General features: G+C 43.4%; 4 protein-coding genes across 4 annotated transcripts; all 4 read right to left on the bottom strand.

The window, feature by feature from the left end:
• Window positions 1-8,875: 8,875 nt before the first annotated feature.
• On the bottom strand, window positions 8,876-32,389 carry CDK7 (cyclin dependent kinase 7; the record flags this gene model as incomplete). Its single annotated transcript, XM_082013463.1, has 12 exons — window positions 8,876-8,919; window positions 14,502-14,646; window positions 16,356-16,505; window positions 22,217-22,303; window positions 23,077-23,176; window positions 24,216-24,334; window positions 25,525-25,635; window positions 26,908-26,976; window positions 28,587-28,654; window positions 30,516-30,549; window positions 31,825-31,884; window positions 32,330-32,389. 12 exons carry the CDS (start codon window positions 32,387-32,389, stop codon window positions 8,876-8,878), a joined length of 1,047 nt encoding a protein of 348 aa, XP_081869589.1.
• An 865-nt stretch (window positions 32,390-33,254) lies between these two features.
• KGD4 (alpha-ketoglutarate dehydrogenase subunit 4) lies at window positions 33,255-40,049 on the bottom strand (the record flags this gene model as incomplete). The annotated part of the gene is made up of 4 exons (XM_082013464.1): window positions 33,255-33,352; window positions 34,130-34,332; window positions 39,164-39,227; window positions 40,011-40,049. 4 exons carry the CDS (start codon window positions 40,047-40,049, stop codon window positions 33,335-33,337), a joined length of 324 nt encoding a protein of 107 aa, XP_081869590.1. The 3' UTR covers window positions 33,255-33,334.
• A 1,098-nt stretch (window positions 40,050-41,147) lies between these two features.
• CENPH (centromere protein H) lies at window positions 41,148-53,106 on the bottom strand (the record flags this gene model as incomplete). The annotated part of the gene is made up of 9 exons (XM_082013768.1): window positions 41,148-41,234; window positions 42,784-42,947; window positions 47,121-47,172; window positions 47,457-47,520; window positions 49,527-49,583; window positions 50,712-50,786; window positions 51,211-51,259; window positions 52,543-52,598; window positions 52,727-53,106. The coding sequence occupies 9 exons, from the start codon at window positions 53,104-53,106 to the stop codon at window positions 41,148-41,150; spliced, it is 984 nt and encodes a 327-aa protein (XP_081869894.1).
• A 553-nt stretch (window positions 53,107-53,659) lies between these two features.
• CCNB1 (cyclin B1) lies at window positions 53,660-57,825 on the bottom strand (the record flags this gene model as incomplete). Its single annotated transcript, XM_082013767.1, has 8 exons — window positions 53,660-53,770; window positions 54,023-54,133; window positions 54,905-55,045; window positions 55,481-55,717; window positions 56,113-56,271; window positions 56,653-56,835; window positions 56,945-57,292; window positions 57,805-57,825. The coding sequence occupies 8 exons, from the start codon at window positions 57,823-57,825 to the stop codon at window positions 53,660-53,662; spliced, it is 1,311 nt and encodes a 436-aa protein (XP_081869893.1).
• Between the last annotated feature and the right edge of the window lie 1,591 nt (window positions 57,826-59,416).

Genomic DNA, 59,416 nt, shown 5'->3' with positions numbered 1-59,416 from the left:
TACAGTTTATAAAAAGCAGACATGTGCTTCATTTTTCATGGTGCTCTAATGTCTGCATATACAGGGTATTTACCACTGTTGTAAGATAAATTCTGTCAACCAGATGGTTATTTAGCTGCAAAGGACACCAGCTTGTGGGCATCCCAGAGGACCCCTCCTCAGTTCAGGCTCTGATGTGTCTGACGCTTCTGCTCTGTAGGATAAGCAAAAGCCCCAACCTCAGGTGGGGACTCCTCAAGTCAGGACTAGGGGACTGAGTCTTAGCACACCTTCTCTGATTTTCAGATACTCTCCCCAGAGGCAGGGCTGATGAGAAAGAATCAAGAATTGAACAATGGACAGGAAAGCAGTGTGGCCAGCCAACAGGCAATGGAAAACCACTGGCGTTTTTGATTTCAAAACGTAGCCATGTTCTTGAAGCATGTGGTTAACACACGGGAACATGAGCATCACAGCATAGTAAGAACTCAGCAAAACTGTGTTCATCTCCTATTTCTGTTCCAGAGTTCTTACACAATCATGACAAGCTGACTGGTCAGGCTTTGCTTAATTTCCGCATCTTCAAAATCAACTTAAAACATGAAGGACAATCTGAGGTTTAATTTAAAAATGAAACTGTCTTGCAAAGAGAGACTGGTGGAGGTGACATACAGGTATGGTGGAAGAGTACAAGTGGGTGTACCCCACGTCAGCATGTCTGTGATAGCAACAAGCATTCACTGGGTGGGGAAAACTGTTAATTAACTGCTCCATGCAGGTCTGTTAATGCCAACAGTGTTATCTCTGGCACAAATAAATCCAGCCCCTGCACTGAAGAAAGCAGCAGAGCTGTATAATGGACTTTCCAATCAGTTAGTCAGAGCCCTGGGACGCTCTGTCTTGGCTTTTCAAGTGAAAAATTTGTCACCAGAAAGGCTTGAACTTTCCTGCTGTGTTGCTGGCAACCAAGCAGGCTAATAGTAAAGCGACGAGCAGATGTTACTGCATGAAAAGAACTGTCACTCTGAAATTATCCATGCATTTAGAATAAGGTTTACCCACCAAATACTTATTCTGAAACCAGAAAAGGCTGTTGTGTTCCCCTAATCTGATTTACTCACCAGAAATCTTCAGCCAGTAATTCCTGCCTCAAACTGTTCTTTTTGGCAGGGTAAAGGCTGCCTCTTTGAAGAGACGGTAATTCTAATTTAGTGCTTTCAAGTGATGGGTAGTCCACAGCATCAGTAGAGAAAGGCAAGATGCTTTGGCCTTGCTTTGTATAAGGAATGTTACAAACGTAAGTTTACAGAGATTTAATGAGTCAGGCAGAATGGAGGCAAGAAGGGACCCCATGGTAAGTAAGACAGTGAAGGAGTACCCAGGAGTAGGGTTAAAACTCTGGTCTCAGTTCAGGTGCTGGGGAGCGAAGAACAAAGGAAAGATAGAAGTAACTGTGTGGCACTTCCCAGAAAAAATCGTGGTAAGAAGGCAGCTGTGCCCTAGGAGCAAGCCACTTTCCTCACACTGTATATATGCAAGCAGAGCAGAGTAGGAGAACCTGAAGCCCCAGAAGCATGTCACTTTGATCCATTTACCGTCAAGCAGCCTACAAAGCTCTGCCTGCAAGATATGCAGCCCTGTTTCATACACACCAGTGACCTTCTGTGGCACATCAGCTTTGCTCAGTTCACCAGGAAATTACCCTTTGATCCCGACTGCAGTTTCACTTGCAGATGTTGCATCTTTACATGCACCCACTTTACTCATTCCCAACTCATTTCTACATGGACTATTGTAAGAGAAGCAGAGGTTCTCACTGTCCCCCTTCACTGTGAAAAGAATGCAGTACTACTACCTCTGTGGAGAACTCAACAGATGTTACAAGTGAAGCAGAAAGGTTTTTGTCAGAGCACAGAGATATCATAACTTACCAGGAATGCTCAAGACTCTCTGCTTCCTCAGTACTTGCATAGTATCATCCAGCTAAGTGTATTTTAGAGTAAGAATATTAGGAATTGTGCTGTTCAGAATCATAGAATCATTTAGGTTGGAAGAGACCATTAAGATCATCAAGTCCAATGGTTAACCTAGCACTGCAAAGTCCAACACTAAACCATGTTCCTAAGCACCACGTCTTTTAAATACCTCTGAGGATGGTGACTCCACCACTTCCCTGGGCAGCCTGTTCCAATACCTGACAACCCTTTTTGTGAAGAACATTTTCCTAATATCCAATCTAAACCTCCCCTGGCGCAACTTGAGGCCATTTCCCTCATCCTGTCACTTGCTACTTGGGAAAAGAGCCTGACACCCACCTCGCTACAACCTCCTTTCAGGTAGCTGTAGAGAGCGATAAGGTCTCCCCTCAGCCTCCTCCAGACTGAACAACCCCAGTTCCCTCAGCTGCTCCTCATAAGACTGGTTCTCCAGACCCCTCACCAGCTTCGTTGCCCTTCTCTGGACACGCTCGAGCACCTCAACGTCCTTCTTGTAGTGAGGGGCCCAAAACTGAACACAGGATTTGAGGTGCAGCCTCATCAATGGCAAGTACAGGGGCACAATCACTTCCCTACTCCTGCTGGCCACACTATTTCTGATACAGGCTAGGATGCTGTTGGCCTTCTTGGCCACCTGAGCACACTGCTGGCTTATGTTCAGCCAGCTGTCAACCAGCACTCCCAGGTCCTTTTCTGCTGGGCAGCTCTCCAGCAACTCTTCCCCAAGCCTGTAGTGTTGCATGGGGTTGTTGTGACTGACGTGCAGGACCCGGCACTTGGCCTTGTTGAACCTCATACAACTGACCTCAGCCCACGAATCCAGCCTGTCCAGATCCCTCTGCAGAGTCCTCCTACCCTCCAGCAGATCAACACTCCCACCCAGCTTGGTGTTATCTGCAAACTTACTGAGGGAGCACTTGATCCCCTCATCCAGATCATCGATAAAGATATTAAACAGAACTTGCCCCAACACTGAGCCTGGGAGAACACCACTTGTGACCGGCTGCCAACTGGATTTAACTCTGTTCACCACAGCTCTTTGGGCCCAGCCATCCAGCCAGTTTTCTACTCAGCAAAGATTATGCCCATACAATCCATGAGCAGCCAGTTTCTCCAGGAGAATGCTGTGGGAAACAGCGTCAGAGGCTTTACTAAAGTCCAGGTAGACGACATCATCATCTATTAGGCAGGTCACCTTGTCATAGGAGATCAGGCTGGTCAAGCACGACCTGCCTTTCATAAATACATATTGACTGTGCCTGATCACCTGGTTGTCCTGTACATGCCACATGATGACACTCAAGATGATCTGCTCTGTAATGTTCCCTGGCACCGAGGTCAGACTGACAGGCCTGTAATTCCCTGGATCTTCCTTCCATCCCTTCTTGTAGATGGGCGTTACATTTGCTAACCTCCAGTCAACTGGGAGCTCCCTGTTTAGCCAGGACTGCTGCTAAGTGATGGAAAGTGGCTTGGTGAGCACTTCTGCCAGCTCCCTCAGTACCCTTGGGTGGATCCCATCTGACCCCATAGACTTGTGTGTGTCTAAGTGGTGTAGCAGGTTGCTAACCATTTCCCCTTGGATTATGGGGGCTTTGTTCTGCTCCCCATCCCTATCTTCCAGCTCAGGGGCTGCGTACCCAGGGAACAACTGGTCTTACTATTAAAGACAGAGGCAAAGGCGGCGTTAAGTAGCTCAGAATTTTCCTCACTATTTGTCACTATGTTTTTCCTCCATCCAATAAAGGATGGAGATTCTCCTTAGCCCTCCTTTTGTTGCCAATGTATTTTTAGAAACATTTTTTATTGTCTTGCATGGCAGTAGCCAGATTAAGTTCTAGGTGGGCTTTGGCCCTTCTAATTTCCTCCCTGCATAACCTCATGACATCATTGTAGTCCTCCTGAGTTGCCTGCTCCTTCTTCCAAAAGTTATAAAATCTCTTTTTTTTTTTCCTGAGTTCCAAAAAAGTTCTGTTGAGCCAGGCCAGTTTTCTTTCCTGGCAGCTTGTCTTTTGGCACATGGGAACACCCTGCTCCTGTGCCTTTAAGATTTCCTTCTTGAATGTCCAGCCTTCCTGGAGTCCTTTGTTCTTCATGACTGTGTCCCAAGGGACTCAGACTCCCAAGGTATCTGCCTTGGTCTTTCCCAGATTCTTACCCATGAACAGTCAACCCATCATTAAGCTCTAGGACAATCAAAACACTCCCTAACATACAGGGCTACCCCACCACCTCTCCTTCCTTGCCTATCCCTCTGAAGAGTTTATACCCATCCGTTTTAGCACTTCAGTTGTGCAACTCATCCCACCATGTTTCTGTGATGGCAACCATATAGTTTTCCTGCTGCACCATGGCTTCCAGCTCCTCCTGTTTGTTGCTATTGCTGTGTGCATTGGTGTAGATGCACTTCAGTTGGGTTATTGATCCTGCCACCTTTTTCAGGTGAATGCCTATGTGACCTAATTCCTACATGTTCACACCTTCTGAAATGAAGCTGCAACTTGGAATGATGCTTTCAATGTTCTGTAATTTAAAGATTTTTCAGTAATCAAAGGATTTTGGTTTGTGACAACTGGCAAAAAGAAGAGCACAAGTAGGATGTATCCAATAAGAAATCTACCACTTGGCTGTTTTTCAGGTGAAAATGAAATACAGAAAATCTTTCCAAATGTAAACGCAATCAGAAAGAAAACAAAACCAGACTGTTACACATCATGGTGGCCACTTACATGAAATTAGTTCATTTATAGAGTGTAAATTTAGACTTATATGCCTGTAAAAATACAAAAGATGTGAAATTGCTTTTTAGGTAAATGTGTACTTTGCTCGAGCCTTGCAATTAGACACCAGCCAAAAATGTGGTTATGGGCAGGAGGGGAAATGTCTGTGCACCCACACGCACATATTCTGGAAACCACCACTCAGATCTGAACTGGACCCGTTACACAGCTAATGACCTAACTGCTGTGATGTTTGCTGGAATAGTTTCCTGTGGAAAAAGTATTCCAGTAAAGGGGAACACCACGCAAAGGTGTGATCAGACAGTAAAAATAATGTATTTATTACCTATGAGTTTTACTTGTGTGTGACTGCAAGACCACTCCCGTCCCACAGTCTAGGTGGCTGCAGGCCATAATATACTTGTGACTTCCTCATTTTTTTTTCTAGATATGCAGCAGCACCTGGATTATGGACCACTCTTCCCCAAATCCTCCTAGGTAGCCGAGGCTTCCAGAACTTTTGGACATCTTCTAAAAGTCAGTGTACCTAGGAATCACACCAGGATCAGCTGCTGCAGCACAGTATAGCCCAGGTGTAGACCTGACAAAAATCAAGAGGGAATAGCTCACTTAGACATGAAGGTGCACTGTTAGTAGTCACAGCATCCCAGAAGTGTTTTAATGCTTGGCTTGGTGCAAGAGGCCAAAGGGCAGGGTCCATTCCAGTATTTGCCAAGAGCACCAAGAATGGAGTTCTTGGCTGCTACACCTTACTGATTTGCCTCTCCGGTTGTTACTCTGCTTAAAAATAAATAAATAAATAAGCAATTACAATAATGGCTACAAAGAGTCCAGTAACAGAAAAAAATGTTACCTTCTATGCCATCTTTTGATGTTTGAGCTTTTAGGATCTAAGCTTTCAAGCTGTTGTCAGCCTGTCTGGGGGCTGGAGACTACATCTCCGAGCAGCAGCTTTTGGAAAAGCATCAGTTGGCTTGGGATCTAGTAACAGACTTACATACTATAGTATTTGTTACTGCTATAAAGGGATGACCATCTTCAAGACTGTGTGTGGAGGTGCAAGGGAGCACACAGGGCAACCATAATAGCAAACAGCGCACTGATCTGCCAGTGCAAGGTGAGAGCAACCTGCAACTATATATCTCTGAGATGGGGCGGAACAGAGATTGCCAGTGCATCTGGGGCCAGACACACACATATAACTGGCCCTTCCAGAATATCAGGTTGGTCATAATGCTAAATGATGGTATCTTCCACTGTATCTTTATTGGTGTTCCGTAATTCGCACTAATTTTTTCTAGCTGGTAGTAGTTATTAAAAAAAAAAAAAATCAAAAGGAAAAAAAATCCATGCACTTAAGTAGTCAAATCTGGTTAGATTCTGATCAATTGAAATCTTTTAAATCACTTGTTGGACTTGAAATAAAGCATTTCATAGCATTTGAAGATTTTAGTATTAAAAAACCCACAAGGATGGTATTTCCAGGCAAATTTGCTTAAAAAAAGCTTTTATTTTAAGAATGATAGTTTAATAAACTAGTTGCTTAGTTGTTTTTTTCAGTCCAATGTTAATTCAAAGTGGATTAACATTTTCATTGTCTATTAAGGAAATGCACCAACTAAACCCTTCTGAGTAGGTTAATTTTTCTAACCACAGTACAGAAGAGTAATATTACACAGCTTTGCACTGAACTCTCCAGGTGCTGCATTTGCACGCTCTTTGTTGACCCTTTTTAGCACAATACCATGTAATGCCAATTATAAATGTAATTCTTTCTGACCTCTCAGCAACTGTAGGCAGTACAGCTTTTCACTCCTAAATCAGGCTTTTATTGTATGATGTCTCAGGATACTTCTTAATCACAGCTCAGACCTTTACCTTGCGAGTAAGTGTTATAGACATTTAACTCAGGTGACACTAAGGAAACATTATGCTAGGAGAAAAGGAGACAGCAGCAGTGTTCCCCAGCACATTTACACATTTCTGACACTCAGGTAACCAGCCAGCAGCAGGGAGTCTGGTGCTGCTGTGAAGCACTAAGTCTTAGTGCTTAACTCTTACTGGAGTTAATGAGTGGCAGATGGAAGAAAGGAAGCCTGCATTGCCTCTGAGTTACTGGATAAAGTTAATATAAATGGTCTTATTGAAGAAATTTTACAAGAATATGAAAATAAGCATGCTCAAGCTGCATGCTGAGAGACAGCCCAGTTCTCCATCTTTACAAGGAGCTTCAAGTTGGCAGAGATGATTCTCGGAGAGACAAGTGTTAGGTTAAGATCAGACAGTTGTTACCACATCCAACCATCTGCCTTATTTCTGTCAAACACTGCCTCTAAGTGGCAGGAAAAACTGATCTACTTGTAAGTCAGCATTTCAACTCCTGCAGTTAAGTCTGGTAGATTAAAATCAGGTTCAACCATCATATATAAAGATAAAAAACACGGTGGCACTGTTGACTTCCTGAGGATGCTGATGTGAGAAAACCAAAGGAAGCTCCTGAACATACATGTAAGTTTCAAGTAGCAAGAAAAAGACAGGTTTACAGTTGTCAGCCCAGTAGTAAACTTCTTCAGAGTTGCCAGATTGCAATACTTTGTTAATTATCTGTTAATTTTGTCAGTGAACTTTTTCCTTAAAAAAACCTAAGAGGGATATCCATTCACAGATGCCAAATCTATGCAGGATGGCATCAGAATTGTTTGAGGGTACCTGCCCACCAGCCTGGCTCAAACTGTAGGTTTCCCAAAGCACATAGCTCACACTGTTGTGAAAGTCAGCTTAGTGTAACTGTCAGTGTCCCTGCTGAAGTGGCACAGATGTCTTGTAGTAGGTAGTAAACCACATTCCATTAATGCTTTCTTATTAAGAGTGAAATACACCCTCTCCTCCTCCCCGCTCTGCATACGATTCTGTTCTTGTCAGAGTAATGAATGCTGTTAAGTGTGAAGGTTTTTGGGCACAATTGAGCCAGCAGCACTGGAGGAAACTGTCACAACATGGATGGCCTCTGCGCTAACCACACAGCAAGTCTCTTGGAAAATACTTGTGCAGGACCTGCCTGCCTGTGGATTTGATTCTTTGAAAGGAAGAGACAGACCCCACCCCCCTGACCTTTTATTTAAAAGAATGAGAGTTTCTAGAAGGAAATAAGTAGAAATTTTCTAAGTTGCTCACAAATTAAAAAAAGAATAGAACACAGAGATGATATGAGGCTAGTTCAATAGCATCAAAACTGAGATTTTATTCCAGCTCTACTTGGGGAAGCTTGAAAATGTGGCCAAGTGCAGTTCTCAAGCTAGTGAGAACAGAGCTCATCTCTTGAGCGCTCTTGGTAGTGGCAGTGGGCTACAGGAGGAACAAATCTAATCCAATTCCTAGTGGGTCTTTGGGAAGATTAGAATCAACAGGTTTTCCTATGCAATGCTGTATTTTTGGAGCCAAAATGAGACTGCAGCCAGGCATGTCTTTTCCCCAGCCTCTCACACTACTGGATACCAGCAAGGTGTGTGTCAAAACACAGCCTGCCATAAGTGTTCAAAGCACTCCGTTTAGCTCTCTGAGAAGCTTCTCTATCTCAACCTGACAAGCTAAATCCAGACCCATTTCCATTTTATCCTGCAATTTTATTACAACTATGTGGAGAGAATACCTTACCTCAGAGATGAAGTTGACATAGTTGAGTGTGAAATGCAAGGGGGAACAGAGGATTCAAAGAAAAACAGGCCTAACTATAGTCTTTTTTGTAATGATCCCTCCCCTCTCTCCAAGCAGCAAGTGAGTATTGAGGGGTCACAGGTGAAACCTGCTCTGTAAAGGAATCATTACATTAGAGCACATGGAGCATAAACATTTGTGCACTAGAAGACACGGCTGAGTAGGAGTTAAGCGAAGGGTGTACATGCAGCAAGGCAAGAGAACAAGAACAGTCACAAAAGCCGGGAATGAGCACAGGTAAAAGCAAAGAACTGTCAGTGCTGCCCAGAGTGCTGACAGCATCAGGGCCACACCATCAATAAGAAAATACCACAATGCAAAGCAACAACTGTATGTTACACTCAGTCTGGCTCTGAGCCTTCTTTGTCAAAACAAAAGGGCTGCAAGGATCACACAGCGTTGGCACCAATCAAGAACCAGGGATACAAGATGAGGACGTGATAGCTAGCAGTCCTTGTTCTCCATGCCACCACAAGTAATCCTGGTATCTGTGAGAAAATGAAATCAGTTTTGTTTAAAACAGAGAGCACTTAACCCTTCTGTATTGTGTGCTCTTACAATGAGTTTTGCTACATTTATTGTGGCAACAAAGTGGAAGGAAGAAAACAAAGTTTTAATTACATTTTATAAACAATGGCAGTAAAATACATAGAAGTTACTCGAATTCCATTAAGCCTCGAGGTAAGAGCCATCAAGTTTGCAAAGACAAGTACTAACCTTTCAAGAAGAAACAGCAGTAACTCATGATAAAGAGGTGGTAAGGGCAGAAGAACTGTCTCAACTCAAGACAGAAGACATTTAGATTATGTTCCAGTTTGCACAAGTGTACAACTTAGACCTTTGCACAAGCATGCACATTGCAGGCTCAAGACAAACCATCCTTGGTTGTTGTGGTTCTGAACAGAAGCCACGTAGATTGCAGCAGCTGTATATTCAATGAGTTGGTGTGATAAAAGACAGATTGTCAAACCTGAAGCATGATTAGTGTGATATAAAGCTTACAAGATAACCAAGTCACAAATGAAATAGTATTTAGATGACCAATTGCATATTAAATTATAGTCACCAGGAATCCCTAATATCACTTCCAGAGTTCTGATCTAAGTCATAAAAGTTAAACTATTCAAAAACCTAAGATTAAGAAAAAATATTATGCTGATCCTTTTTCTAATCTTACCTTAATCTGTGATGTATATACACTTCATCTATGCACAACACCATCATTAAGAGCAAGGCAGTTTTAGTCCCTGACACAGGTGGCTTTGTTCATGAACTCAGCTAAAACAAGACTTACTGTATAGCCTCACAGTACAGAACAGGCCCCGACCGTACATGCAGTACACAGTATGCCAAATGAATTGCAGTGTGGAAGCTGGAAGGGCACAGCTCCCGAACTTATATTATATAGAAACATTGCTACTTTTGAGCATCAGCTGTGGTAAATACATGACTCAAAGCATACAAGACAGTAGCCTTAGTCACAAAATACCCTTTCTCTTCAACCCCAGTCTTACAGAGCACAGTAACTGTGTTCTAGACATTCAAACATTGACTGCCCATCTAACTCACTACGTACTCCACAACTTTTGCCTAGAAGATCTTAGAGGCTTGCTACTTGTTCTGTTGGAGAAGGTTTCCTTCAGGGAAAGGTATCATCTAGGCACACGCAGCATTTGACAAAAAGGGAATGATGTTACTCTCAAAGCAGTGCTGACAGAATATTTAACATTGTCACTGCCATGCAAACTCTACTTGTTATACCCAATAGTTAGGATAGTGCATTTTAGAGTATCTGTTTTAGGGGCTGAAGGTTTCCAGGCTTTGAAGTCTAGTCAGAATGCTGACCTAAAGTCCAATGCAAAGAAATCTGCAGTACTCCTAACTGTCTCTTCCCTATTCAGATTAACACATTTTTGTACCCATGCCTTTGAGAAGTAGGATTGCAGTTCTCTTAAAACCCGAGCCTGAGTTCAGGATGATGATGTTTGATTACATCGAGTAAAAACTGCTGTAACTCATGTTTATTTGATAAACATTTTCTCTGTATCTTAGTAGGAAATTTCAAGTTCAGTTTTGAACTGCCAACAACCAATACAGAACACAGTAGGGTATTTTGGGAGACTAGTAACTGTTGTGCTTTACAAGGCCAGCATAGTTCACATTGGCTCAGGGTAGGAGTAAAATGAAGTAACACTGGAGCAAGACAGTAGCTCTTCCCCTACATGCTTCAGTGTCTTCTACTAATACACTTGCCACATACATTAGAAAACAGAAAGCTGAAAGCAGTTCACAGGTGGGAAAATGACAATGGTTCACCAGGTATCTCCAAAAGCCACTGCACAACAGGGGTGGGCATGCAGTTAAGCTGCATCAACAGCACCTACAGGCTTGTTTCTCTCCACTGCAGAAGTTTGGTTACCCTGCAGCCACTTTGCAACACAGCCATGCTGGAAATCAGGTAGCAGAGCTGAGCCCAGTATCTGCACTGTGATTTGTTCAACAGCCACAGGATGACAGGAGGGCTGATATAGTTTTCCCAGATGCCTCTCTCTCCATCTCTTATTGCAATTGTGAAGGAATTGAGGCTGTGAAGGAAACAGTATTTTTATGCACTCAGATAATTTCTCCTGGAAGGCTGAAGTCTGAACCACCCCTCCCTCCCCCCCAACACTTCACATTCAATCTATGCATCATATTATTTTCAATATAGTGAATGTGTCCTTGGAAAGTCTTAATGCATGACAGCCGAGAGAGTACATGCAAACTCATTTGTTATTACATTGGCATATTAAGTGGAACAAAAAAAAGCATCCTGCTCTTCCCTTACAATGATACAGTTTTTCCAACATTTATTATAGGGGTGGCAGACAATCATCTATACATCTAAGTTCCGGGTGATAGGGCTGCATTTGCTGTTTTCCTACTTAGGGTTTGCATCTATACAGGATAGCATATAATTCAGCATAAAGGTTCTGCAAAATTAGTCTGTATAAATATAGCCAGCAAGCAGTTTTGACAGTAACTACTTCGAAGCATGAGTCAAAGTAATGAGACAGCAAACCAGAGAAAGGAATCTTCTTGTTTTGCTTGAAAAAGTATTTTTATTCAGAAAAGGAAGTAGGGTTAATGAAACCTCAGTTTCAGTAAGGACGTATTAAATTCACATTTTACATACAAAAATATTACAATAACCATCCAGTGACTGTTAACAGCATTTTTTCAATGGTTGGGACTTGAGCCATTTTCACTCATTTTCATCCATCATCCACAGCAATCAAAAAATCAATTTTTTTGGTAATCCTGAAAAGTGTAAATCACATCGTTACCAAAGTAAAGGGGTTCAAGCCCCCTCCTCAAGGTTTTAGTCTTCATTTGACACTATTCTTGAGATACTTCTACTTTGAGCTGGTTAATGCTGTTTGCTGCAGCAGCAAGCATGATGACTTTTTCCAATAAACCTATGAAAGAGTACTATAATCAAAGCCCACTTGAATCAGTATGTATACTCCAAATGAGTCCCAAATTCTATAACTGTTAATTACATTTGGGATACATGTTAAGTATTTCTCTTTGTTAGTACAAAAAGCCAGTTAATTCTACTTTTAAACCTAAGAAAGGCAAGCTATTCCAAAGCGTAACTCTGCCCCACCACACATACACTCTTAATGATTGCTTTTTACATGCTGTCACTACCCAGCAATAAACTGTCTGCAGGAACTAGTTTAAGCCCTTTTAGTCTCTGCCTCATTCTTTAACCATGTCTTTGTTAGAATCAGAAAAGTACTGCTAGCTCATCATGTGTACAGCTGATACTATTCCAGATCTTGTCCTCTCAGTTCTTCATATGCTACTTATTTATAATGTAGGTAGAATAAACTATAGTTCCCTTCTGGGATGGATATGAAGCTTACTATGAAAGGATCCAACCATTTTGCCTGCCCTACAGGCAGAGGTCTCCTCTAAGATACACTGACATTGAATCACACCCATGAACTTCAAACAAATGTCCAAACAATACAAATTCTTAACCTTAGATATGAATAGAATGGTCTTTTTTTCCAAACCAATGTAGAATAGCTCTGAAATGAGACAGATTCCCTATATTGCATTAACTCAGGAAAAAGTTCAATGCTTTATCTTTTATACTCTGTTTTGCAAACTTGTGGCTCCATGGAAATGCAGTTTAATGCGACTAGAAATTGGTGTCGTCGGAAAGGAGTGCTCTTTTGATTAAGTGTTTGCCAGAATAGAGAAGATGGACAATGATGTCATCATAGCATCAGTGTCTCCACATATCTCATTGATCAGAAGTAAGTGGTAGCAATATCTAGAAATGATGCATGCTTAATACTTTTCACAGGCAGTCACCCATCTAGTGACAGTTTTCCCCTGACAATAAAAAGGCTGTTTTTTGAGAAGTACAGCTGCTGCACATTTAAGTTTGGTGAACACACCCCACAGGCGTTTGTTCTTGTGGAAAAGCAGCACTTATGGGGATGGCATAAATTCTTTCTTCTGGCAGCCAGCCCCTAGTGCCAACATTTTATGACAGTATCCATCAGTAATCAGTCAGTCCATTCTGCTAAGCTCCAGAATGCTACCTCAAGAGGGCCTGAGGGAAAGAGAACGTACTGTGCAAGATGCAAGCACAGGCCAGCCCAAAAATTTCAGGTGATGCAACTTATTTCTTTGAAATACTTTTGCACACCTCCACCCTCAATAGCAATAAAACTTGAAGCACATGTTTCTATTTAAACAAAGACAGTAGGATTGTTCTTCCAAACTAGTAGTTGGATTTTAACTTTAGATAATGCCATGTAAAGATGTCAAATGAAATCCAGGGAAGCAGATTTGCTAGCTCTAACATTGGCTCCCCTTTAATGTTGGTTGGCACTAAAGGATCTACCTTTGAGACTCTCAGGTTCTGTCAGCCCAGCTAAGACAGTAACAGAGCATAATGGATTTTCTGATATGCTTCAAGAAGCACTTAGTGGAAATGATTCTGCTTTTTATATTGATATTCAAATGTCTCAAAAAGTAATGTTGACATCCTAAATGCCTTAGTTATAGCCAATCTCAAAACTCCTGGCATTTAACACACAAGTCTTATATCCTCTTGAAGATGAGACTTTTGGAAAGACAGTAAAGCAATTAGTGTTCTAGCTTGATACAGCTCTGGAAACTCTGCTCATTGTCAAATGCAAGATTTCAAATGGTTAAGTCACAGAACTCAAGGAAGCATTTCTTCCTCTTTCCCATCCTTTAGTTAACAGGCTTATTTTAGGGCATGTACTCCAAAACACTAACCACAGATACTCACATGGTGTTGCAAAAGGAGCTAAAAAGCTTAATTTAATTATTTAAGCTATGGCAACCTGACAAGAGTCCACATGTCAGTTGACCCATGGTATTGTGGTCAGAGAGTATGCAAAGAGTCAACTGATTAATTTTTTCTTTGAGATTAGAATCTTAAGCTAGTGAATTAAAACATTTTACTTTTAAAAGCCTCACAGAGATGTGCTTAATGTTCCTTAACATTAGACCAGAGCAATCTTAACAGTTAACTTGCTTAGTTTAAGAGAGAACAGAAGTCTCCCTTCTGAATCCAATTTACATTCTCTAGTCTGTCATCTGAAAGATGAAATGCTATGTTTATTTCTCCCTCCTCACTTTTTTTTTTGTTTTGTTTTAAGTGATGTAAAGTTATGTTACTTCTGCCTCAGTAAGATGTCTCAGAACAAAATAAAGGGCCTCATAATAACCTGTAATTTACTATGTATTACCACACTCCATTATAGAATTTAATGGAATTAGATATTTCTTCTAAGAAATAGATTCATAATAGTCATAAAAGCGCTCTTTTTTGTACCAGTTCTCTTGGAACACAGAACTAAGTAATTCTCACCCTGAAGCATTTATCCTAAAACGTAAATCATTAAAGGTCTTCAGCTGGAGCTGGTGCCTAGGGATGTAGTACATTCAGAAAGTTTTTGTCCTGAAACAATGGAAGTATCACATTCTCTGAGCAAGTAGCTCCTGTTTTAAAACGTATGAAACACTAAGAAGTTACCTTGATCTGCTCCTTCAGTTCTTCTTTTTAAATGTAGAAGTGCATTTTGTTGCTCCCTTACAGCTTCTGCTGGACAGTTGGGTCTTGGTAGCTGATTTCCTGGAGTGGGTCCTGGTCGGTTACTGAAATACTTCTGTTTCAATGCCTTAATGATAATGGAAGAAAAATAACCAAGTAATTAGTATAAAGTGTCAGAACACAATCTATGAAGAGGTTATAATGAAATAAAGCACTTGCAATTGTGACTTCAAAACTACTTGGGCACTTTTTATACTAGAAGGTGGCCTTTGGGCAAATCAAGATTTGTGTTCTCAATAAGTACCACAGCATTTTGATTTGCAAGCCAAGAGATAATTGCATACTGCTATTTTCAACTAGTGCTCAGATATCCTAAAAAAACTCTAGACTATACTGCAGGAATTCTTGCACAAATAGCAAGTTTCTAGCTCTGAAGAGCTTATATTCTGAATAGACAGATGAGATGAGAGGATACAGAAGAAAGTATGAATGAAGAAAGATTAAAAGAATATATCGAAAGTCTTGGTCAGATCCAGGACCTGGACACCATCTATTTTGTTAGCTTTTATGACAGATAGATCTTCCCCCAGACTTTCAACTGTGCTGTTTCTACAATGTAAACTGTGAGAAAAATGTAGTCAGAATTAGAGCAGAAGACAAACACAAGTGAGCAGCGTTAATTTCATGTATTTTAATGAATGAATTATTTTAAGTTTTATGAATTCCACAGCTTCCATAAACTGTGCTTAAGGACAAGAGGCTAAGCTGTCTCTTAGATAATCATTACATTCTTGCTTATGTCAGTTACATGGTATTCAATACCAGCTATAAATCAAGCCAATACAGCAAGTGCAAGTTGTTTCTCGCCTTAAACTGTGACATTGTCAATAAAAATGCTACCCTAGAAAAATCATATATATTTAATATTCAAGACACCATCCTACAATATGACCTGTAAAATTACTTCATACCCATGAACTAGTACAGAGAGTGTCTCAAGCATAGCAGAATTAATTATCTGGAAACTTGTATTGAAAGTTCTTAAAGATGGTGACCAAAAAATCCCTGAATGTGCTCTGAAAAAGTCTTCTAGAAGAAAGATAATGTAACATATGTACTAGTCTCCTGGATTGGGATCTGCCTTGTCTAACAAGCAATGAGGGAGTCTTGGCCTTAAGGGGACAAGTCTGTCTCTTTGCATGCTTCCCTAACAGTGTAAGGTGACAGAAATACAGTTTTGAAACTTTCAACTGCCGTATCTTCTTCATAGCAGAAATCAATATTCTGAACTAGAACATTCTGCAAGATTTTCATTCAAAGTCCATTATTTCTCTCCATCAAGGAGTAGTGAAATTGAGATCAGTTTTACCAAAGTAGAATGGAAAAGGATATTCAGATCAGAATGCTGGTTTAAATCACCACAGAATTTCATGTTAAAAAAAGAATCAAAAAAGTTTAATCAAATTGAGGACAAGACTACATGAATTAAGGATGAAAACCTTTCAAAACCAGGGAGTGAGACTGGCTATGTTAAAACTTAAGTTTCAAGCTTTAGGTGACTGAACGTTGAAGGTCAAATACTGACTGTCTGAAAGCCATGACTCATACCCCTTTTAGCTGTCAACCTTTGCTCTACATTGGGAATGGAGATGATCAATCAGCATTATTCATGTCTTTCAGAGCTCTCTACAAAACACCAGAAATACGTTTCTAGTATTTCATAGACAGAGCTATATGACATTTCATTTCAAACATGGCTTACTGGCTTCAAAGCACGTTTATCTGATATTAACAGTAAGTTAATGAACATTAGGACATAACGCAAGTGTACTATACCTGAGTAGCTGTAATCCTAGTACAAGGATTAAATGTGAATAAACCTTGCAGAAGATTGAGCAAATCATCACCAGCTGCACTGAAGATATGTTGAAGTGGCATTCCAGGGAAAGACTTAAATGTGACATAATCTGGAAGACTCATCATCCCCTACAAAGACAAACATGGCATGTATGTTTTTCAAGTTAGACAATGTTCAGCCTTTCACAGAAAGGGAACTTCATATGGCCGTCTTTCAGTAGAATCAAATTATCTTTCAGAAGACCCTGATAATACTTGGTCACTGAAATAATTTATGTAGGACTAGTAGGTCATAAAGACTTACTTTTTCTTTAAATATAGTTACAGTTGTTTCACACTTTTCCTTTCCAAGTAATTTGTTCTTCCTTTGTGCTTTAGTGGTGACCAGTACAAAAGGAAAAACTGCTTACAAAGAAAGTAAGTATGAAAGAACTTTAGAGTGGGTACAGACAAATGAACTAAAACCTTTTTCTTTTAGGAACTGACATGGTGGAAGAGACAAGATTCACCAGAGAGCCAGTCTGCATTTTCTCCAAGTTACACTGGCCTCCTCCTCAAAGTTAGCTGATCATCATGAGTGTTTTGAGCTACTTTTACTTTTGCAATGCACAACAGATAAACGTTATATTTAGGAAGTAGGGGGAGGGAGGGAAAATAGGCTAAACATTTAAATAACAGATGAATTGTGTACTTTTTTCTCCTGTAGGTATAACTTGAATGAGATTGATTTCATATCATAGAAATGATCTTTTTACAGACAATTATCCAAGCATAGTATTTTAAGTATTTTAAACATCTAGTCATCACACTTTGGTAAGTTTATCCAAGCAAAATAAAATACTAAAACTGAAGTGAAAAACGTGCTCAATCAGTTATAATCTTGACAGTAAAGTTTTCAATTCTTGAAAGGCATGGGCTTGCAAATTAATCTGGAAATACATCATCTTGTCATGCTAACAAGACTCCTATTCTCTTTTTCCCCCCACCTATATCTTAACTCTTCCTCTTCAAAGAAAGCAGAAATGTAATTAAAAAAAAATCTCCATGCGTTTCATTTAGAATCTCAGAACAACAACAAAATTGTGCAGGGCTAGTACTGCCTTTTATTTCTGCATATGGCTACAGTCCATACCACTTCAGGTAGCATTCGAGCACCATTCACACAAAGGAAATGCAGCACAGAGGGGGAGCAGAAGTGGGATGTGGTAACTGGATAGCAAGTCCAGAGAGCAATTCCACAACTCAACTACAGAAGAGGATCATCTGATCAGGCAATTTAGGACCCCCCTACCCATCAGCTGGTCCAAGTGGGTCATCAGAAGCCATGCTCCACCTCCTATCAGCCTGCCTGATAACCATGGTTATGTAGGTCACTGTGCACCCTGACATTAGCCCAGTATTAGCGAATTACTGAATTTACTGTTATCTCAACCCAGATAATGACACTACTGATTTGTATTTGTTACTGCACCGTTATTCTCGGATAAACCGTTTATCCCTAAAGCTGTTGGTCTGGTGTCTGTTACCATACCCTGTACCTGTAACTTGGCTGGGTCACCTCTGCTGTCAGAAGTGGCATATGGTACACAGCATTGTTACCTGCCCCAACCCTGTAGTGGGTGCCCTATTTGGTTGTTTTGCCCCACCCAAAACCACCAGATTCTCTGATGAAGGGAAGTGCCTGCTCCCTTTCCCTAGCTCCTTTAGAGAAATTCAGAAAGACAAAAAACATGAAGGGCAAGTTACTCTGCCTATTCCTCTTTGCTCATTGTCTCAGAAATACTGAGCACCATTTGAACGCAGCCAAAGCCAGAGCTCTCACCTTACAAAAAGGATGAGCTCAAGCCCAGCTGGACACTTGGCCTGCATTTGGAGACATAACTCTTGCCACGGCCTGTATTAAAAGTGTACAGGATTTCATGGAGACAGAGCGGCTTGTGGTCCCCCTGCTGGCACCACCTGCCCGGGAAAAACACAACCAGCAGCTGGAAGCTACAGAAAAGGGAGCTTCTGTAACAAAAATACATAAAGCTTTATATATTGACCAAGGCAACTGGCAAGAAAATATTTGGTCTGATTTGGATTCACATGATGATATATCAAATTCTTGAAGCCCAACCTGACTTAGGAATCCCATCAGTTACTGAACCCGAGTACGATGCTAATTGGAGGCATTGCAAGTATCTCTACAGTCCCCTTCACAAACATACACCTAGCCAAATTAAGCAAGCACTATTGCAGATCTGTTACTGTGGCTTACTTAGCCTGGCTTGCAAATATAACAGGGGGATACCATCCAAATTTCAGAATTGGAAGCCCAGACCCTAACTTTAGGGTCTGGAACCTGCCTACAAATTCCACCAGGAAATATAGATTCTGTCTTTTGGGCATTAACAGCTTATGTTCAAAGAGAAGTGCACCAAGATGACTGAGGAGCCTGGCTATTCCCTGGCCAATCCCACAGATTTAGAATTGAGCATAGCTAGGTTGTTTATGAATCATGCTTTAGATGTAGGCCCTGTGGCAGAATGAAAACCTATCATCATCCCACTGAGATGCGGTGGTGCCTACTAGTCAAATAGGGTCCACTCATAGGACATTTCATGCCAATACGCACTAGCCTTACAGGTGCACCACTCAGCCCCACACAGTCCCTGCTATTACAAAAGATAGTTTCTGCTGCGCTCGTTCTGTGATCTTCCCATCTCCCTAAAGATGCAGCTGCTGTTACCACCAAACCCTGTTGTGCCTCTATAAGTTAAAAAACCCTACGCTTCTGTGAAAGGGACCTGACCCAAAGCACCTTGAAACGGGGAAAGCCTGTTCAGCCCTGGGCATTCCCAAACACGCAATACACAGAGTGCCACCATCAGTGCCACTGGCTCTTGCCCACACCTCCCATTTTCCCACTGGAGATAAAGGCCCAAGTGCTCCTCCTGCCATTCCATCAGCTGAAGCCTGGAAGCTCCAGCCTTGCATTACCCAAACTTATGAGTAAGTCCAATTAGCACTACAGGACACTGGTTAGAAGCCCCCAGTCCCTCTGATGTGCTATGGAGGGTGCAGCTTATATGAACTTCTCTTGCCTCCAGAATACCAGTGACATTCTCCTGGGCAGACCTACACATGAATCTGTTGCACAAGGTATGTCCCTCTTAATTTCAGCCCAGGAAGAACACTGGAATCTTTCTATTCCTCTCTGTAAATGCCAGGGTCCTGCACAGAACGTATGAGTCTATTTGTGTGCTGGTACCAAAAGTATTCCTGAAATCACCTTGCAATTTGTTTTATCTTTATCTACTCCCTGCTCCAAACACAACCTCCAGAGATTTTAGGCACTTTTTATAAATTACAGCATGCTCATGTCCCTGGTTGTAGCCAGCTAGTCCATCCTCTGTATTCCTTGCTGCCAAACATTTCACCTGGGACTGGAATACAAGTCATCAACAGGCCTTAACCCTTCTCCTAAAAATTATTCAGCAGTAACAATATTTAGGACCCCTCACTCCTACCGGCAGATTTGAACTTGGGGTCCAGTACAGCAGAAATAGTGGCTGGTGAGGACTGTTCCAGGAAAGACATTCCAAGGAACCTACCCCTAAACCAATCCATTTTGGTAGCAAGGGGTGTCAAGATGCACAAGCCTCATATTGTGAATGGCAGCATGCTTTACTTACCACTTTCCTTGCCTTTTCTGGCATTGACAAACTGCTTGGGGATTGTCCCCTTACACTTAGGGTTTTACATCCTATTCTTCATTATGTCCTTCACAACATTCCTTTCCCTGAAGGACAAACTCAATCCATTGCCACTCAACATTAGGTTCTTGGTATCCCTGTCATCACTGATGAAGCAGAAGGGTGGAAGTGGTAACGGAAACTAACACCCATGAGCTGACAGCAGCCCAGCAGTAGCAGATGAAACCCTACCCCAAACCTTCAGCTTGGAATGCTGAACCACCATGGTAGCTCATGGGCTGCATGAGCACTGGAGATACCCCACTGTTAAAGGTTTAGCCCAGGTTGCAGCACACTGTGGAATATGTCTTCAAATGTAGTAAACTGAATATATTAAAATTGGATTGACAAATGGGAAAAGCTGGTTTATGGAATCTCAGTACTTTGACACAGGTAGGAGGAAAACCCCAGAGCTCCCCAACATGAAATCCTTCTTTGATACTGTATCTCCATAACCCAAGAGCAGATCATCAGCTAGCTGCGGGATAGTAAACAATTCAAATGGGAAATACCTCTGTATCAGTGAAGGGACCAACACATCAGTAGATCAACAATCTGTGTGTTGTATGCCTATGTTAACCCTTCTGTAGCATGATCCTTATATTTTCTCACTCTGTTCATACTGTACGCCTTTGGGCTAACGTTCTGATAGCTCTCTTAAGTGTGACATCATTCCCACATCTCCAAGTCCGTCTCCTGCTTCCCTTCCCAAACCCACCGTATCATCCACACCCTTATTAGTATGAGTTTATCTCTGATTGAACAGTTTTTGCAACATGAAGACTTGCATCAACTACTGACACAGTCGAAGAAGCACAATAAACTTTAATCATCATGGTACCAGAGATCAAACAAATTCTGTAAAGCGTTTTCAAAAAAAGACATGAAACACAGTTGGCAGAAATCCCTTTTAGGATGGCTTCCCACCATTAGGGGGATATGGAACACCCTACTTCTTTACCTGTTTATTATCCTTATTTTGAGTGGCTTCTTACTTGTTTTAGTTGTCATATTGAAGATCCGTCCTTGGCTTTTGGCCCACACTGTTCTGAGGGTTTTTTGGCACACCACCTTGTTGACCGTCTTGTCTCAATTTAACCCTTGCCCATCACTCCATGACTAGAACCCTCTCCACACCTGACATTCCCAGTGAGGTGGGTAGTGTCAACATCAATGTTGTCCTTATGCTGCAATGGCAAGACAACCACTTTGCCCCCACAGAGTCACACAAGCAAGGGCTGAAAATGTGGGGCTAGTATTGCCTTATTCTCCTCCATATGGTGACCACATGTCTTATATGGCTATAGCTCCATTTGGTGATTGTGTACTACTCAAGGTAGCATCTGAGCACCATTCACACAACGGAAATGCAGCACAGAGAGGGAGCAGAGGTGGGATGTGGTAACTGGTTAGAAGTCCAGAGAGTGCTTCCACAACTCAACTACAGGAGAGGATAGATTCATCAGGGAATTCAGGACTCCTCATCATGCCTTGCTTCCTGTTAGTCTGTCTGATAACCATGATTAGGCAGGTCATTGTGTGCCCTGACACTAAGTTTGGCCTGTCATTTCTGAATTACTGAATTGACGGTCATCTCAGAGATAATTGTACTATTAATTTGTATTTGTTACAGTACAGTTGCTGTGAGATAAATTGTTCATCCCTAAAGCTATTGGTCTGGTGTTGCTTACTGTATCCCAAAAACTAATTTATCCAGGCCAATTTAAGTCCTTAGAAATTGTTCCTACTTCTGAAAGTGATTAAAGCCTTTCAGGTCAAAGCAGACTAATTAGTCAAGCATCTCAAGAACATAAAACAACAACCATAATTTCACACCAACAGCCATGGGAAAGTGGATGCACACAAAAAGGAAACCAAGAAGTTTCATTACTTTTGCTTAATGCTAACATTGCTATATTGATCGGAGATTTGCCAAGAGAAACAGTAAATCTCAGCTGCTTACCCTCTGCGTTGTGAGATCAGGCAGCTGCCTTCTGAAAATCTACTCAAGTATTCTGGTATACCCGTTAATTTAATTTTAAAAGCTAAAAAGAGAGAGTATCGAGTAAAACTAATATCAGTCTGTTAAACAAAAGGACTCACAGGCCACTGTTCTTCTGTTGGAGTGCCCAATGTTTCAAATATCCTTGTCAACTGGTCAAGATCAGAGTCTCCAGGCAAAAAAGGAACCTGGAAGAAGGCAACAGCATCTGATTGAATTAACTTCTGAACTTCAATTCTAAAGAGGAACTTTGAGCTAAGCCTGATAATTGCAGGGCAAAACATCTTTGTATACCAGCTACCCAACAAGGCTCTGTAGTACAAACACATTCTGAATCATAGAATGGTATGGGTTGGAAGGGACCTTTAAAGGCCATCTAGTCCAGTGCCCCTGCAATGAGGGTCAAACATTGGAACAGGCTGCCCAGGGAGGTGGAAGAGTCAGCATCACTGGAAGTATTCAAAAAACATGTGGACGTTGCACTTCAAGACATGGTTTAGTAGGCATGGTGGTGTTGGGTTGATGATCTTAAAGGTCTTTTCCAACCTCAATGATTCTGTGACTCTCAAGGTTTCTTGCAATCCAGTCTTTGATATCACTGACTTGATGGCAGAGCTAAACATAAGATTAAGCCACCACCACATTAACATAAAATAGCTAAACACAGGAAAGGAAAGATTTTACACATCAGTTACCAGTTGCTCAGTTGCTTTAAAGCCTGTTGGTCACAGAGATCTCTCCATCACCTGCTCCCTGAAGTTAGGACTCATATATATAAAAAACATTTAAAGTGAACTGTAACAGTTGACTTACAGTTAGCAAGCTTTTTTCTCCCTCTTTTTCCTTTCCTAAATAGCCTAACTGCCTTCCTCTGCTGCTGTTAGCAGGACAGAGGAAGCCCACATACCAAGTTGTAATGCACTGAAAAGCAAATACCAAATGCTTATATTTGAAGACTTACCCTGAGGAGTAATTCAGCTAAAATACAACCAACAGCCCACATATCAACACCAATGCCATACATTCTAGCACCAAACAACAGCTCTGGGGCTCGGTACCACCTGAAAAGAAAATACATTTTGAGAAAAATCACCTGTCTTTGCTCATGTCAAGTGCTGTATATTGTAGCAATGCAAGAACTACAGAGAGGATACTGCTCCTGCCTATATATTTTGCAGACACTCCACCCTGCAAAATGTTTTGTTTAAGAAAGACTGAATAAAATTGTGCATTCCTCACCATGGGGTCACACAAATTGACTACAGTTTCAATGGAGCTGATTAACAAGCAACAGAACTGCAAATGTGCAAATAAAAAAGTATTTAACAGGCAGGTTTGCATGTTATAAACCATAATTTTCTTTAAATTTTATGTTGAAGAACTGACAAAGAATTCCTTCCAGCTTCCAAAAATCTCCATACCAACAGACCTATTGAGAGACTAGTTTTACGCAAAATGAACCCTGACAGCAGTTGTTTAAAACAGCTGTTTCCACTGCCTAAGAACAATCAAGTTTAAATGCAGCATGTATCACATCATTGCATTGAAACTACTGGATCATTTCTGCCTTTTGAATAAAGGTGCTAAAAAACAAACCAGCTTTGCCTGAGTAGTTTTAGCATTGCAGCAGACAAAATGAAATACCTTGTATATTTTGCAGTCTGGCTTTTTAAAGCATACCTTAAATAAGCGGGCCATAAAACCCATTAATAAATATTTTAATTGGCTCAAGCTTTTGTCTCATAATAGGTAATATGACTAGCTATAAAAAAAAGATTCTAGGTCTCATAATTAACAGAAAGTAACAGCTGTCTTGCTCTGAAAGCCAGACTTACAGGCAGATACATATTACTTCCATGCATTTCAAAAGAGTATCATATGCCAGAACAACCTCCATGGATGCATATTCTAGCAGTTTTTACAGACACTCTTCTAAACAATGCCTTTTTGTGTTTTCTTTATGAGGCTCTTGCCACTACAGCCATATTACATAAGCTAGATGCCAAACTTTGAGCACATTGATTTGACATGACACATTTCAAGAAACACTGCAAAGTGGCTACACAATCACTATGTAAGAAACAAAATAGAATGCCTTACCTTGTAACTACCTGGTGTGTATAAACTCTATTTGGGCTTCCAAAAGATTTTGCCAAGCCAAAGTCAGCCAATTTTAAAACCCCATTTTCATCTAACAACAAATTATTTGGTTTAAGATCCTGTCAGTACAGAAAGCAAAGAATGAATTTTGTCAGTGCTGACAAAAACAGTTGTATAATGAATCTCCTGGCAGGTGTGCTGTAACAGTATTCTAAAAAGGCAGGCTTTTGATTCTATTGTAAGTCTACATTGTGAGGAAAAAATGAAAAAAGGAAATAAAGTATTTCATCATACATGAAAATCATAGTGAATTACACCTATCTGAATATTACCAAAAAACCAACCTGCCTCTTGATATGTTTTAGTTGTGCTGCAGGAACAGTTCTGTCTTAACTGCATAGATGCCACATGAATAATAAAAAGATCTTTCAAATGTTTCAAATAACTGTAGAAATCATGGAAGTGATACAGTTTAATACAGTAACAGGGTGTTGTGGATTGACCTCTGGCCAGCAGCAAAGGACCCACACAGCCATGTGCTCACTGTGTTCTCATCCCACCCACCACACTCAGCAGGACAGGGGAGAGAACAAGAGTAAAAGTTAGAAAACTCTGGGAGCAATATACAAGCAGTTTAACAGGTGGAAGAGAGGAAAAAACCCAAACAAGCAATGCAATGGAAATAATTCACCACGTTCCACAAGCAGACTGATGCTCAGACAGCCTCTGAGCAACAGCCACCTTGGAAGCCAAAAAAACCCCTCCTTCCTCTACCCCAGTATTTATCACTGAGCATGATGTTATATGGCACACAACAGCCCTCTGGCCAGCTTGGGTCAGCTGTCCCACCTGTGTTCCCTCCCAACTTCTTGCCCACCCCCAGCCTACTGACTGGGGTGAGGGCAGAGTGGGGGGGAAAAAAAAAAAGCCCTGACAGTGCCCTAGCACTGTTCAGAAACAGCCAAAACCCTTGGTGTGTTATCAAAACTGTTTTAGCCACAAATCCAACACATGGCACCATATGGGCTATTGTGAAGGAAGTTAAATCCTTCCCAGCTAGACCCAGTTCACAGTGCTAATCAAAGTCACATGTAACTTGAGACACTTTTATAGAATATCTCTAAATAACTGCATCAGTAATTCTTAACATTTCTGGTACTGCTATTGTGTCTCCAAAACAGGTAGCATGAATGCTTACAGACTAAGAAAATCTGAACTTTAAAACTATCTTCATTAGACTTTAGACTCAAATTATACCAAATATGACTTCTGTTACAGCATAAAGGCTGTCAATTTAGCACATGCTTACCCTGTGTAGAATCCAGTGCTGATGTAAATATTCTAATCCTTGAAGTGTCATCAGCATATATGCCTTGATGTGAGATTGTGTCAACACAATACTAGTATCCTTTATAATAACCTGTAAAGTGTTAGATTGATAGTAAAGCTTACTATGCAAGATTAACTTACTTCCATTCTTTCAGCTCAAAAGTTATTTCATCTGTTAAGACAAAGTTCAAATTGGCTGTCACATATTCTCTGTCTACTGTTCTCACCCATTTCCAGAAAACAGGTCTACTCTGGAAATCAGAAACTGAATTGGGGTGTTCAGATAGCCTGCACAAACTTTGCATAACCAACAAATGAGAAAATTGGTGGGAAACAGGAGTTTATTATTTTATCAGTTCCAGTCGATACCCAAACTTACATGACAAAGATGTACACATAAAAATGGTAAATGTGTCAGTAAACTTGAAATTATGTTCCCGCTTATTCCTTCTTTCTCTGTGCAACCTACTCCTCTTATCTTTGTAAATGCAATGGTTTCCTCCTCTATTTCCAAGAAGACCATGAGGTATGGCCACTTAACTATATTTCAACAAATCTACTTTTGTTTTCTACATTCTTTGATTTTTCACATTAAAATTCTATGTAAACATCCTGTTTGAAAGTATTTTCTATGTTACTCCCCCCAAAATTGCTTGTGAATACTATTGTCCAGTTCAGCAATAGCCTTTCCTAAGCTTTAAGTTGTTTGAGACTTACAAAATAGCTAAGACAACACAAAATTTCACGTATGCAGCACATGCCCAATCACAACAGGCTGCAGTCCCAAACGGTGGCCTGAGTAATACCACAATTCCAAAATAAAGAATTTTGCATCAAAATATCTCACACAAAGACCTATGTAAGGACAAACCGACTTAATGTCTCGGAGAATGAAGCATCTGGAAGATGCTGATTTGCAAGCACCTAGCATTGTTACATTCAAAAGAATGGTTCAGGTGCACGTGATTTTAGTACCAGCTCATCAGCTGGTATACTGTAGTATTACACGGTATCACACTTACTTGAACATGTTTGTTGATATTATGCTTAGCAATTGCACTCTGAGATGCTGATCTGTGACTGAGATTCTACTGGAGGCTTTGACTGGAGTCCCAGAAAACTGACATGGTAAACATGATCTGTTTCTTGAAGATCATCTGACAAGTTTACTTTACTTCAAAAGTAAAGGCATTATCAGCTCAGAACTCACAAAAATTGTCAAATTATTCCAACTGCTTTAAGACATGACCTTAATGAACTGACATAATGAAAGTCACCTTTCTAACATGGGCAAATGTAAGACTGTTGAAGCAGCATTTTCAAACCATTTGAAGATACTGAAATAAAGTCTTTAAAATCGTACCTCAAGATCTGTTTCCATGAAATCAAAAACCAAACTAATATTAGACTTGTGCCCAAATGCATCTAAAAGCTGTAAAACAAAACACATCATGATGAAGCACACTCTCATACTTCCAGTTTTACAAAATTCTGCACCATTGTAGTCTGCATGTAGATTTTCAGATTGCACTATTTAGAAACTCTAAATGCTAGGCTTATTAACCTTCTTTCAAAGACATTCTTAGGCATATATTCATCTTCACAGCAAGGTTTCTAAGAGAAATAAAACTCTTTGGAGAATATCCAAATGGCCCTTTCTTAGCATGAAGCTGTGTAACAAAATCAGTTTTTAACTTGAGGTGACAAGTGTGATGCTGAGTAAGAACAACAGATCATCTAGCACGGTATTCTACCTTCATAATCAGGAGGGTACACTCTCCATGGTGTGGCTCATTCCTTACAGTCTCAGCATGACGACCATGTGAATTACGCAATTGCAGGATAGTCTTTGCATAGTTTGTAACAGCAGTGTCTGTGCTGATGCTCTGCCTCTGCAGGAACCATGGTAACAGGAGATACTATGCAGGTGAGCTTACAAGCTTGGCCACTTTTTGTAATTCATGCCCCTTACGCTTCCAACATCCACAACAGTTTTATCAGGACTGCTAAGAGGGGTACAACCTGCTCATGGATCATGAATTTGCCTAATTCCTTTTTGAACCGTTGATGCTATCTGCTCCTACAATACCCGTGGCAACAAATTCAAGAAGTTGACTACACACTGTGCAAAGTAGTACAATTTCCACACACACCTTTCCCCAACACAAGTATGTTTTAAACACATCTCTTATTTCTATCTCTGTGAGGTTTTGCAGATTATCTGCATGCACTTTACCTACTACCTCAGTTTTGCAGACTTCCCCACTCTCAGCCTTTTCCACTCCAGAATGAGTAATCCCAGACTTTATTTCATAAAGATACTCCATCCCTTTGCCATTTTAGCTATCTTTCTCTGCACATTCTCTAATGTTGATAGCTCAAGCAACCACTTTGAAAATAAGTTCATAATACAGAAGAGAACCATACTTCCACTCTGAAAAAGGTAAATAAAATATCTGGAAAATTCACATTTGGTCTAGTATTTATGGCAGGCTTTTAAATTATCACTATTAGCTGACTTTAAAATATCTTTAGCTCCAGCTTGGTATACATAGCGGAAGTCAACCTAAATGCAACTGAAAAGATACAGGTTTGAATCCTGCCAACAGAGGTTTTAGGTATCAGCGCTAGAACCTAACAAGCCGCATGAATTCCACTTCACCACTGCTCACAAAAGCCTGCTTTTGGCTGTCACCAGTTCCACATGAATCAAACAATCAGGTAAATTCAGCACTGCACTCCTTTGGCAAGTCTATCAGAAGTAGGAAAAATCATGTAATCTAAATTTCCACAATTCTCCCTGCCATTAATATCCACATAGTCCCAGGCTAAAAAGTAAGAGGATTTCAAAAGAAACTATTTTGCCTTTGCTACCGAAATAGGTGTTTTGCTGTAACAGTTGTTTTACTGCCCATTTTGGGCTGGAAAAAATAGCTCCAATAAAGTAGCACCTCCATGACCCAACTAATTGGTTGGTTCAGTCTGAACCTGTACCACAAGTATTTGAGGACTGATTCTGGAAGTAGCATTCATTTTACTTACACCAATAATATTTGGATGACTTAGCTCCTGTAACAATTTTATCTCCCTGAGGGCTGTCCTGTTGATTCCTATGTTGGGGGAAAAAAAAAAAGGAAAAAAGATAAGAGAACAAGATTAAAAACTTTGGATTAAGGTCCAAAGAAACCTCTAATTTTGTTACTCACAGTCAATTTACTACTACAGACTACTGCCTCACCACTCAACGATTTGATAAACAAGTACATGGACATAGATAAGTAGATTGTTGCAGAATGAAAGCGGACATACACTTTCTTCTACAGCAAATAAATTCTATACCACAGTAATCAGACTTAGGCTACAAAGCAACATGCCCTCCTTTTGGCAAGAAAGGGGAAGTTCTAGCAAAAGCCTAGGGGGAGAAAAAAAAATTTTGCCTTTTTCAGGGTATTGTAAGCTTTTGTTTTATTTTAAAGCAAAGCTACGTCTTGTAAATATCAGTTCTTCAATATGTCTAATTTTCAGAGGGAGGCACACTGACAGACCTCACGAATATATCTCTTTTCTTTTTGACAAAGCATTATTTGATGAGGCAAGGCACATACGACTTTCTATATTCACGCTGTGACATAAAAGGTACAGTGGCCACAAGCTGCTCACCATTGCTTGAATCCTTTAATAGCCAGATTTTATTGAGGGTGAAAACAGTGCAAGGCGCAGTGCACTTTGGCAGTCACACTGACTGCGCTGCATCAAATCATGATTCCTGCAGAGAAATCCTTAAAAAATGCTGGTATGTATGGCTTGTACGAAAATCGTCTAGCAAGCAAATGCTGCTGTGGTATGTTACGCAGGAAGCTTCAGCTGCACATGAGCAGAAAAACAGCGTTCTCCCAAAACTTAGGATACGATTCAACACATAAGACTCTAGCAAAGGTTTGGGCAAAGCTACACGGATTACTTTACACTCTTGCTTTGCCCATTTTAATTATCTATTTTAGAATCAAGTCAATAATGGCCGCTTTTGGATGGACAAAGGCTTAGATTAAAAAAGTACACCAGGTTATCAGATAGCACAGAGTCACCAGACATGATCACTACTTTTCATTACATCTTTGAACTATAGCTAGACATTGTACAGGCCAAAAGTAACGCCTGTCCTTAAAGTACATTAGTCCACTGAAGGCCAGATGGATCACAACCCTCTCGCAGTCGGCTCCACTGTAGGACTCTGGTACGAGCTCTCAGTTTCTCTTTAAAAATTCTTCCCTTAGAATGGAATTGGAGAGTTGAGAGCAAAGATTCTTCACTACAAAGTTAGTAACCTGATGCAGGATCCCTGAAGGATGGCAGCCAAAGACAAAATTCTAGCCAAAGTTAGCCACACAGGCTGTAAGAGAAGGCCAGAACTGTTGGGTTTGTACGTGCAGTATCCATACTTAAAGGCATGTGGCTGGTCAGAGCACATAATCAAAAGACACTGCTCTATAGATCTGATTTCTCAACATGAAACAAACCCACACAAAGAGTTTTAAGACCTTGTTTTTATTAACTTCTGTCTCAGCATAAATCACAAAAATAGAACAAAGGAAATATCTGAAAAAAGAGATAAATACTCTCACCTGTCTTAAATATTTCAGGCAGTGATGCATGAATACAAAAAGGTATTCCAAACTCAGTGCTGTAAAAATTATTATTGTATGCTATATTCATGCTTGTATTCCACTTTAATGAAGAAGCTAGCCAGTTACACACTCATATTTAGACATATACTATGCATGCAGATACCTCTGCTGCTTTTTTCTGTCCCTGCAGTTTGGGAAGCAGTCCTCTAGTAAGCCTTATGCTAAAAAGAGTTGATCTCATTTTTCTCAGCCAAGTTACGGTGTGGGAAACTAGCGTACCAATTTACAAAAACAAAGCAAACAAAGCACAGCTTCTGCAGCATGAATTTGTTTTAAAACAACTCACCATCTTTAGCTTCTGATCGATGCCCCAGTTTAATCTGAAAAGAAACGTTTCATATTATATAAGGTTAAGCCATCTGCCCTGACAACAGGGGATACATTCTTTAGTATTACTCTAAGACAGAATGAGTTTCAGTACTGTGAAGCACTTTACCAGGTAGGGTTCAGGTTGGTTCCACCATCCCCCCCCCCCCCCGCCCCCACTCCAATAGTTGTCTCTACAGCATCAGCTTTTATAAAATAAAGTATTTTTTAAAATACTTATGACAGCACTGAAAACAGACATAATGCAAACTGGCAGCTTAAAACAGTTTGTAGCCACAAAGCTTTATTATACCACTAACAAGCTTCTCCCCAGGCAGAAATGGGGGCAAAGTAATTGACAGTCATCTTAGAATGACTCCAGTAAAATTAGCATACCCTGTAAACTCGGGCTGGCTTAAAGTCCTTGTATCTCTATCCTCTACTGCCCTGAAATTTTCAGGTCCAGAATCCTGCCGCCAGTATTTCCAGATGATAAAAGTTAAAATATTCTTATACAAACAAGAATGCTTTTCACAATAGCTGTTACTAGAAGCAACCATACAGGAGAAGTATTACAATGCTAAAAGGGATTAGTGTATCAAACAAAATTACTTACTATCGATATGCTTTGACCCCTCTAATGAAGTTAGGCCCTTTAACTAACAAAAGCACTGTAAGGTGCATTTTTCACCCCTCACAAAGCACAGATAACCACTTTTTTTTAATACAGAAACTTCCTGCAGTCTCTTCAGGTAGTATGAAGTGAAAAACTTTAATACAACATGGACATTTTTAGCATTTGTATTCAATCAGGTTAAGATGCAGATCTACGATAACTTTTTGTCAAATTTTGTCACAAAACTACCATCAGTTCTAAAGAACTTAATGAGTAGTAACATTCCTAGACTGAAGGAAGTCCAGCACAGCAGGCAGAACGATTAAAGAAAATGCCACTAACAAAGACTAATAAAGTCTGAAGTTTGGAAGTGTGCGATGTTTTTTAAGACGAGATCTGTTTAATAAAAAACCAAAACTAAAAGTTACAGAGCAGGTAACCCTTCAGGAAGTCAGAAATGCGGCAAGATCGAAGCTAGCCTCTCTCCGGCGGGGAGCGGGGGGATGGGGGGCGGGTATTAGACACAGCTTAAGCAGGCCATTTAACCAAAGCACTCCAGAAACGGAAATAGACGTTCTCCCACTCCCCATCAGGGACGTCAGAGAAAATCGTTAGGCAGGTCAAGAGCGGCCAGGCACTTGGTCACACGACGGGAAAATACTCTGACACTCACCTTTTTAATAGCCACGATTCGGTTGGTGTTCTTATCCCTCGCTTTGTAGACGGTGGCAAACTAAAGGGGGGAGAGAGGATGCCATGACCGCGGGGCAGGCGAGCCGCGCGCTGCCGCCCCAGGGGCCCGCAGGCTGTCGCGGCGACGCCCCGAGCGCGCCCCTCGGGCTGGACAGCTGCCGGCGCCAGCGGCAGAACCCGGGTCCCCAGGCCGTCTCTCGCCCCGCAACCGCGGGGCCCCCCTCCCCGCCGCGCAGCGCGGCCCCGCCGCCGCCTGCAGAAGGCGAGATGGGGCCAAGCGCGGCTGCCGGCAGCCCCAGAGCCGCGGGCTCCCCGCCGGTTGCGGCTCCTCCCGCCAAAAGGGACTCACTCACCGGGGCCGCCTGACCAGGGGCGGCCCGGCCCAACCGACCCCTCGGAGGGGACCCCCGTTCCTGGCGGGAGAGCTGAGAGGTCTCCCGCGTTACACCTTCCACCCCCCCAACCGCGTCCCGACTGCCGCTCACCTGACCCTCCCCCAAGAAGTCGAGCTTCTCGTAGCGCTTGGCACGCGCCCGCGCGTCCATCGCCGGCGGAGGGCGGGAGGAACGGGGGGAGGCGGGGGCGGCGGGGAGGGGCGGGGCGCGGCGCCGGCAGTTGCAGCGAGGCCGGCTACTGGGCTTTAACACCGCCGGCGCCGCGCCGCGCCCCGCCCCGCGCCTGGCAACCACCGGCGTCACCGCGCCCCTCGCCTCCCGCCCCCCCGAGTGCGCAGCCAGCGGCGCCTCGCGAGAGCCGCCAGAGGCCCCGCCCCCCTCCCGCTGAGTGTGGGAGGTGCGAAAGCGTCGGAAGGAGCGGCGGGCGCCCGCGTGGCGGCGGGAGGCGGCGGGCGCGGCCCCCGCCCTGGCCCCGCCCCCCTCTGACGCGTCGAAAACCCGCCCGCTACCGTTGCGTTGAAAGTTAAGCCCTCCGATCAGGTGTGTCGCGGACTGCTCACTGCAACTGGATCCAGTGGGCTGCCTGCTGCAGAAGTTAACGGTTTAAACTATCCCCGAAGAACCTGTTTTTATTTTGCGCCAAAGCTCGGATCCGACACTCGGGGAAGACGGCTGCTACGCAACTGCCCGACCGGAGCCACGCCACTGTTCAGAACGACCACAACATCTCGGTAATCTCTCAGAACACTTCAGTGTCCCTTTCCTGCCTGTAAAATCGTTCCTGATGAGACATCCAGATCTTTTTCAGTAGAAAAATAAAATTACTCGGTTCTACGGCCAAGTTTGCAAATGGCTAATTGAGAAAAATATTCCAATGGTGCAGACATCAAGTACGTTCAGTTACTCGGTAGCCATCAAAAAAAAATCCTCCTCAATCACAAATCAATACATAGTGTGTTCTTCCAACCTCCTCACCCTTCATACAGGTTTTTATTAAGCTATTTGTATACAATCATTTGTAATATTAAGGAAACGACTTTATTGTGAATGCAATACTTCATTCTTCAACAGTGGCCAACGAACTATCGTCCATACTTATTCTGGACCTCCACGCTGTAAAAGAAAAGCGGACAGTTAATACAGTCCACTAGAAGAATGGGCAATGGAGATAAAATCTTTTGCACCATTACAAACGAACAGAGTTCTAGTTTTAACTTCAGATTTATACATTGATTTTTAAACTATGTAAGAACATGCACAGAGTGTCAAACACCAGCATCTATCAGCAACAGCTCTGCTTTTTTCAGAGAATACAAAAATAACAACACTGAGAACTGTACAGAACAAGAGTAGGTTTTTCTTGCCTTTCATGTACAATGCTTATTTGCAAATAATGCAGAAAATATTTATATCTAGTTGAACAAAATGTTTCCACTACTAGAAATACAAGAGTTAACTTACTAATAAATAACTTACAAAAAATGATTTTGGACTTTGATCACCAGGTGATCAAAGTCCAAATCGCCTTTGCTGATGTAAGAGCAGACTCCTGTGCTCTTGTCCAGTACATTGAAATTGCACATGAAACAGCTGTTACAACACAAGTAGTGACGGTGATTAATGTAGGCTACAACTATCGCTAGCTATCTGCATGTTTAAGTCCGTTTCTCTCCCCTCAGCAATACCACAAACTACTGATTAGTGAGAGTTGGGTACCTTGTGTATTAAGAATTTGTAGTTTGGGTATTATGCATCAAAGCCATGAACGCTAGGAGTGCACCCTTACCAAGAATTACAATGCAATACCATATTTGAAACTTTGAAGAAGGTGTAGAAATCAGCTAAATGCTAGGTAGGTACAGACAATACACACCAATAAATGAAACTTACTTGAATAAATTCAATCTCTTCATCTGACATAAGTTTCCTTCTGTATTTCTGAGGTAAGGTTCTTGCTAATTCAGAAGTGTCAGGTGTACCTTGTACTCTACTAACAGATGAGATATTTTGAAATGCCAGTGATCTGCCTCCTACAGACTCCTGTGCTTTTGAAGCATGGAGAGATGGCACACTTGCTTGTAGAGATTCCTGTACTGAAACCCAGATTGCAGAACCATTTACAGAGATATAACAAGACTGTAAAATTAATGAGCAACCAATAAAGTAACCAGTTACCGACAATTTTCTTCATTAAAACAAATACTTAAAATAATTAAGACACTCTACTTCTCACAACCTGCATTCTTGTTAAATGTATCAAGAGCACAGTGAAAAAATTCTGACAGTAAAAGAAAGCATCTAGAAATAGAATCGTAAATCAGCATATATCTTAACAAAGGCTTTTTTACTGGGAAGCTGTACTTAAGGAAAAAGCATAAAGTGCCATAAATGTGTGTGTGGAGGCAGTTATGTAGAAAGGTAACTAAGACAAATAACTAAGATCCACTGAGATGATGCTTTTTGTTTACTGCGACTGTAAAGCCAGACAAGTGGAAAAAAGGTGGAGGCTTATAGAAAGATAAAGCTCACAGCTATGACATACCACGACATGCAATGCAGTGTTCTACCCATTTTTTATATTACAAAATGGCATACCAAATTTTATTAATGATGTGCAGAATGACCACCAAGCATTGGGCATCAGCAATCAATGTTAATGAAATGCAGAGACCAAGGAGCGCATGAACTACTTTACAGGCGAGGGCCAGGAGCTAGGCTCAAGGAATTCACATTAGAGAAGCTGCCTTGAGTTTGAGGATAGGAGAAGAGGAGTTTGAGGATAGGAGAAGAGATGACAAAAGGGCAGGGCTGTCAAAGTCAGCATTCTGAACCTTACGTCTGTCCCACCATGGCTGATTTTACAATGGAAGTACACAATTACCCCACCAGGCTGGATGGAGTCTCACAGCAATATGCTTACTTCGTAAGCACTCAGACCTTTATATATAAGGTTCAAACACCTGATAAAAGCCGAATGCTTCCACAGGAAGTCCTTCTCAGTGCTCCTGAAAAATGAGGAAGACAAATGCAACACCCAAACAGCTGTGACAGAGGGACTATATAATTGTAAAATAAGTAGCATCAAGACTGGATGAGTCAACGAATGTGAGGAGTTAAAATACCACAGCACCACCTGCCTCTCTCCCTCCTGGCTCCAAGAAGATCAGTGAGGACAAAGGAGAGGAGCCAGTTTTAGCCATAGTGAGTCTGAGTCAATGGCAGGATTGGGACATCAAACATCTGCTGCAATGTGATCAAACCATCATCAGTAAGAAAAAAAAGCACCACTGAGAGGCATATTCAGAAGTTCTCAGGCAGAAGACTGTATACAAAAGTCCCAAGTTGATCAGGTGGTACAGGAACAACAGAAGGTCCCAAACAGAGGAAGAAGGAAGAGAGCCTATCAGAAGGAGCAGATTCTGAACGGGGAGCAAAGTATTTTTGTTTCAAGAAATAATATACCTTATAAATGAAGAAACAAGAAACAGTTTCTCCCAGTTTGTTTCATACACCACAGAAATGTCTACAGATTTACCAAAGATTTTCCTCTGTTCTATGTTTCAGTGTGAAGTGCAGTTGGAGTAGATGCATTAGTCAATTAAAAACATCAGCAGTCAAAACCCAGAATCAGATTTAATACTGCTGTGGCTTTAGCTCAGATATAGTCTCTACTGTATTTTTCCCTCCCCTGTTTGAGACCATCACGTTGCAGTAGCAATACTGTAAAAGACTAAAAAAAGGCCCTACAAGCTTAGTCTTGATCTGCAGAGCTCTGGTTATGTAGAACCAACAGTCTGGTACAGTGAAACTCAGCTATTGCTACAGCATTCATGCAAGATGAAGTAGATTGCAATTTACTAATGAGATGACAGAACCTGGTTAAGGTAGAAAAGTCTAACATACTTAAAAGATACAGTCACAAAAATCTTCTGATGCAGAGAAGACAAAGAGGTAAGTAACATATTTTCAAGCCTTTGCGAAAGCAATTCACAGGCATGAGAAGTGGTGCACTTGTCTGAACATAAAGAATTTTGACAGAAAGTTATTGCAGAACATAGATCCTAAAGAGTTCACAGTTGAGTCAGAAGTGGCACTGATACGTACTGTAGATATTTCGTAATGTTAACAGATAAACTAAACAAAAGCTAAATCACAAATGTGATAATGCTGTGGCAAATAATGTGGTATGGTTATAATTTCTAAAGTAGTGAGAATAACATAACAGACCGTCTTAAGATACCGCCTACTTTAGTATTTTCTTTATAGTAGCTAGTATGGGGCTATGTTCTGGATTTGTGCTGAAAAGTGTTGATAATACAATAATGTTTTTGTCACTGTTGAGCAGCGCTTATACAGAGTCAAGGCCTTTTCTGCTTCTCACCTCACCAGTGAGTAGGCTCTGAGAGCACGAGAAGTTGTGAGGGGATGCAGCTGGGACAGTTGAGACTGTCTTATCTCAACCCACAAGTTTTCTCACTTCTATTCTTCTGATTCTCTCTCCCATCCCATCGGTGGGGAGTGAGCAAGTGCCCGTGTGGTGCTTAGTTGCTGGCTGGGGTTAAACCACAACAGTCCTTTTTGGCACCCAACATGGGGCTCAAAGATAATGACAGATTTGACTGGAATGTGCTGGATCGAATTTATAGCTGTTATTGCTGTTTACAGGCTCCTGGGCTTGCTTGCCTTTATATTAGACTGTAGTGCTCATCAGTGGTTGCTTTTTCTTCTGCTGTTTGCCTAACTGCCTACATCTTACTGTGCTGTGTCTGGGAACATTCTGATAAACAGCAATGGCCAAGCAGCTGGCCAGGGCATCACTGCGGTTTCTGTGCTACTATGGTGGACAGGCAGGAACTCCAGCGTGAACTCAAGTTGAAGGGCCTGAGACCTGTGGGTAAGTTCACACAGGAACAGGACAGCCCAAAGCATCTGTGGCCGTGCATCAGTCCACAGCAGAACAGATACATCTTGAAGCAACTGTGGCCATAGTTATGTCTGTGCTACAGCAGGTATACCTCTGAAGGGGTTGTGGCCCAACGATAAATCCATGTCATAACAGGCACGCCTCAAAGCAACTGTGGTTGTGGGTAAGTCCATGCCACTGGAGAGACTGTGGCTGACAGGTAAGGCTCCACTTACACCCCTATAGGACTGCAGTCTGTGGATAAGTCCAAGCCAGAGCAGGGGCAAGAGGAGTTCATTGCAATGTTAAACCCAATGGTCCGGTCCAAAGGGGCCAGGGGTAGAGATGGTAATGGAAATACCTTTAAATTGCTGTAACCCAGCATGTGAGTTGCTTGTTATGGGAATTACTATAGCAGGAACCACACAAACCAGTAGAAGAGAAGCCTTACAAGAGCAGTGCAAGTGCAGCACTGACCTGACCTACCTTTGGTGCCTAGAAACATCATGCAACACATCACCTCTCCTGTTCCGAGTGACCACCATAACAGATGGAGCCCAAAGTCATGGATTAAATTAACTCAGTGGACATCTGTGGGCATTTTATAGACATTTTACAGGCATGGTCCACAGACTAAGGGAATGATAGCTATGTATTATATGAAAGCATGGCAAGGGGGGTGGTGATTAATGAGGTTGTATTGGATAGTGTGGTACCTGTGCATGACACAAATGGGATGGAATAAGGGGTGGAAAATGTACTGGTTTTGCTGGGATAGAGTTATTTTCTTCGTAGTAGCTAGTATGGGGCTACGTTTTGGATTCATGCTGGAAACAGCATTGATAGCGCAGGGATGTTTTAGTTATTGCTAAGCAGTGCTTACGCAGAGTCAAGGCCTCTTCTGTGTCTTACCCCACGGGCCAGTAGGCCAGGGGTGCAGTGGAAGCTCGGAGGGGACACAGCAGAGACAGCTGACACCAACTGACCAAAGGAATATTCCATACCATATGACGTCATCCTCAGCATATGAAACTGGGAGAAGAAGAAGGGGGGGGACACATTTGGAGTGATGGCATTTGTCTTCCCAAGTAACCATTATGTGTGATGGAGCCCTGCTTTCCTGGAGATGGCTGAATACCTGCATGCTGATGGGGAGTGGTGAATGAATTGCTTGGTTCACTTTGCTTTGCTCGCATGCGCGGCTTTTGCTTCACCTATTAAACTGTCTTCATCTCAACCCATGAGTTTTCTCACTTTACGCTTCCGATTCTGTCCCCATCCCACCAGGGGGCAGCAAGCAAATGGCTGTGTGCGGCTTAGTTGCTGGCTGAAGTTAAACCATGACACTTTCAAATACTTTGTTGACTCAAAAGGAGTATTAAAACAACAATGCTCATAAAACTTTGGTGTTTAAATGTAACAGTATTGGGAATCCTATAAATACCAACAGAAATATATGTGTAAAAATTAATGTCAAAGATTGCAATGAAATTAATTTTTTCTCAGCATTAATTAGTAGCACAAGGAAATACTTCTTAAACTATACAGTGGGATAGCTATCCCAGCTATAATCATGATTTTAAATACCACATACATAGTACCACATACATAGCACACACTAAGAAAAGAAGAAATGAGGAAAATGCAACATCATTTCTGCAAGTATCACCGAATACTTAAAGCTGCTTTGAACTGATGTGGGCATAGTAATTTCTGGCAAATATTAGTATTTGGAAAAATAGACTTTGCATATTAGAAAAACAACTCTGGAAATGTTTGTGAATCTGCCTTGACCAAGAAATAGACAAGCATCTATTATGTCAATTCCCACAGCTGTACAGAGTCTGAAATGAAAGTGTCAAAGAGTTGCCTTTAAACTAAACACAACTATGTTTCAGAAACCCTGCCCAAAATCAGCTGAGGTGCATAGTTGAAACAGAAGAATTGTGTACTGGTTCTTATATAAAACATATAATGCAAAGAAATGTGGCACAAGTTGTATCTATAGATGAAATACTTACTTTTAGGTTTAGGACTACTTTTTCTGTCTGGGAACTTAATTAACGGAGTATGTGGCTTGACTACCTAGAACAAGGCAAGGTAGTAGGAGAAACAAGGAGAGTAAAATATAATTCTAGACACACATTACCTTTGCACTAATAAAACTGAACATAGAACACATTAAACAACCACTTCTATACTGCCGCTTTCTGCACCACCACTCTGATAAACTTACTACTTATTAAAGGTCTATGATTACCCCAGGAGAAGTTTCACCTCTAAAAATATTCCCCCACCCTAGTGTCCAGAGCAGTAACAAGCATTCTGTTCCTTTTCTCACAGCGATCAGTGTGCGTGCAGAAACTGCTACCTCAGTTGCATAAATGCAATTATAAAATTGTAGCACACAGAACTGCTAGCTGTGCTTTGCCTGTACATATTTATTCAGCTGTCTGGACAAGACTGACTAGTTCCATTAAGAAAAAGCTATAAACTGTAAGGTTTAGTAGTCGAAGCCACACTGCTTATTTTTGAAACACAACTTCGGAAGACTCCATGTCTCACCTTTACCTTGAAGGGAGATGGCTTAGAAAAAGAGCTTAAACGGCAGACAAAATGCTGCGGGCTGCACCTTCGCATCCTTTTGTAACCGAGAACCTGGCACCAGCGTCAAATAACCAGCGACAGCGGGCGGGCCCCACCGCACGCCTCCTCCTCCGCGCCAAGGACACCGGCCTCCCCAGCGGCGCCTCAGGCCCCGGCCGCCTCAAGGCCTCGGCGGCAACACGCCAGGCGAGGCCCGCCGCCTCAGCCGGGCTCCCGGCCATAGCCGCCCCCCTCCTCGGGTCGGATCCCGAACGCCGTTACCTGAACGGCCCGAGTGGCGGCGGCCATCTTACTGCCCATGGTGAGTATCCCCAACCGCCGCTCCTCACCGCCCGCGCCGGAGGTGCAGCACCCGGCCGCCTACGGCGGGCGAGGAACCGCCCACAGAGGGCGTGGCCACGTCCGCTGTGGGTGGTGCTTCTCCCGTCGTGGCCCGGCCAAAATACGGCTACGGCAAAACAGCACTTAAAACTTAAAAAGAAAAAAAACCCAAACACCAAAAAACCAACACCCAACAAACTAAACCCAAAACCGGCTTAAGACAGCGTTTTATTTTTATTCCATTAAGAAGCATGCTATCCGCCTTTTAAAAGCTCATAAAAATAATTCAAAAGCAGTAACATTTTAACACATTACACACTAGGACTTCATCAATTTCCTTCAAACATAAAACATGCCTGCCAACAGAAAAAAAAATTAATAAACTGCTTTAGCTGCATAGTAATAGCATGCAGTCTGCTCTTCCATTTTACCTAAGTTTGTCATATTTTGGTACATGGAATAGCATGTAAAGGTTGCATCTAGTTAAGCAGAGCATCTAGCAGTAATCAGCATGTAGCTGTCACAAGTGACTTAAAAGCATACACTTTCCCGTGTTTAAAATTCTGTATAACTCATTAAGAAAAAACAAAACAGAACCCCAAAGACGAACTTAACTAAGTTTCCTGTCTGGGCTTTCCACAGGGGCAGAGAAGGGTCACAGAGCCTGTTGGGCGCTGCAGCCTGCTGGTTCCCAGGGGAAGCAGACAGAAACAGCATAGCCATGGTTTCAGCCCACTTTTACATGAAAGCTTGAAAAATAGCAATTATTTTTCTTTCTTGTGTAATTACTGCTTTTCAGAGGGAGATGAGCACTTGGGACAGGACAGCTACAAAGTGAGCGTTCAGGTACTTTAATGAGCTATGCTACCTTTTCAACCACTTATTGTGTACCAGGAATTAAATTTGATTTCACAGAGTTAAGTGGGGACATTCTACGTCTATGGGGAGAATGACAACTTCCATAAAAGTAATATTTTCAAATACTTAACAGTGATTTCATGATGCATGTTGATCTATCGAGTTTAGAACATTGATCACCTACACTGCATAAAATTAAACGCTCTTTCTCCTGACTCATTAAAAAACATTTTTTTCAAGCTGTAGAACAATTGCCTTTAAAGATGGATCTTCTGCCCAGTTAACTTGGCTTCCAATTATGATATTCTGTAAGAAAGAAAAATTTTAAAAAGCCTTTAAAAAGCATTATACCTAGTAAAATCTCCCCAAAGCCATCTTTTTTTAGTTCTTAATTTGGAAGCCCTTGAAGTTCATCATAGTGTTTGAAGTAGGCAAGATGGGGGGGAAAGAGGAGAAAGGGAACTATCATTTTAGATAATGTCATATATATTGTAAATATATAAGCCAAAAATAGGTGGTGCTCTGAACTTCCTGGAGGTGCTTGCACACTATCCCTAATTTAAAACATAGGGTTTTGGGATTTTTTTTTTTTAAACACAGGAAATAAAGTTTGCCTCAAACACAAGATAACAGTTAACATTCTCACCCTACCATTCTGGATTAAAAATGGGAATTATTAAATTTAACCAAAGATTGCCTCTACTTAGGGCTCAGAAGATTTCACAAACACAAAATCAGGAGATAATTCTAAAAATCTGATCTAAAACCCACTAAAACGTTTAATTTCTCATTCTCAATTTGAGATGCAACATTGTAGTCAATGCAAACTAGTAGTAGACATAACATGCAATACAAAGATGTGTGGCCCTTTTTCTGTCCTTGAAATTCTTCCAAATCCACAGCACGGTTACATCCTGTGTAACTAAAGCCCTCAAATATGATCTCCTTTTTCCCCAGTCTAAATTTAAGTAAACTTTGTGCACACTTAACTGGGACTTCATAACCTGTTTGCTGATAAACCCAAGAGCACTGCAATTGCAATTTACTTTTCACTGTTCCTCCCATCTTTGTACTTAATTCCCTGATCTCTGGGGCCAGGTGGAGGGAACCAGGACAAGTCACACAGTGAGATGCAGGCTACCAGACTGGAGCACAGTGGATGTGACCTTTAGCAGAGTCCCTCTGAGCAAAGGATGCTGCAGGAGGCCCTTCCACCCTATCCAAATTCATGAGGTTTTCTTCCTCACTTTGCATGACTCCACACTCCAGATGTGCAGCCATCCAGCTGCATGGATACAGACTAGTCAGCAGCATCAAATATGTGGGTAACCAAAAGGTTGAAGGCTACATCACTGGCTGTGGCTGCAGGCCAAAGGTTTCACAAGGCTGCAATGGGTGACACAGAGAAGCACATGTAGTCAGGAGGGGCAGACTGGGGAGCAGTAGTTTGGCTCATTAGTATCAAGACCCACTTATTTTTCCTAACCCCATGGGGGAAGTGATGAGGGTGTGGAGGGGGTATAGTGGTGACTCTCAGTGTAAGGAAAAACAGCCATTGCTGTGACAGATATTCTCTGAGAAAATACATTACTTTCATACCTTTGAGTGAACAAAGCAATAAAGATAGATTGATAGACTGCCCCTAAAGTCTGTAAATAATTATTCCAAAGAAGTTTGTGACAATATCATGCTTTTAGCCTTTAAAATAATAAAGTTTTCCTTTCACACAGCAGTTTTTCCATTATCATCCTTAAAGTTTTTAGAAAACAGTTTTGTTTGAAGTTATATTTACCATACACTATGTTATCTGGACTGTAATGCAAAACTGCAAACTTCCTTCTAAAAGCTACATTACCTGGAATACGTTTTGTATTACTGCAATCATCTCTCTCTCTTTTTGTAAGTTACCACATGTCTTCTCCAGCATTTTGGTCACTTTCGTAGTTGCCTGTTCTTCCTTGAGTTTTTTCATCATGGTTTGAATTTGCAGCAGTTTCTGTTCTCCAGCTATTTTTAGTGCTGTTCCATTATTAGGAAAAAGAAGTGTTAAGAAGTAGTTAAAGGAGCAGTAGAACTAAAGATATGTTTTTTCATCACAGACATCTAAAGCACTTTAACCACAATAACCCAAACTTCACACTCCATCCCTTCCCTCCAGTGTAACTTTTCTCAAAGGAGGAAGAGGGACTTTGCTTGCAAGCAAGCGGGGCTTATTGACAGGGCTTTAAACTAGACTTGAAGGGAGACAAGAGTAATATCAGGCTTACCCATGACAACCTGTGGGATGACACACCAAAGTTAGAGGGACAGGAGACTAGTGAGGGCCCTCAAATGGCTGCACCAGAAAAACACCTCAAAGGGATTAAGGGGTGTTCCTCTAAGAGGGTGACATGGCTGACAGCCCAGCTGAAGTGCCTCTACACCAATGTACACTGCATTGTCAAACAGGAAGAGCTGGAAGTCACCATGCTGCTAGAAAGCTACAACCTGGTTGCCAATACTGAAACTTGGTGGGATGAATCCCACAATGGGAGTGCGGCTATCGATGGCTACAGGCTGTTCAGAAGGGACAGCTTAGGAAGGAGGGGCAGAGGCATTGCCCTCTACATCAATAAATGGATAGAGTGTGAAGAGTTTTCTCTGAAGAATAGCTACAAGCAGGTCAGAAGCTTATGGGTAAGAATCAGAGACCCAGGCAACAAAGGGAACCTTGTGGTTGGTGTCTACTACAGGCCACCCGATCAAGGGGAGTCTATGATTAAGCCTTCTCACTCCAGCTACAGGAGGCATCACGCTCAGAGGCTCTCATCCTACCAGGGAACTTCAACCACCCTGACATCTGCTGGAAAAGCAGCACAGTGAGCTGCAGGCAATCCAGGAGACTCCTGGAGTGCACGGAGGATAACCTCCTGTGCCAGGCAATAGACAGCCCTGCCAGAGGGGAAGCCATACTGGACCTGTTGGTCACCAAGGCATGTGAGCTAATTGGTGACATCAACATTGGAGGCAGCCTGGGCTGCACTGACCATGCACTGGTGGAGTTCGCAGCCCTGAGGGATATGGGGCAGGCAAAGAGTAAAGTCAGTACCCTGAACTTGAGGGAAGCAAACTTCCAGCTCTTCAGGGGGTTAGTCAATAGGACTCCCTGGGAAACTGCCCTCAGGGACAAGGGAGCAGAACAGAGCTGGCAGATGTCTAAGGACACTTTCAGGAGAGCGCAAGAGCTCTTAATCCCCAGGTATAAGAAATCAGGAAAGGAAGAAGGCAAGGGGCCAGCATGGCTGAGTCGAGACCTGCTGGTCAAACTAAAGGGCAAGAAGGAAATGCACAGGCAGTGGAAGCAGGGACAGACATCCTGGGAAGAGTACAGGGACACTGCCTGGTTGTGTAGGGCTGGGGTCAAGAAGGCCAAGGCACGGCTGGAGCCAAACTTGCCAAGGGATGCAAAGAATACTAAGAAGGGCTTCTACAGGTATGTCAGCCAGAAAAGGAAGGTCAAAGAAAGCATACGCCCCTTGATGAGCAAGACTGGCAAACTGGTAACAACAGATGGGGAGAAGGCTGAGGTACACAAGGACTTCTTTGCCTTAGTCTTCACTGGCAGTCTCTCTTCCCACACCTCTCGAGGGGATGGACTCCAAGATGGGGACTAGAAGAGCCAAGTCCCTCCCACTGGAAGAGAAGGTCAGGTGTGAGAACACCTGAGGAACTTGAACATATCCAAGTCTATGGGACCTGATGAGATGCATTCCAGAGTTCTGAGGGAATTGGCTGATGTAGTTGCCAGGCCACTCTCCACAATATTTAAAAAGTCCTGGCAGTCAGGTGAAGTCCCTGCAGACTGCAGAAAGGGAAACATTGCACCCATTTTTAAAAAAGGGTAGCAAGGAGGGCCCTGGGAACTACTGACCTGCCAGCCTCACCTCTGTGCCTGGGAAGATCATGGAAGAGATTGTCCTAGAAGCTATGCCAAGGTACATGGAGGACAGGGAGGCAATTTGAGACAGACAGCATGGCTTCACCAAGGCCAAGTCCTGCCTGACCAACCTAGTGGCTTTCCATGATGGAGTGACCACAGCAGTGGACAAGCTGCTGATGTTGTCTGTCTGGACTTCTGTAAGGCCTTTGACATGGTCCTCCACATCATCTTTGTCTCTAAATTGGAGAGAGATGGATTTGATGGGTGGAGTGTTGGGTGGATGAAGAATTGTTTGGATGGTCACATCCAGAGGGGAATGGTCAATGACTCAATGTCCAGATGGAGATCGGTGATGGGCAGCACCCCTCAGGGTCCATACTGGGACCAGTACTCTTCAATATCTTCATCAATGACACAGTGGGATCAAGTGCACCCTCATCAAGTTTGCAGATGACACCAAGCTGAGTGGTGTGGTTGACATGCTTAGGCTGCCATCCAGAGGGACCTGGACAAGCTCAATGACTGGGCTGATGTGAACCTCATGAGGTTCAACAGAGCCAAGTACAGGGTCATGCACCTAGGTCAGGGCAACCCCCGGTATCAGTACAGGCTGGGGAATGAAGGGATCGAGAGCAGCCCTGCCGAGAAGGGCTTGGAGGTACTGGTGGATGAAAAGCTGGACATGAGCCAGAAGGCAAACTGTATCCTGGGCTGCATCCAGAGCAGCATGGCCAGCAGGTTGAGGGAGGTGATTCTGCCCCTCTGCTCTGGTAAGAGCCCACCTGGAGTTCCGCGTCCAGCTCTAGAGCCCTCACCACGGGAAAGGCATGGACTTGTTGGAGCAGGTCCAGAAGAGGGCCACCAAAATGATCAGAGGGATGGAACACTTCTGCTATGAAGACAGGCTGAGAGAGTTGGGGTTGTTCAGCCTGGAGAAGAGAAGGCTCCGGGGAGACCTTGCTGCAGCCTGACAATACTTAAAGAGGGCCTATAAGAAAGATGGGGACAGACTTTTTAGCAGGACCTGTAGCAATAGGACAAGGGGTAATGGTTTTAAACTAAAAGAGGGTAGATTCAGACTGGATAGAAGGAAGGCATTTTTCACAATGAGGGTGGTGAAACACTGGCACATGTTGCCCAGAGAGGCCGTAGATGTCTCATCACTGGAAACATTCCAGGTCAGGTTGGACAGGGCTCTGAGGAACCTGATCTAGGTGAATATGTCCCTGCTTATTGGTGGTATGGGGGTTGGACTAGATGACCTTTAAATGTCCCTGCCAAAACTATTCTATGATTCTATATATCCCAGGATACTCCTCTCACACAAGCGGCAACATGTGCTGTGGCTACCTTATGTCAATGTACATCAATTGGTTCCCTGGCTACTAGCAAAACAGATTACTTTGTATGCTGTCTGCATTTCCATCAGACAGATTGTAATTTGAACATCTGTCCTACACCTCATCTTTGGTTGTCACAATTTTCATAGTCAGGTGTTTAAAATCCTTTCCCCTTTTTCAAATTTGATTGAAAACAAACTCCAAAGTCATACAAGGGATGTATGGAAAATAGCAGTGTATGTTACTAGCTTTTTACAGGCTGAATAAAGCCGTTTAGGGACAGTTCATACATTGAAAGAATGCTGACACAGCATTCCTTCCTTTATTTCCGAAGATCTTCGGTATGTTCATTTTTTCCTAGGAAGACAGATATTTCATTGTGTTTGGTCATTACCATCAACATATACATCACTTCTTATGCATGAAACAATAGCTGGGAAAAGTGTTGGGAAACCTGGTCATATGACACTAGGAGCATTCAGAAAACATTTACCTTAAGTTCTGAAGATTGACTTCACATCTAAATGTGACTCACTAACAAGCCTACTGAATACCAACATACATACTATTACAAGAGTTCTTTTTAAGTAAATACCCTCCCCTATTCTGTAAATATTTCATAAAGTCTGACAAGAAAATCCTTTAGGTGTTGTAAGACTGATTTAAATTAATATGCATAATTTTCTGGGGATCCTGTGCTAAATAAAATACAACCACACTTAAGTGTCTTCTTGCATCTCATTATGTGTCAGTCTCATGCTCAAGTAGGCAACATACCAGCTCATTTTTACAGTACTTCCTACTTTTTTCAGAATTTATAAGTGTTGAGAGTTCTGCAGTTTTACTTGATGTAAATTAATATTGCTACAAGAAAAACTTTAAAATATGAACTATACATTCAAATGTAAAACAGTCAAGATAGCTAACACTTACAGAGTCTTTTCCTTTTAACGTCAGTCAATTTCTGTTCCTTCTCACGTGCTTGCTGAAAGAAAAAAGTGTTAAAAAAAGTGTTTCGTAGACTCTCAGCTCCAGAAAATATTGAAAGATGCTAATTCTACCCACAGAAGCATACTTTCTTACTTACACACTTTAAATAATCATGTCAGTAATCTTAACACCAGTAAACCAGTAAAAACTGCACAGTTTGGGCCACTTATTCAGCTTCAGATGACTTGCACAATCCCGTTACTTTTAAATTACGTTTCTGCCCATGTTGAGGTTGGTAGACCTGCACAACAGCAACAGAAGGTACCAACTGCTACTTACCTGCTGACACTCAATTACTTCATTGCTGAGCATTACTATGTCTTTCATAGTTTCCATGATCAGTCTAAAGAAGGAAACACAGGTGCACACCTTAAGACCCTTAATATGAGTCAACAGCATAAATTTTCAATCAAGGTTATTTGGATTAAACAAAAAAATCTCCACTCCTCTAAAACCAAAATAAAGCATGCTTTTTTTTTTATACAAACTGCACCCTTTCTTTTTTACAGTTATTACATGAAGTACTGTTGTAGGGGCAAAATAGTCTCCTTATTTCCCTCTGTATTGGGTTTGTGTGGCAAGGTTGCAGTAGTGGGGCGGGCTGCAGGGGTGGCTTTTGTAAGAAGTTGATAGAGGCTTCCTCTGTGTCTAATACAGCCAGTGCCAGCTGGCTCCAAGATGGACCCACTGCTGGCCAAGGCTGAGCCTATCAGCAACAGTGGTGGCACATCTGGGATAACATATTTAAGAACAGGGGAAAAAACAGTACACAGCATTTGCAGCTAGAGAGAGGAGTGAGAATATGTGAAAGACAACTCTGCAGACACCAAAGCCAGTGCAGAAAGAAGGGCAGGAGAGACTCCAAGCACCAGAGCAGAGATTCCCTTAAGGCCTGTGGAGAAGATCAGTGAGGCAGGCTGTCCTCCTGCAGCCCATGGAGCTCCACAGTGGAGCAGATCTCCACCTGCAGCCTGGGGAGGACGCCATGCTGGAGCAGGGGGATGCCTGAAGGAGGCTGTGACCCTGTGGGAAGTCTGCCCTGGAGCAGGCTCCTGGCAGGACCTGTGGACCCATAGAGAGGAGCCTACATTGGAGCAGGTTTGCTGGCAGAACTTGTGACCCCATGGGGGACCCATGCTGGAGCAGCCTGTTCCTGAAGGACAGCACCCTGTGGAAGGGACCCAGGCTGGAGCAGTTCATAAAGAACAGCAGCCTGTGAGGACTCACATTGGAGAAGTTTGTGGAGGACTCTGCCCTGTGGGAGGGACCCCACACTGGAGCAGGGGAAGAGTACGAGTCCTCCCTGTGAGGAGGAAGGAGCAGCAGAGACAACATGTGATGAACTGAACATAACCCCCACTCCCCATCCCCCTGCGCTGCTCAGAGGGAAGAGGTAGAAAATTGAGATTGAAGTTGAGCCTGGGAAGAAGGGAGCGGTAAGGGGAAGGAGTTCTAAGATTTGGGTTTATTTCTCATTATCCTAGTCTGATTTTGATTGACAATAAAAAATGTTTTCGTTTTGGGGAAACTAATCTAATGTTTTGCCCATAACTGTAATTGCTGAATGATCTCCCCTTTTCCCAATCTCCACCCACAAGCTTCTCACATTTTCTCTCCCCCGTCCAGCTGAGAAGGGGAGTGGTAGAGCAGCTTCGTTGGGCATCTCACATCCAGCCAGGGTCAACCCCCCACACCCTCTCAGTTTCTCTAATGTTTCAGTTAAGACTGTCTAACATTTGAAATCACAGAGCTTGGAAGGAGTCAAGGAAGCCTAGCCACATAATGGCTAAGAATTGAAGCTCCTGAATTCCAGTACATGGCAGAGACATCATGGAGACGCCATGTTTTCAGCTGTATTTCCAACAAATTAAACTTATCATATTACACTTCATATGTGTGCAACCATTAATATTAGACAGGAAATTAAAAGCTAATTTTAAACATGTTTGAAACTTTCAGTTTTTTCAAGGACACTAAAGCTCCTACGTAATTAATGAAGGCAGCAAAGCAGAGGCAAGGTGCTGTTATAAGCATGTAATGTGAGCTCAACTATTATAATCGCAGAAAACTCATGCATTAAAGACAAACTCTTAAGTACAGTTCTCACTAGTGAATCAAAAATTATGTCTTCTGTAATCAAAGGTTAATTCAGAGCCAAATGTAAATCTACCCCGGGTGTCAGAAGTCTGATCATGCTCATTCTAGCCAGAAGGTGGACAGTATATCATTCAGTCAAAACTAGAAGGAAGCTTGCTTTTAAAAAAGGTGCAGCAAAAGTAATGTAGAAATGGGTCACAAACTGTGAAAGTCTATTCCTTTCTAGCCATTCTTTACCCAAGAACACCTTACCGTGAGTCATTATCATTTTGCTTCAATTTGTTTCTCAGGGCAACTGTAAGTTGGATCCTGCATAGCGTGGGAAGAAACATAACTGATGAGAAGCGATGAGAACTGATATGAAACTGGGACACACACATTTAGGTAAGTAACAGAAGAGATCTTTCCAGCATTCCATTTATGTCCACTTTCACACTGGAATGATGTATATATATAAAAAAATCAGCACTTCAAATACCACGCTTAAATAATGGGTCTTAACTCTCAGGACAAGAAAAGCATCTCAATGATTATTTGTGAGAGTGACAACTCCTTCCTTTCTTGACAAACATGCTCAGATACCATTAATCCCAGAGTGTGCAAAAGGGAGGCTTGGCAAAGGTGGGAATTCAAACAAACAGCCATGTAACACAGGAACCATACAACAGTTATCAACTTCCCAGTTTTCATGTGCATTTGTGAAATACTGCCAAGAAATATGTTTACTGATTTATACGGTGAGACTTCCACAATTTTGCAGGAACACTTGCATTTATGCATTTCAACTTGTAATATTTTGTTCTCCATGGCATATGAGAGAACATATTATATTATTATGGTATATTATGCAAGTACTCCACACCTCAAATCCTGTGTTCAGTTTTGGGCCCCTCACTACGAGAAGCGATGTTGAGGTGCTGGAGCATGTCCAGAGAAGGGCAACGAAGCTGGTGAGGGGTCTGGAGCACAAGTCTGATGAGGAGCGTCTGAGGGAACTGGGTTTGTTTAGTCTGAAGGAGGCTGAGGGGAGACCTTATGGCTCTCTACAACTACCTGAAAGGGGGTTGTGGTGAGGTAGGTGTTGGTCTCTTCTCCCAAGTAACTAGTGATAGAACAAGAGGAAATGGCCTCAAGTTGCACCAGGGGAGATTTAGACTGGATATTATGAAAAATTTCTTTATGGAGTGAGTGGTCAAGCATTGGAACAGGCTGCCCAGGGAGGTGGTGGAGTCACCATCACTGGAAGTATTCAAAAAAACATGTGGACATGGCACATTCTGTATTTCCACCTACATTCCTACCGGTTCAGTGGTACAATCTCTCATGTTTGTAACACACCATATCACTTTGAAATCCTATTTTAATCAGAATTATGTATATATTCATGTATGTCTGCAGAAAAAAACAGAAAACATCCGAAGAGGAACAAAATTCTACCTTTGCAAGGCTAATGTCTTGTTCTGGAAAGAGACTTTTACTTCCTCCATATCTTTTTCCACATCTTGTACAGCACTGAAGGAAAAAAGCAACAAGCAACCCCAAACAGTGTGAAGATAACAGAAAAATTAAAAGCAATGTCACATTTTTAGCTTGCTCCCTATGTGTCTAAAGTAAGACTTTTTCCTGTAAACCATAAATTATTAAGGCCGGGGTATTTTAGCACATGAAATTATATTAGTGAATTCTATCCATTACAAGGAGGACTGCAAATTTAGAAGCCACATCAGCTATAGAACTACTTTAGGAGACCAAGTAAAATATTTCTTCCCGTATTTGCTCGTAATTTCCTTTATTTTCACCAGACTCCTGCAAAATACTAATTGTTAATACAGAGGTTTATTAAGAAGGAATAACTGAAAGAGAGCCTCCAAGTTCAGTTCTTAACCCTTCTCCATTTTAAAATACATCAAAAATTCGAAGTTATCCAGTGACATACCTCTTGATAAACTTTTCTTCAATGATGTGGTCAAGGTAAGTGTCTTGACCTACAAAGAATGAACATCAGTAAAAACAGCACAGAATCTTTTAAATCCAGTCTACAGAGCATAAAGGATAAGCAGTCTGATGGCTATCCTGGCAAGGTATTTCTTATTCCTACCTCCATGCCTTATCTCTTCCACTGTTAGTGACACTACAGTATCAATCAGCTGTATCAAAGAAATAATCAGTCTTTAAAATATTTCCATTTAGCACTTTTTAGCCAGAGCTGGCTTACAGCATTGCTCTATATATGCAGCTGGCTGGTTCAGTGGAAGAGGACACAGGCAACAGGAACACAGTGGGAACTAGAAGAAACACCTTAAATCAGTATTGCTGCCAAACACTTTGGCAGACTTTTGGTAAGACTTCAGCCCTAGTGATCAATTTCCTGAAAACCATCACCACATGTAAGAACAGTCTAAAGGGAAAAACCAAGAGGAGAAAGGGCAGCAAGCAATAATGACATGGACATTTTGTACACATTCAAACATACCTCCAACAGCCATCTACCAAACACAGTAATATGCTCAGCCAAGAAAAAAAATTTCATTATTACAACAAGCACTTTTCATAAAGAAGGCCAACCATATCCTGGGCTGTATCCAAAGAAGCATGGCCAGCAGGTTGAGGGAGGTGATTCTGCCCCTCTGCTCTGGTAAGAGCCCACCTGGAGTCCTGCGTCCAGCTCTAGAGCCCTCACCACAGGAAAGGCATGGACCTGTTGGAGCAGGTCCAGAGGAGGCCACAGAATGATCAGAGGGATGGAACAGCTCTCCTATGAGGACACGCTGGGAGAGTTGGGGTTGTTCAGCCTGGAGAAGAGAAGCCTCTGGGGAGACCTTATTGCAGCCTTCCAGTACTTAAAGGGGGCTTCTAAGAAAGATGTGGACAGACTTTTTAGCAGGGCCTGTAGCAATAGGACAAGGGGTAATGGTTTTAAACAGAGGGCAGATTCAGACTGGATAGAAGGAAGGCATTTTTCACAATGAGGGTGGTGAAACACTGGCACATGTTGCCCAGAGAGGTGGCAGATGCCCCATCCCTGGAAACATTCCAGGTCAGGTTGGACGGGGCTCTGAGGAACTTGGTCTAGTTGAAGATGTCTCTGCTCACTGCAGGGGGCTTGGACTAAATGACCTTAGAAGGTCCCTTCCAACCCAAAGAGTCTATGATAAATAATTTTTGAAGATATAAATGTTAGCCACATCACATTCTTTATCACTGTAACATCACATTAAGAGGAAGCACAGGAGATTGTTGGAGGGAGTTGGAGTAGGGATAAGCTTACTGGCATGAACTGTGGTGCTGCATTCCATAAGCTGCTGCTTCATCTGGTCCCTCAGGCTGGAACAGAAGCCAAGTGATAACGATCAGACCATGCGCCCCGGCCGCAGCTACCGGCCCTCACACCCACCCCTACCTACTCGCAGCCACCAGCACCCCACAAGCTCCCCGGCCCCCTCAGCACTGACCGGAGGAGCGCGAGGACGTCCGCCTTCATCGTCACCTGGGCCTCCGGCCTGTCTTGCACCACCGCCACGGCGCCTGGCCCCTGCTGCAGAGGCTCCATGGTCGCCTCTTCAAACTTCCCGCGCGCGCCCCTCAGCAGCGCGGCCACAGATTGCTTCTGCCTGGACGGGCGGGGCTCTCCAAGCACCCCACAAATGCTTCCAGCCAATCCTGGTCCTCTTTCCGTATCGACGTTTCGGCGCTCGGCCGCCAGGGGCCGTGGATGGGAGGAGTAGGGGTTTCCTGGGGGGACGGGGCAGCGCCGGCGGGGAGCCCCGCGCCGCCCGGTGACAGCCAGGCCTCGGCCCGAGCCCCCTGTTTGACAGGGGCTGCCTACGGCCATCAACAGGACATGCGTTGGCTGCTGAGATTATTCCCCAGTAAAGCACCCTTCAGCGGCAGCGGGCACAGGAACACAGATAAACAGAAGGTACGCAGGGCAAAGACAAAAAGATGGGGGGAGGGGTAGGCAAGGAACAATTACCACTTCTCAGTCAGGACAGATACAGCGCTCTGACCAGCCTTCTTCTAGAAGTAGACTTGATATTTACTGTAGTATGTTCTTGTGAATAACTTACCTAGTAACTATGAGTTAGTAGAGCTGCACTCTCTCTGCCACCGCATTAGCCCGAGCCTGTGCCAACATTCCTGCCTGTACCAGATCAGTAAACTCAGCCAGGCTAGTCCCAAAGAGTACACAATGCCTCCCACTGTTCACAGCCCCCACATAGATTGCATGGTTGTAGGAGAAAGTTAACTGGACTAATAACAAACAACATAGATAAAAGGCTAAAGTGCTTTATTAAAAGGCAAACATGCACAAATAAAACATTATATAGTTTATATATATACAGAAATGGTACATAGTTCCAATGTTGTGTCAGTTCATATATGAACTAAAAATTTCTAATTAGAGGTTGAGCTAGATCCTGTATGGTAGAAGAGCCCAGCTCTTGAATGGTGCTTATCTTGACATTTTTCCTGCTGGCATATTTGTTCTTGATTGCCTGCAGAGGAGTAAGTTTCCTTAAGTTTACCCTGTTCATAAACTTACACTGTTCCAAGCTCCCATGAGGTCAAGCAAGCCCATGCTGGCACCCAAGACCAGTTCACAACTGGCTCAGGCCACTTTGCCAAGATAGGGACCTTTAGCTGAACTGAGCAGGTCTGACAGCAGTGGCTAAGCTAAGCCAGCTTCAGATCACCACTTATTGACACTTAACCACACATACTCCACATACACACAGCAAGATTCTTACCCTCTGCTTGCTAATGCCATCATTCAGAAGTAGTACATTCTTCGCCATGTGCCGCATAACTGGAAGAAGGTCACTGTCTGTGTAAGATGTGTAATGTTGCAGAGTTGGTGTCTGAAAGGAAGGGGAGTCATTAGTGTTGTGGTTTCACCTGGCATAGCCAAACCACACTGCCATTCACTGCAGCTGGATGGGGAGAGAAATCAGAAAAAAGGGTAAAGACAGTTTAGGACAGTGGGGGAGGAAGAGAATAATAATAAAAGAATATACAAAACAAGTGATGGGCAACACAATTGCTCACCACTCACTGACCAATGCCCAGTTAGTTCCTGAGCTGCAGCCCCTCCCCAGACAACTCCCCCAGTTTTGGTATGGAATATCCCTTTGGACAGTTTGGGTCTGCTGTCCTGGCCATGACCTCTCTGAACTCCAAGCACCCACCACCTTATCTGTGGCAGGCCAGAGCATGGGAGGCTGAAGAGTCCTTGACTGCTTAGCAACAACTAAAAATATCAGTACATTATCAACATTATTTTCATCCCAAATCCAATAGTGATAGCACTATACCAGCTATCAGGAAGAAAGTTAACTCTATCCCAAAACCAGGACAATTGTTCTAGAAGCCTTGTTCTAGTCTAGTCTGAGTACACTGGGTTCTTTGTCTTCTGTTGGGCTTGGGCAACTGCAGTCTTCTGTCTCATAGGGGAGGGTTAACAATTACTGCTCTACTGCTGTTCCCTTATAATGGGCCACAGGAAGACAAGAACATGCTGAGATACCACAAGGAAAGCAGTAGGCATGCACTAAGCCCAGAGTGGCCTTTTAAGCTGGTACACAGGCACACAGAGTCCCAAACTAGGAGGTGGTCTGACAAGCATGACTTACCCACTTACATCCATCAAGGAGTCTGAGAGCCAAACAGGAAGCAGCCGCTGCAGTCTTGGATGGAGGGAAATGAACCATATCGTAGTCTACAATAGACAACTCCATCAGGTAATTAGCCAGAGCAAGCTGCTTGGAGTTCACCTGCAATAAGTCAGAGTATTGGCTATCTCCAAGGCAAGAGCATCCTGTCAAGCCTTTGTTTAGCCAAGCAGGAAGAAATACTTCCTTAGTGAACATTTTCAGACCTATAGGCTCTGAAATTCAAGGGGCTTTATCACACAGCAGTTCTGAGCTGTTTAAAGCTGCTCATAGTCTAGGACCACTCCTCTCAACAGCAGTCTAGCAGTCACCTGCAGTACCAGGCAGGAATTTTAAGTCTGGTTTTGGGTGGGTATTGCTCAAGTGACTGAAAGCAGACAAACAAGATCTGTTCCTGCATGGGAGACAGGTCTCAACCAGGCTCAGTTGCTAGACTGTTGCAGTACTCAGAAGTTTGGAACCATTTTAACAAGCTTCCACAGTCAAGTATTGCATTTTACAGATACTGTTTACAATAGTACACATTCTCACCATTACCTTTGCAACCTTTGAAGCCCTCCTTAGGAAGTGCGGAGGGAGAGGGCGACCCAGACCGAAGTCCAGGGCTTGCAGGATCTTCCTTTCCATCTCGCGGATTTGAAGTTTTGTGTAAGTGTTATCAGTTATATAGGAAAAGTCTCCAATATGAGGGGGAAACACCTCTTCATATTTGCTGGCTATGAGAAGAGCTGTGACACCCACCAGCTGCAGCATAGTCTTGTGAACCACATTGTCCTGTAGTAAGAAACAGTAAAGATTTATCTAAATGACTTGGCTCAGAACAAAGCTTCTTAAGGTAGCCAATGTGAAATTTCTTGTATGGCAGAATGTTCATACTGGCATATACAGAATAACTGTACATCATCTGTTACCTCTGTCAGCATCTGCAAGGGTATTAGAAGGCTTTGAGATCAAATCAGAGAGAGAGAAGTAAGCAGTTTTGATATATCAAGTCACTGTTCATAGCTGAGGGGGTTGTGGTGCATACAGTTCAACATCAAATGCCCTTTGACAGTCAGCTGTATTTTGTTAAAGGTAACATGTCTAACCATGTATAGTGTTACTGACCAATGCACATTGTGCTTTAGCTTAGGGGAAAAGCATTGCCTGGCACTGGGCAAGAGACTCACCTGCAGGTAGAGATCGGTGATAGCAACTGCCATGTACAATGTCTCCTGCTGGAGTTTGAATTTCAGCTGTACTTGTACAAGCCAGTCCATTAGCACGGCACGCATGTACCCATTGATTCCCTGGCCAGCCAGGTATTTGGGTCTGACAGGTTGATTTTCCTATGTGGAAGGAACAGGGTTAATATTTAGTCACTTAGACGAGGCATTTGCAATGCCAAGCCTCTGCTGCATCTTAAGGCTTCTAAGGGGTTCAGTACAGACATAGCCCATAGCTGTAGGCCACAGGGCACAACGTTTCTTTACTAGAAGTGAGCTAGAAAGAGAATGATACTTAGTACCACCAGTTGGTTGGTCTAACAACCAACATCTGTTTATGTTACCAGCTCAATTTAATCTTGTATTTTACATTGAGGGATCACTTAGTGCCTCAGGAAAATCCATAGGTGAAAGCAAATACCAGCTCCCAGCCACACCTATAGTGACAGGTTCACCTTAAGTGTCAACAGATGCCCTTTGCAATTCTGACCTACTCCTACCAACCTCAAGGTCTCTCAGATACTTGTAGATGTCTTTCACATAGGCGCTGCAGAGGGTTGGATCAGTACCATCATCCTCATCTACATCTTCCACATCAAGCAAGATATTTGAAAAAGCCTGACACAGCAGGTCCTCTGACAGGGCACATCCAGATGCCTCTGTGTGGACTGGAGACTGAGGCCCTAACTGCAAGAAAATCTGGGATCAGTATGGGCAGCACCTCCATCCGCAGCTCTGTGTGCACCCAGCCATGGGGTGCACTGCACCCAACCACCGCAGAGCGTGCCCCCCCCACCGTGTGCCCCCTCCCCAGGGCTGGGGAGGGGGCACATGGCCCCAGGAAGTCCAGGGAAGGCTCCGCCTTGGACTCCAGCGCTGGCACCTCCTTCTTGGTAGTGGTCCTCAGCGTCCTCCTGGTAGCCATCTTCTCTTGCGGCATAGGGAGCACGGGCTTGATGGCCGGCTCCTGCCCGCAGCCCTCTTCCACCACCGGCTGCTTGGCAGCAGTCCACATCTTCGGCTCAGCGACACGGTTGCCGATGTCCCGCAGGGCGGTGCGGGGCCGCAGCTCCATGGCGTGGACGGACAGCGCTCCCCCGCGCCTGGCGGGGTGCTGCAGGTTCTTCTTGGCCGCCGCACGAGCCTGCTGGGGGGAGCGGGGCGGTCAGCGGCACTGCAGGAGCTCCGCGGCTGCCCCCCAAACCGCAGACCTGTAGGCGGGGAACCGGGGGAGGGTTGAACCGGGGCGGGGGGGCGGGGAGAGGCTGCACTCCGCCGAAGCTGGAGAGCTGTAAATGCAGACCTGGGGGGGCTGCACCCCGCCCGAGCGTGAGGCTGGAAGGGGGGCCGAGGGATGCCCCCGGGGAAGGAGAAGTGCGCGCGCACACACCACCAGCACCTCGGCCCCTCCGCCCCCCCCGCCGAGCCCGAGGTGAGCACAGGAGCTCGGGAGAGCTCCTTGCTGCGGCCCTCTCCGCCCGCGGAACTGGAGGGTTTCTGGGCAGACGGGAAGGAGGGAGCAGGACACCAGAGGGCCGCACGGCCTCCTCTCGCCCCAGGGAAGGGAAGGCCGAGACCCCGCACCACTCCCGCGGCGGGACACCCCTCTCCGCCACCCCCTCCCCTACGCGCCGACCGGCCCCGTCCCGCACTTACCCTGGTAACCCTAAGCGCCATAGCGGAACACCACAACCTGCGCAAACGTCAAACGAAGTGTGTGGCGCAGCGCGCCGCCGCGCGTTTAAATCTCCCAGCAGCCCCAGCTCACTGTCTGCCCGCTGCCTCCCTATTGGCTGCCGGCGGCCCCGCCCCAATGTGTTACCGTGGCCACCGGTGACGGACAGCACGCGTTTCCAAAATGGGCGGGGCTACGGCCGCGGCGGGCGGGGCCGGACCCACTCGGGCGCGCCCCTGAGCCGATTTCGGGCTGTTCTCCCCGCTACAGGGGGTCCCGGCCCCCGCGGGAGCGCGCGGAGCGGCCGCGCAGCCTCTCCCGGGGGCGACAGAACCGACGGCAGAAGCGCAGTGGAAAGCGCGAGTGGCGGCGAGCTCCCGGTGAGGCTTCCGTCACCGGCGTCACGCCGGGCCGCCGCCGTCCGGCGAGGCGGGGCCGAGCTCTTGGCGGAAGGAAAGCGCCCAGGAAATTCGTTTGTGAAGGGTGTTCTCGCGCTGCTCACCTCAAACCAGCTGCCGTGCAAGGCGCCGGAGGTGAAGGCAGTGCTCTCCCTTCGTACCGGCTGCTGCTTTACACGCTTTCCTGTTTACACCCCAATTGGTTTTTTAATCAGAAAAAGTCAAGATGCACTACGTAAAACATTGTTAAAAAACACGTTTATTTTTTTCCTCTTTATATACACATCTGTTGCTTGCTGCCGGATGTACAACACATAGCCACAGTTCCCGTCTTTTTTCAACTTCAAAAGTGTTTTGCTGCGACTGTCCGCACACAAATTGAGCGACCAGACCAAAACCTCCCCCGCCGCAGTATTTACTAAAATATAAATCCATTGGCCTATACCTTCGATGTGAAAACACGCCCTTACAGCATAGTTCTAATAGATCTGGCGGGGGAGGAAGCCCAAACCCTTCTTTGGAGGATTATTGCCAGGTACAAGCTCTTGTTAAACAAATTTAAGATAAGACAATGTTTATTGCCATTGCCTTCCTGTCAGGGTAGCCAGGAAAAACGCCGTGTGTGTGTGCTGTGTAATGCACGAAAAGCTGTTGGGTGCGTGTTAAGATGCAGGTTTGCACTTGCCGGTGAAGCTTCCAGGGACCTGCTGATCTTCACCACCACGATCATCTAACATGGTCCCAGCCCCCCCATTTGTTTTGGGCCCTGTTGCTAGCAGCTGACATACAAAACCAGCGCTTGCTTAGAGAGCTGTGGCGAGCATGCAGCTTTTCAGTTGAGTCAACCTAATGTGAAAAAAAAGAATCGTCCCCCTTCTCATCTACCTATCACGATGGGGCCAACGTGTGGTTTGGTGAAATGCTGCCAGCTCCAGTACAATCACCTCAGATATGAGTGGCCCATGTAAATATTACCTGAAGCTTTTTGTTTGAAAGTGGTTTTCAGAACCAAAAGATCACCCTGCTTACAGGCTGAGTGTAATCACAGCACTGTTATTCAACTGACCTGGGCCTTCTGGAGGCGGCACAGTGAGAAAACCACCACCACAGGCATAACTCAGAAGAAAACAGGGTCAAGTGTTGAGAATGCTACAGGTTCTGCAGCACTATGCCAAGAAATGAGGGGCTGTGATTT

Source organism: Phaethon aethereus (genome assembly GCF_964289735.1).
Source record: "Phaethon aethereus genome assembly, chromosome: Z".
In the NCBI taxonomy this organism is placed as follows: domain Eukaryota; kingdom Metazoa; phylum Chordata; class Aves; order Phaethontiformes; family Phaethontidae; genus Phaethon; species Phaethon aethereus.
This window is presented reverse-complemented; position numbering and strand designations above follow the sequence as displayed.